General features: G+C 43.4%; 3 protein-coding genes across 3 annotated transcripts in view; 1 reads left to right on the top strand and 2 right to left on the bottom strand.

The window, feature by feature from the left end:
• Window positions 1–1,925: 1,925 nt before the first annotated feature.
• Window positions 1,926–8,209, bottom strand: LOC139383415 (F-box only protein 30-like). Its single transcript, XM_071127955.1, has 2 exons — window positions 6,004–8,209; window positions 1,926–5,628 (listed from the first exon to the last, which is right to left on the bottom strand). Exons 1-2 carry the CDS (start codon window positions 8,146–8,148, stop codon window positions 5,425–5,427), a joined length of 2,349 nt encoding a protein of 782 aa, XP_070984056.1. The 5' UTR covers window positions 8,149–8,209; the 3' UTR covers window positions 1,926–5,424.
• Window positions 8,210–11,064: 2,855 nt separating this feature from the next.
• On the bottom strand, window positions 11,065–31,597 carry LOC139384009 (pancreatic secretory granule membrane major glycoprotein GP2-like). Its single transcript, XM_071128636.1, has 9 exons — window positions 31,358–31,597; window positions 30,550–30,692; window positions 30,217–30,321; window positions 21,107–21,267; window positions 20,635–20,770; window positions 14,572–14,666; window positions 13,126–13,291; window positions 12,729–12,843; window positions 11,065–11,426 (listed from the first exon to the last, which is right to left on the bottom strand). The coding sequence occupies exons 1-9, from the start codon at window positions 31,443–31,445 to the stop codon at window positions 11,251–11,253; spliced, it is 1,185 nt and encodes a 394-aa protein (XP_070984737.1). The 5' UTR covers window positions 31,446–31,597; the 3' UTR covers window positions 11,065–11,250.
• A 21,106-nt stretch (window positions 31,598–52,703) lies between these two features.
• LOC139383340 (metabotropic glutamate receptor 1-like) overlaps window positions 52,704–60,948 on the top strand; it is a 34,342-nt gene continuing 26,097 nt past the window's right edge. Inside the window, exons 1-2 of the mRNA XM_071127844.1 lie at window positions 52,704–52,737; window positions 53,584–54,431. Coding sequence (XP_070983945.1) covers window positions 53,702–54,431 — 730 coding nt within the window. The 5' untranslated portion in view covers window positions 52,704–52,737; window positions 53,584–53,701. The remainder of the gene's footprint in view (window positions 52,738–53,583; window positions 54,432–60,948) is intronic.

Genomic DNA, 60,948 nt, shown 5'->3' with positions numbered 1-60,948 from the left:
TCATAATTCACTTTATTTTTTTGCATTTGTTACTCATAGAGTCTTCAGGACATCCTGTCATGTCCAAGGTGGTTTCCAAAGTTTCCTCTGCTGCTAAGGTAAAGCTAATGGAACCAGAGTTGTCTTCTCAGTTCTCTGTAGAGAGATAGTAACAACCTCCCAGTCTTATACATACAGATGGATATGGGGGAGGTCTGTGAGCAAAACATAGTTGGCCACGGTTTGAATGCCAGTCAGTGATTGTCATATTGTCTGTTTATATTGTCTTTTTTTGGTCATTTTTATTTTATTTTGTTCTATTCCATTATTGTTGGACCTTTTTATAGCTCAGTTCCGGTTTCTAAAGATGTTCCTACTTCCGCAGGAAAGGAGACTCTGCTACCAGACCTCACCGATGGAGACCCTGCTACCAGACCTCACCGATGGAGACCCTGCTACCAGACCTCACCGATGAAGACCCTGCTACCAGACCTCACCGATGGAGACCCTGCTACCAGACCTCACCGATGGAGACCCTGCTACCAGACCTCACCGATGGAGACCCTGCTACCAGACCTCACAGATAGAGGCCCAACCTCCTCCAGTCTCCCGCACACCTTTAGCACCTGAGACTCAACCATCAGTCAACATGATGCTGTTCTCGTAGAAGATATTTAAACCATGTTGTAGCAAGTAAAGAACAACTTTTATTTGTGATGAAAATGCTGTTGATGATACACAGTAATGTGAAGTAGCTTTTTACACCAGGGCCGCTAAAACAAACTGAACAAAACATGTAAAACAGTAAGACACCGCGGGAAAACGTTTTCGTATAGCAAAAGAAACGCGTTAAAGCTAGAATCCTTAGATGCTACATCAATTTTTAATGATATCCATTGATTCTTGAATAATACAATTTATAAATGCCTCATGAACATAGTTCAGCTGTCATTCCCCATTAAAACCCCAAATATAAGCATGTTTTACTCAAGTGTTTGTAAACAATATAAATGTAAACAAACACTTTATAGCCTCAAAACATGGTTAAAACTATCATTTTGATACCATGGATGGGCAGTCCTTGCATCCATAGATAGCTCTGGTTACATTTCTCCCCTCAACTTTTGACCCTTTGTTATTGTTTCAAGTAAGGATTCTAGCGTTAAGTGCAAAGTGTACCATAAACTTCATTGTAATCTGGCAATATGATTTCCTCTCAAACCTTTTTTCAACAATGTGTTATTTAACTAGAGTTTAGTAAACTGGGCAATACATAAATAATCACCTCTTTATAACATAAATTGTTGAAGAAAAGTTTCAAACTAAATTACACTGCCAGATTACAATGCGGTTTATTGTAAAATGTTCATTTAACACTACAGAAATGTAGCCTCTTGTTTAAAGCTGTCATTTCATTGTTGCAAATACTACCATCAAATGTAGTCAAATACAGATAATCAATCCCATTGTATAGAGGCACACACACAACCGTTAGGAAGGTTATTGTAGTGTGAAAAATAACCTTGCATTTTATGGATAAATCGTGTTTTTAAGAATGACGGTTAATCTCTTCACTCACATGCAGAAAGAAAGGGGAAATAAATCTGACTGAGCAGAAACATGTCTAGCCTGGTCCCAGATCTGTTTGTGCTGTTTTGCCAACTCCTAGTCATTGGTCATCAACGACCATCGGACTTGTCTAAGCATCAAACAGATCTGGGCCCAAGATATAATGTGGGGATGATCAATAGGTTACAATCAGACCTGAGAACAACCAGACATAGACCAATACTAGAACAGACCTGATTGGACCCAAGTGATCAGCCAAGTTGCACTTCTGGTTAACGAATAGGTCTTTATACTGTATGTTGTCTAGGCCTTCTATAAATCAATAAATTCACCGTATTAGCATAAAATAAATATGTTTTAGAATATGTTTTTAAGAATTTTTTTTTCTTTCTATGCAGAGCCGTGGTTGTGTCCATTCGGATCTATCAGCTGTAGTTAAATTGACCCGAGACCCAATGACAATCGAACAGGACCCGACCCAGACCCCAAGGAAAAGTTTGAATTTTTAGACCAGTTCAGGTCCCGGGTATTCGGGTGGACCCACAAAGACCTTTACCTTTGAGTGGTCTATGTAATATTGGTGGCATGTTAATAACATCCTGAACTACACCAAATAATAGTAAAAAACTCCATTAAAAAGTGTTGAATGGAAGAATAGTAAACACGTACAAAATGTGTATCAAACCAAACAAGCGTGGATTATTTCACCATATCAAAATGTTTCAAACTATTCATCCGGGGTGTTTCATCCTAATGCAATGTTTGCACTGGTCTTTCCCCCCAAAATGTAATAAAACACTCAGGGACGAACAAACAGTACAGGCATTCAGAGAAGAATTTGAAGTAAAATAAATATGTACTTCCTTTTAAAAAGAAGAGACGCAAACTGTGCCCTTAAAATCCAAAGCCGTTACAACCCAATCTTAAACCCATGAACTAAGGCGGGATTCAATTCGATTGTGCTTCGCCGACAAAGAGTCATTTAAACGTCATTTCCAATTAACCAAATTATACAGCGTTTACTGTGAATGCGATCTCCGTAAACACTGGAAGATTGTCTTTTAAAGCCACATTTTCTTCAAGCTGTGATCGGATTGAATCCAGGCCTTCATTTCATTAACACCATCTTTAAGACTGATTAATTAAATATTGCACTCCACTTCCAAACCCAAACAGAATTTCAACTAATATTCAAACCGGAGAAAATCATGTCAAATGATGGATAGGTTATCGATCTTTTGAGGACATGGAATTGAATGTGTCAGTACCAACACTGTAATAAAACACATCAGTAATACTGAACGGTGTATCAGTCCTAGAACTAACCACACTCTATAACCATGACAACAAAGTGACTGTTCCACGTGAAGACTGGTAGATAGATTAGTGCATCTTTTACACATAAACCAGATTCACACTACAGAGTCCGGTTTGGCTCGGCCCTATAGTGTAAATCAGGCAATACAATACAAGTAATGGCCAGCACTATTGATGCAGTTTCATGGCAACTACCCAAATGGCACCCTAATCTCTATACAGTGCACTACTGTTGACCCCGGAGCGTCAAAATTAGAACACTATATAGTTCATAGGGTGCCATACAAACCCCGAGACACAGCAGGCAACTTCTGAACACAGTGACTACGTAGAGCCAAGAGGAAAATACAAAGATAAAAACACTAATATGATAACTTACAGACATGCCCATGATTGAATGATGATCAGTTTCCATACTGATCAACTCTAAATGAACAGAACGTTATGCCAACGTTCCCGGACCTGCAGGAGTCACTGATCTATAACAAGTATTCACACAAATGGTTTTCACAGAAGTAACATTGTTCTCAAATGAGGAACAGGAGATTGGATACAGAAAGACAACCAATCACCCTTAACTCAAACAGTCAACATTGCCTGATACTGATGGAGGTTCAGTTAGGCCGGGATTCATTCTGACCTATATTTAAAAGGTCATTTTAAATAATTGAGCTGACATCTGCAAAGTTTACCTTTAAAATCTGCGTTGTCTACAAGCGTGATCGGATTGAATCCCGGCATTAAATAGCTACACTGACAATATCTTAACATGATCCGCTGACTCAAAATTAAATGGCATGATCCCCTGACTCAAATGTAAATGGCATGATCCCCTGACTCAAAAGTAAAGGGCATGATCCCCTGACTCAAAAGTAAAGGGCATGATCCCCTGACTCAAAAGTAAAGGGCATGATCCCCTGACTCAAAATTAAATGGCATGATCCCCTGACTCAAAAGTAAATGGCATGATCCGCTGACTCAAAAGTAAATGGCATGATCCCCTGACTCAAAAGTAAAGGGCATGATCCCCTGACTCAAAAGTAAAGGGCATGATCCCCTGACTCAAAAGTAAATGGCATGATCCGCTGACTCAAAAGTAAAGGGCATGATCCCCTGACTCAAAAGTAAATGGCATGATCCCCTGACTCAAAATTAAATGGCATGATCCCCTGACTCAAAAGTAAATGGCATGATCCCCTGACTCAAAAGTAAAGGGCATGATCCCCTGACTCAAAAGTAAAGGGCATGATCCCCTGACTCAAAATTAAATGGCATGATCCCCTGACTCAAAAGTAAATGGCATGATCCCCTGACTCAAAAGTAAATGGCATGATCCCCTGACTCAAAAGTAAAGGGCATGATCCCCTGACTCAAAAGTAAAGGGCATGATCCCCTGACTCAAAAGTAAATGGCATGATCCCCTGACTCAAAAGTAAAGGGCATGATCGCTGACTCAAACTCAACAAAAATCATGATCACCCTAAGTATATAAAACCGTGCAAGACGTTGTAAATCGCTCTAGCCGGGGGACAATGAGAAATCTACTCATTAAAAGATCCCCATCAGATCCCTCCCATGACCAGAAATCAAGTCTTTATCATAAGTTAAGGCTCCATTTTCTTTTGTTGTTAATGCGGCACAGTACGAACTTTGTTATCTTATAAAAATAGAAAATGTAATGTAAAAAATATGTTTTATTTACACATTGACAGAGTATGTAAAAGTTAAATAATCTATTCAGTACATTGGTAACAAGAATATATACAGTGCACAAAACATTAAGAACACCTTCATAATATTGAGTTGCGTTGCGCCGCCCCCAAGAACAGTCAATTCATCGGGACATGGACTCTACAACGTGTCAAAAGTTTTCCACAGGGATGCTGTCCAATGTTGACTCCAATGCTCCCCACAGTTGTGTCAAGTCGGCTGGATGTCCTTTGGGTAGAGGACCATTATTGATACACACAGGAAACTGTTGAGTGTGAAAAACCCAGCAGCGCTGCAGTTCTTGACACAATCATACCGGTGCGTCTGGCACCTACTACCATACCCACGTTCAAAGGCACTTAAATATTTTGTCTTGCCCCTTTCACCCTCTGAATGACACACACACACAATCCATGTCTCAAGGCTTAAAAATCCTTCTTTCACCTGTCTCCTCCCCTTCATCTACACTGATTGAAGTGGATTTAACAAGTGACATCAATAAGGGATCATAACTTTTACCTGGATTCACCTGGTCAGTCTATGTCATGGAAAGAGCAGGTTTTGTCCACTCCGTGTGTATGCATATCAAATAGGTTGAAAACAATTCAGTTTTTTTCCTGTCAAGACCGGAAGAGAACGATAGCAGCATTTTGTACTTGCTTATCATAGAGCAGGGTTGGAAGTGCATTTCAATTCAGTGAATTCTGGGAGTACTTCTGTAAGAACTTACTGAATTGATTGAAATGAGCTACGTCCATAATAGTACCCTAACGCTTACATAGTGCACTACTTTTAATAGGGTACCATTTTAGACATAACCCATGGACTCTAACCCTTTTATAGAGTTACTCATAATACTGGCTTGAGGACTGAGCGCAGTGAGCGTCCCTCTTTGGTGAGCTCTCTGGATAAGCACATGCAGGGCAGAGGGATGGCCTCGTCCCGACAGGTGATGGTGTTAAACTTGCACTTCTTCAGATGGTCAGCCATACTGGTGATGTTGGCAAACTTCCACTCCTTCACTGTACCGAAGGCTGTGCTAAATCGCCACACCTGGTTCACAAACAGAATATTATAAACAAATGAGTGCTCATCCAATAACGATAAAGCCGTTGATATTACTATATGTCATACTGTATTCCTGCCAAGCCTTTAATCTAATTGACAATTTTGTTGAGACAGGACAACCTGCATTCAATGGTCAGCAAATAGGTGTGAATTCCAACTTGAGATCCCCACACATCTCAGACCATCGTACTATTCCATGGATCATAGATTTATGGGAAAATTACACTAGATAAAATTCAATTGAGCATTTATTTAACTAGGCCTACACCTGATGACGCTGGCCTAATTGTGTTGCTAGCTGTTTGTGATACAGCCTGGATACAGATGTTAATGCACATGCATACACAGTAAGTGACTAACCTTGTTTTGGATCTGCCATGAGGATAACCCATCAGGCCTTCGTGTGTTCTCCCAGAGCAGCACCACCATGCCTCTGGACTGCAGTAAACTGCCACACACATCCCTCATTGTCCGAGAGACCCTGGAAAACTGGCACAGGCTGAAGCCATCCAGGAAACTGGCCACATACTGTTGCAGCTCGAAGGGCAAGGAGCTCAGGTGGTCGCAGGTGGACCCGAACCGACAGGCATTCCTGGGGAGGGTTTTATCGCCGTACTGGGGAGGCATGTCGGGCCGCACCCCAAACGAGCCCAGGTGTCTGTCATGGATGATCCTGGAGCCCTGAACAGAGGGACAGAAGCGTCTCTGGGAATAGGTGCAGCCGTAGTAGGCCAGGGGACAGCGGTGCTCCAGCCAGCCGTTCAGGCCGGCGTGGATGTCCCCGTGAACGTTTTTGAAATGCGAAGAGAACTCGTCCCTGCGGAACAGCTGTCCACACACGAAAGTGAACATGGTGCGCTGCTTGGTCTGGTAACGGGCCACGCACTCCAGAACCAGGTCCAGCCGGAGAGAGTGGAAGGGGCTGGGGTTGGAAAGCTGAGGGCTGGCGTGATCACAGGCCGACGCTGAGGCGATATCCCCCACCATGGTGTTAGTGGCCAGTATAGCCGAGGGGAAGGAGAAGGTCTGGGTACCAAAGTCGACGTGGTAGCCGTCTACAAACCTGCTGTCTGAGATGCTGCGGCCCCCAGGGGAGTCCCCCAGACAGAAGAGCAGTGCTGCCGTGATCAGGTCGATTCCATGGAGCCCCAATGGATCGTCAGTTACCTCCAGGTCTGAGGTGTCCACTGACTTGTCCTCCATTTTGGCTCTGAACAGATAGGGGTCAGACATCAGAGCCCTGCGCCCGTTAAATGTAAACACACTCATCCCTCTGAGCACCTGGAGGTTCTGAAGTTTCCTCTCCAGCCACCTGTCTTCTATCTCCAAGGGCAGATGCTGGAGTATGTTGTAGGGCTCCAGATTAGGGAGAGGCATGGGAAGAGGCAGGTGGATGGGTAGTGGTGGATGGTGGGGCCCAGAGGTCTCCAGGGGTGCTACTATATTAGGCATGGAGAGATAAGGCATCACCAGCCTGAAGTCTGAAAACCTGTTGACTTCAGAGCGTCTGGGTGGAGATCTGCTCAGATCCATCCACTCACGCTGTCTCAAGTGATTTTGGTTGTCTCCTGCAAGGTTGAAACCATTACTGAGAGGAGGACAACCCACCTCAGCAAGACCCATCACATGGTCCTTCTCCACTTCCTCTGAAGACTCTTTCCAATAGCTCTCGTCTCCCTGCCCGTCTGTTCCAAATCCACAGTCCACTCCGACTCCGCCCACTGCTCCGAGCTCACAGCCCGACTCTGTGTCACTTGCCTTCATCTCTACATTCTTCAAATCATTATGATTATCACTGTCCTCTCCCCTATGGAGAACCCCTTCTCTCTCACCGTTTTCAACATTTACACTGATCAAGTCTATGTCCTTGGCAGTTCTGAGGACGGCCAAGGTAGCTGCTAACTTTATTTTGTGTACCTCACTATAAGACTCATCATCATCTTCCATTTCAACCACTCCATTAGTCAAAGCAGCAGCCTCATCCATTTCAACCGTTCCATTACTAATGTCAGTCTCTGGTACACTTGACATTACATCAGCGATCTTGTAACACGTTTCCTCAGCCGATTTACTAGATCTGTTCTTTGACGTGTTGGTGGTGACTCTAAGAGACTCCAGTAGCATCCTCTGATCTTGCAGAGCCAGGGCCATGTCTAGCTGCTCCACCACTTCAACATTGCTCAAATGCTCATAGGACTTCCTGTCTGAATAGCTCACAGGCCAACGGTTCCACTCCATGGTGCAACACACCACACTGGCCGGGCACGTCTCAAGGTGTTTAGCCATCTTAATCCGGGGGATAGTGAAAGGGCACCCAAATCCAGTGTTGAGGCAAGGCACTCTTTCAAACGGGCATAGTAAATGATGCTCCTCCTCTTTACAGGAGTGGAAGACTGCCCCACAGACAAGAGGACAGCCAATGAGATCACAGGACATACCAGTCTCTGTGCGAATCATACACCTCCGGTTCACACAGTTCAGGCAGTGGGTATGGAGCTCCTCCATCTTTGTTGTGTTGATATTCTGGATTTAAAAGGGTGTGGGGGGTTAGGGGTGATGTGGCCTGCAATAATGAGGGGCGAAAAAAAAACATTATTAAAATTTTGTATTAAATTGGACAATTTAGGTCTAATTAAAATAGACAAAATCAAGTTCAAACACAGTCAGTTTATGAATAGAAAAACCAACCAGGCCATGTCCCAGTTGCTAGAAACATCCTGTCCTGTTACATTATCCCACTGACCGGCTCTCTAGCCACGGAACATGTGGCAATGGAGTCTCGTGCCTTTAAAAGGCTTGCATAGCGCCTGCTCCCTGCTGCCGTCTCAGACGGTTTCTGTTTACTAAATCTCTTCCGCTGCTGCATGACATTTCACGACACCCATCTTGGGTTGCAGTACACGGTCACACCAGTTCTAGAATATAACCTAAAGTACCACGGGGTTTATGACCTTTGACCCCAAGGTGAGGCTGTACGAAGCAGAGGCCAGTTCAGTGGTCTCACCAGAGACAGAAGAGGAAGCGAGACATCTCACTTGCTCTCTTTTCTGGTTCATATACAGTCAATGAACTAAGCAGATCAGAACCAGCTGTTATTGCATTGGTGCATATGGGAGAGCCACTTAAGCAGACAGGAACTGCAACATTTTCTTTCCAACTGTAAAAGATTTAGAGTGGGACATCTTAATTTATTCACCATCTTTGGCCTCACTAGCCTGCTCATAGCTTGATAATGACAACGTTTGAAGATTATTATAAGCAACTGTCGGGCCAACCATGATAGTCTAAGGAGAAACGTTGCACTGCTGGGCTTGGATGGCTTGACAGGCCTTGAATGACTATAAATACAACAGCAGGATAGGATTCCCTTTTGGAATATCTGGTCATCCATGAAAGTGGCGTGTAATGAAAAGATAAAATACTAGAGATGTGTTTGCAATTATTATTGGACATATACAGGTAACTGCCAAAATAAAAGAAACCAGCATAGTGTCTTAATAGGGTGTTGCCCGCAGAACAGCTTCAATGCACCTTGGCATTGATTCTACAAGTGTCCAGAACTTTGTTTGAGTGATGAGACACTGCTTCAGAATCTCCCATAAATGTTCAATTGGGTTGACTACTTTTCTCCTTCCCCCCTTTCTGACACCCAGGTGCAACACACATCTTCTGCATGCCTGGTATATATCTCAACCTGGATGTCAGCACACCACCTCAAGCTCAACAAGACAGAGCTGCTCTTCCTCCCAGGGAACACCTGCCCGCTCAAAGACCTATCCATCACAGTTGACAACTCCACAGTGTTGCCCTCCCAGAGTGCAAAGAACCTTGGCGTGACCTTGGACAACACCCTGTCGTTCTCTGCCAGCATCAAAGCAGTGACTCCCTCCTGCAGGTTCATGCTCTACAACATCTGTAGAGTACGACCCTACCTCACACAAGAAGTGGCACAGGTCTTAATCCAGGCACTTGTCCTCTCCCGTCTGGACTATTGCATCGTACCCTAGAGGGGGTTTTAAGTCGTTTTTGGGGGCTACTGTACTATTTATATTTAAAAAATAATGGTGCTGTCTGGTTTACTTACCAAAAGGAATGTTTAAGGATGTTTACTTTTGATACTTAAGTATATTTAAAACCAAATACTTTTAACTCAAGTAGTCCTTTACTGGAGTTTAAAGAGTCCCGACGCTCAATCTGAACATTAACGCACGTCGCTTGCGCTACGGTTTTGGAAGCATTTAAAGGACCTTATCTTTCATATCAGCGAGAAATCATTAAAAAAAAGAAAGACGTTTAATTGATACACACCTTGATAGGGGTTAGAGTTCCCACAAGGCCATATATCCACGTTACAGACCTTATATACAGAAAACAGACAGAAGACATCTGGTGACCACCACCTGTGCTAATTAGCCTACTCTGAACACCTGTGTGTAAATGTAACTCAGGAAGTCCACCTTACAGCTGTATGGATCTGTGCACAACTGCTGTTTTATTTGAAGGATATTTTATCGGTGATGAAAGCCATGACTATTGACGTTTCTAAACGTTAAAACACAGCATCGAGACTGTACTTCACATTATTAGCCATTCGTGGGCGAAGCTAATCGCTGAGAACTGTAGGAGAACGCAGAATGCTGCCTAGAGTTTGAGAGCTACTGTGGTTCTATTGCTAACAAATATGTAATTAAACATGGTAGCAAGCTAATTGGCTAGATGATCACAATGATGCATTTAAAATGATAGCCAGCCAAGCATGCCACGGCATGGCAAGTGATATGTCTGGCTTAGCGGCTTCAAATAGAAAATAACGATGTCTAGACCAACACCCGCCAGCTCCCATCTGTAAGTCTACTTTAGCCGTAAATTAGCATTGCTAGCTAGCGGCTAACAAACACCCATGTGATTTAATTAAAGGTAATAAGGAGTTTGAAAATTAACTAACGTTAACTAGCTAAACGAGTACTATAGCTAGATCGCTAAATTAGCTGGTTACTGTTACTTGGCAAAGTTTGCTTACCCGTAAGAAAATAAAAAACGACACGGCAAATGAGTCTTGTCTTTATATTCGGCAACAATACCAGCCACACACAATTAACTAGTTCGGCAATGTTGTAGCTGTTAGACAGTTACAAATAATCACGTCGTGTCTTTCGACTCCAGTCGCTGTGTTGTAAAAAGCAAACTAGCTCATCTTTGGATAGCTGCTACAAGTGGCGCTAGTTGATTACGTCATCATGTAGAGAAGTTTGGCTGGAGACGTGCGCCTGAAATAGATGGGGAATAACCTCACGGTATTACATCTCACTAAAAATATGTTGTCTTGAAAAGGTCCGAAATATTACAATTAAACGCCATAAACAGCTCTTTGAAATACCTTTATTTTTCTCTACAAAACAACACAGAACACTCCTTGCAGAGACATGTTCTCATTTACATCTTCAAAATCCCTCTAATTTCTACAGTGAGATTTTATTTACACCCCAACCTACAGTCAATTCATACTTTCCTCTTTCCTTATGCAGAAATGTAACGTGTGTTCATGTGTGCATGTGTCTGCGTGCACCGGTTCATATCAGTTCTCATTGCTTGAACTGCTGGGTTAGATCAGCGGGCCACCTCTGAGTTGTGGTGTATGTTGGACAAGGTGAGCTGAGCCTCCTGTGTTGGGTAGGAGCGCCTGGTTCGCAGCCACAGCCTCCCAAACACTCCAGTGAACAGCAGCAGGAACACAAGTAGGCCTCCCAGGACAAAGGTCTCCACCGAGGGCACACCTCCAGAGTCTGCAGGGCAAGAGATCAGTCAGGCACATGCAGGGACGTATTCAGTAGGGCACCGCTTAGCAAAACATTTTAAAACGGAAAACATAAATGAGCTGGGGTGTGTTGAGCAGGACACAACATTTTGGAACGTTCAGATAGAAATATGTTATGAAGGACAAACAAGCCTCTCTGGCGTGTAGAATAAGAAATCACGTTGACTCTATCATGGCATTTCTATCTGCAACATACACTACCGTTCAAAAGTTTGGGGTCACTTAGAAATGTCCTTGTTTTTGAAAGAAAAGCAAAACATTTTTGTCCATTAAAATAACATAAAATTGATCAGAAATACAGTGTAGACATTGTTAATGTTGCAAATGATTATTGTAGCTGTAAACAGCAGATTTTTTTATGGAAAATCTACATAGAAAATCTACAGAGGCCCGTTATCAGAAACCATCACTCCTGTTTTCCAATGGCACGCTGTGTTAGCTAATCCATGTTTATCATTTGAAAAGGCTAATTGATCATTAGAAAACCATTTTTGCAATTATGTTTGCACAGCTGAAAAATGTCCTGATTTTAAAGAACCAGATAAAACTGGCCTTCTTTAGACTAGTTGGGTTCGATTACAGGCTCAAAATGGCCAGAAACAAAGACCTTTCTTCTGAAACTCGTCAGTCTATTCTTGTTCTGACAAATTAATGCTATTCCATGTGAGAAATTGCCAAGAAACTGAACATCCCGTACAATGCTTTGTATGACTCCCTTCACAGAATAGCACAAACTGTCTCTAACCAGAATAGAAAGAGGAGTGGGAGGTCCCGGTGCACAACTGAGCAAGGGGACAAGTACATTCGTGTCTAGTTTGAGAAACAGACGCCTCACAAGTCCTCAACTGGCAGTTTCATTAAATAGTACCCACAAAACACCAGTCTCAACGTCAACAGTGAAGAGGCGACTCCGGGATGCTGGACTTCTAGGCAGAGTTCCTCTGTGTTCTTTTGCCCATCTTAATCTTTTATTTGTATTGGCCAGTCTGAGATATGGCTTTTTCTTTGCAACTCTGCCTAGAAGGCAGCATACCCGAGTCGCCTCTTCACTGTTGATGTTGAGACGGGTGTTTTGCGGGTACCCTTTAATGACACAGCCAGTTGAGACCCTGTGAGGCGTCTGCTTCTCAAACTAGACACTCTAATGTACTTGTCCTTCTAAACTTTTGAACGGTAGTGTACCTCACTGTTTCACTCTAACACAACATTTTTATCTCGACTGTACAGTACGTTGTTTATGGAAAATAAGAGCCTTTATTGGGAGACTTACTCAGGCTGGGTTGGTCACTCTCAGGCAGACGTCGCCTGATTGGTCCATAAGATACTGTATGGGCCGTAGTGACATCTCTTCTCATCCGCCCATTGTTATCCTCACCAGAACAGTTCTGTTAAATGAAGGGTAGTAATCAACGACAGTAATTAGGGAGACATATTAAGGTACAGCAAGCAAATATATATAGTTTAATTATAATATTATTACCCAGTCTAATTACCATATTTACTTTTTGTTTTAAATTTTCCAAAATGAAAGTTCATTGCAATAATAGACATAAAATAAGTGTGTTTTGTTGTCTATTTTATGACAGCAGTAGGCCCTTGCTATAAACTAGGGTTTAAACGAGCCAGTGAGCATCATCTTTATGAAGAAAGGGGGAGGGATCACTCACAGGCTGACAGACCCCAAGTGTGTTGTGACAGATCTGAACATTGCAGTGGAGAAACACATCCTTGTAAGAGCTGCCCACGAACTTGAACATTTGTATCCTGAACATAGCCTCTGGCCCCTGTCCATTCTTCAGCACTGTCAACGGTTCGTTTGACAAAACTGGGCAGCTGAGACAGACCGAGAGAGAGCCAGAGAAAGAGAGAGAGCCAGAGAGAGGGAGTCAGAGAGAGAGGGTCAGAGAGAGGGAGCCAGAAAAAGAGAGAGAGCCAGAAAAAGAGAGAGAGCCAGAGAGAGAGCCAGAGAAAGACAGGGAGTCAGAGAGAGAGGGAGTCAGAGAGAGAGGGAGTCAGAGAGAGGCCAGAAAAAGAGAGAGAGCCAGAGAAAGAGAGAGCCAGAGAAAGAGAGAGAGCCAGAGAAAGAAAGCCAGAGAAAGAGAGAGAGAGACAGAGAAAGAGAGAGAGAGACAGAGAAAGCGAGAGAGACAGAGAGAGAGCAGGCAGACAAAGCAGGCAATGGATCGTATCAGTATCAGAGGCAGCATGTGCAACCGTTGAATAAGATATCATACATTTTAGAATGTGTTGGTTAATAAAACTCAGGATTTTAATGGATTTCCCTATAATTCCTAGTATACTATTCCAACATCTGGTACAAAAAAACTGGTGTATAATCTACAGTCGCTTGTTTTGATTGAACACATACCAATGTAAGAGTAGAGCACTTTGCTATTGTGACATATCCGTCTTTCATAATGGGAATGCAAACACATTAACACTAGTATTCTTGGAATGACAAGACAGATCCTCCAAAGTGTTTTCTCCTCAGAAGTGGTGAACAAAAGTCCTTGTGCAAGTCATTGCCTTGCTGTTGCTAACAGTACAACATACCTCCTGGTTGTCAACGACATGCACAGTTGCTGAGCTGAAATGCATATGGCTGATGCAGTGTTCACGTCATGTCAAAAACTCGGGACCTCAGATTTAAAATGAACGTAAGTTATTTGCATAGAACTTCCTATTGGTTGAGTCTGATACTTCCCAAGTGGGAAACTCTGATATCATCTTTCTACCAAGCAAGTCGGAAATGTTGGGGTTTCCGACATGACATGAACGCGGCATCAGACAGGGCCTGGTCCACGTGACAGGGGTCTGAAATCTATATGGCCTCAGACAGGGTCATGTGACGGGGGTCTGACGTTGTCATCCCCAGGTCTCTTGTCTAAGCAATTCAGCAGCTCTTATTTCATATTTCAACAACACCATTCCCAGAGGACTGTGTGCTGGTGTCAAGTGTGGTTGAAAATGTGACACTACAAAAATATACATTTAGATAGGCCTCCATAACATATTTATAAATTCTATCAAACAGAATGAAATGTAAAGCGAGATGTGGTGAGAGGGGCTTATAATACAAAGTGATATAATGTTTAACTTCCCTTTGAACAGACCTGTCCTTGATGAAGGTGTACTGGATGTTGCTGTACGGGTCGTTGGTTGGGGTAGCCCAGCATCTCTCCACACGCAGCAAAAGATGAGCCGGTATCTAAGTGAGAGCGAGACAAACCAGGACTACAGTCAGTGACACACACACACACAAAGAGGTGACTCAGTCATTCAATATTTTGACCAGGACAACAGATAGAGAGTAAAACACCACAAATGCATGCAGAGCAGAATTAGGACAAAACCCGCTAATTATCAAAATCCAGAAAATAGCCGTTAAATTCTACAACCACCTAAAAATAAGTATTCCCAAACCTTCCATAACAAAGCCATCACCTACAGAGAGATGCACCTGGAGAAGATTCCCATCAGCAAGCTGGTCCTAGGGCTCTGTTTACAAACACAAACAGACCCCACGGAGCCCTAGAACAGCAACACAATTAGACTCAACCAAATCATGAGAAAACTTAAAGATAATTACTTGACACATTGGAAAGGACTAACCAAAAAACAAAGCAAACTGGAATGCTATTTGTCCCTAAACAGAGAATACACAGTGGAAAAATACCTGACTACCGTGACTGACCCAAAATTAAGGAAAGATTTGACTATGTACAGACTCAGTGAGCCTTATTGAGAGAGGCCGACATAGGCTATGTGTCCACTCCTAGCCAAATGTATGACCATATTAGAGAGACATATTTCCCTCAGATTACACAGGCCCACAAACAATTTGAAAAATAAAATGTACAGTCGTGGCCAAAAGTATTGAGAATGACAGAAATATTAATTTCCACAAAGTTAGCTGCTTCAGTGTCTTTAGATATTTTAGTCAGATGTTACTATGGAATAGTGAAGTATAATTACAAGTATTTTATAAGTGTCAAAGGCTTTTATTGACAATTACATGAAGTTGATGCAAAGAGTCAATATTTGCAGTGTTGACCCTTCTTTTTCAAGGCCTCTGCAATCTGCCCTGGCATGCTGTCAATTAACTTCTGGGTCACTGATGGCAGCCCATTCTTGCATAATCAATGCTTGGAGTTTGTCAGAATTTGTGGGTTTTTGTTTGTCCACCCGCCTCTTGAGGCTTGACCACAAGTTCTCAATGGGATTAAGGTCTGGGGAGTTTCCTGACCATGGACCCGACATATCAATGTTTGTTCCCCGAGCCACTAAGTTATCACTTTTGCCTTATGGCAAGGTGCTCCATCATGCTGGAAAAGGCATTGTTCATCACCAAACTGTTCCTGGATGGTTGGGAGATGTTGCTAACATTCTTTATTCATGGCTGTGTTCTTAGGCAAAATTGTGAGTGAGCCCACTCCCTTGGCTGAGAAGCAACCCCACACATGAATGGTCTCAGGATGCTTTACTGTTAGCATGACACAGGACTGATGGTAGCGCTCACCTTGTCTTCTCTAAACAAGCTTTTCTATGGATGCCCCAAACAATCGGAAAGGGGATTCATCAGAGAAAATGACTTTACCCCAGTCCTCAGCAGTCCAATCCCTGTACCTTTTCAGAATATCAGTCTGTCCCTGATGTTTTTCCTGGAGAGAAGTGGCTTCTTTGCTGCCCTTTTTGACACCAGGCCATCCTCCAAAAGTCTTCGCCTCACTGTGCGTGCAGATGCACTCAGACCTGCCTGCTGCCATTCCTAAGCAAGCTCTGTACTGGTGGTGCCCCGATCCCGCAGTTGAATCAACTTTAGGAGACGGTCCTGGCGCTTGCTGGACTTTCTTGGGTGCCCTGAAGCTTTCTTCACAACAATTGAACAGCTCTCCTTGAAGTTCTTGATGATCCGATAAATGGTTAATTTAGGTGCAATCTTACTGGCAGCAATGACCTTGCCTGTGAAGCCCTTTTTGTGCAAAGTAATGATGATGGCACGTGTTTCCTTGCAGGTAACCATGGTTGACAGAGGAAGAACAATGATTCCAAGCACCACCCTCCTTTTGAAGCTTCCAGTCTGTTATTCGAACTCAGTCAGCATGACAGAGTGATCTCCAGCCTTGTCCTCGTCAACACTCACACCTATGTTAACGAGAGAATCACTGACATAATGTCAGCTGCTCCTTTTGTGGCAGGGTTGAAATGCAGTGGAAATGTTTTTTTGGGGATTCAGTTCATTTGCATGGCAAAGAGGGACTTTGCAATTAATTGCGATTCATCTGATCACTCTTCATAACATTCTGGAGTATATGCAAATTGCCATCATACAATCTGAGGCAGCAGACTTTGTGAAAATTTATATTTGTGTAATTCTCAACTTTTGGTCACGACTGTATATTAGGTGAAATACCATAGGATGCCATCACAGTAGCAAGATGTGTGAGCTGTTGCTGCATGAAAAGGGCAACCAGTGAAGAACAAACACCATTGTAAATACAACCAGTGAAGAACAAACACCATTGTAAATACAACCAGTGAAGAACAAACACCATTGTAAATACAACCAGTGAAGAACAAACACCATTGTAAATACAACCAGTGAAGAACAAACACCATTGTAAATACAACCAGTGAAGAACAAACACCATTGTAAATACAACCAGTGAAGAACAAACACCATTGTAAATACAACCAGTGAAGAACAAACACCATTGTAAATACAACCAGTGAAGAACAAACACCATTGTAAATACAACCAGTGAAGAACAAACACCATTGTAAATACAACCAGTGAAGAACAAACACCAATGTAAATACAACCAGTGAAGAACAAACACCATTGTAAATACAACCAGTGAAGAACAAACACCATTGTAAATACAACCAGTGAAGAACAAACACCATTGTAAATACAACCAGTGAAGAACAAACACCATTGTAAATACAACCAGTGAAGAACAAACACCATTGTAAATACAACCAGTGAAGTACAAACACCATTGTAAATACAAACTACACTTAGTATTCAAAAGGATCCAACCTTTTTTTTTCAATTTTTACCTAAAATGACATACTCAAATCTCACTGCCTGTAGCTCAGGACCTGAGGCAAGGATATGCACATTCTTGATACCATTTGAAATTAAACACTTTGAAGTTTGTGGCAATGTGAAATGAATGTAGGAGAATATAACACATTAGATCTGGTAAAAGATTATACAAATAAAAAAACATCCATATTTTTTTGTACCATCATCTTTGAAATGCAAGAGAAAGGCCCCATTGTATTATTCCAGCCCAGGCACTAGATGGCAGCAGTGTATGTGCAAAGTTTTAGACTGATCCAATGAACCATTGCATATCTGTTCAAAATGTTGTGTCAAGACTGCCCAAATGTGCCCACTAGAGTAATTGGTTTATTAAGAACACCTACTCTTTCCATGACATAGACTGACCAGGCGAATCCAGGTGAAGGCTATGATCCCTCATTGATGTCACTTGTTAAATCCAGTGTAAATGTCATCTACGTAATCCCCAAAAGTAATTCTTCATCATGAGAGGGCCATAAACAATAACTAGTAATGCGGCATACTCAAAGAAAGGTTCAAATCTTTCTGGTAAAAAATAGTTATACATTGCTGAGGTGTTGTCACTTTTAAGGACACAAGCTCAAGTACACAGTACAAATATGCTACAAATATGAAAACATTATGGATTTCTTATTCAACAAAACTGTATGAATAAGTTGGATGACTGATATGCTTTCTAAATACAGCACAATCAAATTATAAAATAACAAAGTGTAAGATTTCACCTTCCTTATAAGTGTAAAATACATATTTGTATGCTTAGTGTTAGAGAAAATTTACATATTTTCTTAAGGTCTCTCTTGATCAAAACGTCTGTCCCCTTTTATACTTCAACTATTTGCACACTGTTAAAACACTGTACATGGCCATAGCATTTGAAATGTCTCTATTATTTTGAACATTTTGTGAGTGTAAGGTTTACTGTTCATTTCTGATAATTTCATCAGTTTATTATCTATTTCACTTCCTTTGGCAATATAAACATGTTTCCCATGCCAATAAAGCCCTTTGCATTGAATTGAATTGAGTGAGGATAGAGATACTGTGGGGAGAAATAGAGAGCGAGAGAACTAGAGTCCAAGTTGTAGTTAGTATGCAGAGCAGTGATAGAGGCAGGGGGTCAGAGAAGTGATAGCAGACTGTGATAACAACAGAGAGGCAGGGGTCAGAGAAGTGATAGAGGCAGGGGGTCAGAACAGTGATAGAGGCAGGGGGTCAGAGCAGTGATAGAGGCAGGGGGTCAGAGAAGTGATAGCAGACTGTGATAACAGCAGAGAGGCAGGTGGTCAGAACAGTGATAGAGACAGTGGGTCAGAGCAGTGATAGAGACAGGGGGTCAGAGAAGTGATAGCAGACTGTGATAACAGCAGAGAGGCAGGTGGTCAGAACAGTGATAGAGACAGTGGGTCAGAGCAGTGATAACAGCCTGTAATAACAACAGAGAGGCAGGGGGTCAGAGCTGTGATAGAGACAGGGGGTCAGAGCAGTGATAACATCCTGTAATAATAACAGAGAGGCAGGGGTCAGAACAGTCATAACAACAGAGAGGCAGGTGGTCGGAGCAGTGATAGAGGCAGGGGGTCAGAGCAGTGATAACAGCCTGTAATAACAACAGAGAGGCAGGGGTCAGAACAGTGATAACAACAGAGAGGCAGGGGGTCAGAGCAGTGATAACAGCCTGTAATAACAACAGAGAGGCAGGGGGTCAGAGCAGTGATAGAGGCAAGGGGTCAGAGCAGTGATAGAGGCAGGGGGTCAGAGCAGTGATAGAGGCAGGGGGTCAGAGCAGTGATAGAGGCAGGGGGTCAGAACAGTGATAACAGCCTGTAATAACAACAGAGAGGCAGAGGGTCAGAGCAGTGATAGAGGCAGGAGGTCAGAGCAGCGATAGAGGCAAGGGGTCAGAGCAGTGATAGAGGCAGGGGGTCAGAGCAGTGATAGAGGCAGGGGGTCAGAACAGTGATAACAGCCTGTAATAACAACAGAGAGGCAGAGGGTCAGAGCAGTGATAGAGGCAGGAGGTCAGAGCAGCGATAGAGGCAAGGGGTCAGAGCAGTGATAGAGGCAGGGGTCAGAGCAGCGATAGAGGCAAGGGGTCAGAGCAGTGATAGAGGCAGGGGGTCAGAGAAGTGATAGAGGCAGGGGGTCAGAACAGTGATAACAGCCTGTAATAACAACAGAGAGGCAGGGGGTCAGAGCAGTGATAACAACAGAGAGGCAGGGGGTCAGAGCAGTGATAACAGCCTGTGATAACAACAGAGAGGCAGGGGGTCAGAACAGTGATAACAACAGAGAGTAGAGAGGATCAAGAGGAGCAGCACTCACATTACTGTTTAGTCTGTCACAGACTGAGTAGTTGATTAGCTGCCCACAAGGTCTAGTGTCAATATAATCTTCATTTTACATTTGAGTAATTATGAGACGCTCTTATCCAGAGTGACTTACAGGAGCAATTAGGGTTAAGTTCCTTGCTCAAAGGCACAACAACAAATGTTCACCTAGGCTGCTCGGGGATTCGAACCAGCGACCATTCGGTTACTAGCCCAAAGTCTCGTAACCACTAAGCTACCTGCCGGCGACGCCCTACGTGACAAGTACTGCATATGTATGGTCAGGGCCAAAGACTGGGGTTATATCCCAAACGGTACCCTATTCCCTATGTAGTAGCCGATGTGCCCTGGTCAAAAGTCATGCACTATATAGGGAATAGGATGCCATTTGGAACGCATGCTCTGTCTATGGTCAGGGCCAAAGACTGGTCATTCAGCTCAACATTCACTAAAGGTGCTTATCATTATCCAGCAAGAAGCACAAACGGCTCAGACACAGTAAGCTTCTACAGATTATAGGGTCTGTTATGAATCATTCAAATTCGGTACCATATTTGTTGGTACTTCGAGTAACCAGCAGATATTTAGTTAGGCTAGTTATCTTTACAAGATCAGCTCTGATTTCATATTTCAACAACACCATGCCTAAGAAGACCGTGTGACGGTGCAGAGTGTGGTTGCAACATACAACAGATGACAGATACAGTACATGACACTGAATCAAACAGAAAGATAATGACATGGGTGATCTTTACCATTGACACTTTAACGTAGATGTTGTCGTCCAGGGTCAGGGAGGGAACAGTGGTCCACTTGTCCTCAAAGTCTTCGTCTTTATAAAGCAGCATGGACACAGAGAAGTTCCCATCTTCTGTGTTCAGAGTGATGGTCCTGGAGAGAATAGTATAGATGTATAGTTGCAGTGCTCGAGTTACAGTTAGAGGGAGAATCCTAATTCCCACTAAAGTCACATTTTTGACACGAATGACTAAAGTGAAAAATTCGACTTAAGTGGATGTTAGAATCGTCCAACAGAGATCTTAAAGGTGGTTGGAGCACCATATATATATGGAGCACCATATAGAACATAAACGTCCTCTTTTAGATAAGATGCTTTGGTCAATTGAGACTGTGTGAACAATCGTAAATTATGTGTTAGTGAACTCGTAATGTAAATCTATTACCAAATGTGATTTTTTTTCCCTCAACCTTAGCTAGATATCTTACTTGACATCCACTCTGATCACGTTTTCCCCATTGGGCTGCTGGACCATGTAGTTTATCGGGTAACGGCAGACGAACGTGATGTTGATGTAGTTCCTTGTGACGACATCCAAATCGTTGTTGCGTATGGTGTTTATGAACATAATGTGTGTATCATCTGATGCCTAGAAGGACGTCAGAAAAACAACAGCGTCAAGGAAACATGAAGATTATGAGGGCAGACCTATAAGTCTATCAGTCAGACAAACGTGATGTACTGGCTGGCTTGGTACATTATTCCACAGCTAAATGAGTCACTTAGGAAGTGACTGGAGATTGATGACCATGACGCACACAACACAAATAAAATACAATTTGAATACAACCTTACCATCAATGCTTGCTTACAAGACCTTCCCAAAGACGCACAGTTTAACTTTTTACAGCAGTGGGCTAAATCAGGGTCACACAGAGTGTTTCTTGGTAGTTTTTAACAAATCTACTTTGAAACAAGAGTATACACCTCACACACATGGTTATGGGCTTTAAAAAAAGAAGGCAGCTGTACCATGTCAGATATAGAGTTGAAATATATTCATTTTTTAGTTTGCATCCCAATATTACACTTTATATACATCACACAAGACTGAAATATAGCAAAACGGCTTGACATAGAAACACCAGATTTTCTGAGGTTTTTCTTCAAATAATGTTTACTATTTATGAAATTATGAAAAATATACATTCCACCCATGAGTCCACGAGGTCATTTGACTACAGGAAAGGGCTGCAAATAGTAATAAAATACAACACACAAGAATGGAGCTATATACAGGAAGTACCAGGTCAATGTGGAGTTATATACAGGGAGTACCAGGTCAATGTGGAGCTATATACAGGAAGTACCAGGTCAATGTGGAGTTATATACAGGGAGTACCAGTACCAGATCAATGTGGAGCTATATACAGAGAGTACCAGTACCACATAAATGTGGAGTTATATACAGGGAGTACCAGGTCAATGTGGAGCTATATACAGGAAGTACCAGGTCAATGTGGAGTTATATACAGGGAGTACCAGGTCAATGTGGAGTTATATACAGGAAGTACCAGTACCAGATCAATGTGGAGTTATATACAGGGAGTACCAGGTCAATGTGGAGTTATATACAGGGAGTACCAGTACCAGGTCAATGTGGAGTTATATACAGGAAGTACCAGTACCAGGTCAATGTGGAGTTATATACAGGGAGTACCAGTACCAGGTCAATGTGGAGTTATATACAGGAAGTACCAGGTCAATGTGGAGTTATATACAGGAAGTACCAGTACCAGATCAACGTGGAGCTATATACAGAGAGTACCTGTACCAGATCAATGTGGAGTTATATACAGGAAGTACCAGTACCAGATCAATGTGGAGCTATATACAGGGAGTACCAGTACCACATCAATGTGGAGTTATATACAGGGAGTACCAGTACCAGATCAATGTGGAGCTATATACAGAGAGTACCAGTACCAGATCAATGTGGAGCTATATACAGGGAGTACCAGTACCAGATCAATGTGGAGCTATATACAGAGAGTACCACATCAATGTGGAGCTATATACAGAGAGTACCAGATCAATGTGGAGCTATATACAGGGAGTACCAGTACCAGATCAATGTGGAGCTATATACAGGGAGTACCAGTACCAGATCAATGTGGAGCTATATACAGAGAGTACCAGTACCAGATCAATGTGGAGCTATATACAGGGAGTACCAGATCAATGTGGAGCTATATACAGGGAGTACCAGTACCAGATCAATGTGGAGCTATATACAGGGAGTACCAGTACCAGATCAATGTGGAGCTATATACAGGGCGTACCAGTACCAGGTCAATGTGGAGTTATATACAGGGAGTACCAGTACCAGATCAATGTGGAGCTATATACAGGGAGTACCAGTACCAGATCAATGTGGAGCTATATACAGAGAGTACCAGTACCAGATCAATGTGCAGCTATATACAGGGAGTACCAGTACCAGATCAATGTGGAGCTATATACAGAGATTATCAGTACCACATCAACGTGGAGCTATATACAGGCAGTACCAGTACCAGATCAATGTGGAGCTATATACAGGGAGTACCAGGTCAATGTGTGGGAGGAGTGCAACTCTTCAGTAAGAAAGTGTTCCTAATGCTTGGCACACTCAGTGTATAGTCTAGTGAGTGTGCGTACGGTCAGTGCAAGATAGAGTCAGTGAAGATTGTTTGGGTACCATTAATTGACTATCTAACAGTCTGGTTATTTAGCAGTCTTATGGCTTGGGGGTAGAAGCTGTCATGGAGCCTGTTGATCCAAGAGCCGATGCTCCGGTACCATTTTCCAGACGGTAGCAGAGTTTTTAGGGCCTTCCTCTGACACCGCCTGATATAGAGGTCCTGGATGGCAGGAAGCTCGGCCCATGTGATGTACTGGGCTGTCCGCACCATCCTCTGTAGTGCTTTGCAGTCAAGTGCGGTGCATTTGCCATACCAAGCTGTGATGCAGCCAGTCAAGATGTTTTGAGGATATGAGGCCCATGCCCATTCTTTTCTGCCTCCTGAGGGGGAAGTGGTGCTGCCGTGCCCTCTTCACGACTGTGTGGGTGTGTGTGGACCATGTTAAGTTCTTAGTGATGTTGACGCCAAGGAACTTGAAGCTCTCAACCCGCTCCACTACAACCCCGTCGATGTGGATGAGGGCGTGCTCTCCCCTCTTTCACCTGTAGTCCATGATCAACTCCTTGGTCTTACTGACATTGAGGGAGAGGTTGTTGTCCTAGAAATACACGATGTCTCTGACCTCCCTGTAGGCCTTCTTATTGCCGTCAGTGATCAGGCCTACCAACATCGTGTCATTAGTGTTGGAGTCGTGCGCGGTTACTCAGTTGTTGGTGAACAGGGAGTACAGTTGGGGACTAAGCACGCACCCCTGAGGGTCAGCGTGGCGGAGGTGTTGTTGCCTACCCTCACCACCTGGGGTCTGTCCGTCAGGAAGTTCAGGATCCAGTTGCAGAAGGAGGGTGTTAGTCCCAGGGTCCCAAGCAGGGTGATGAGCTTGGAGGGGACTATGGTGTTGAACACTGAGCTGTAGTCAATGAACATCATTCTCATCACAAACCCTGCTACATTCACTAAATGCCTGTATGCACGTATGCTGTAAGTCACTTAGGATAAAAGCATCTGCTAAATGGTATATATTATTACATTATTAAAAGCCATTCTTCTTTAGCAAACTCTTTCCTTCGTCTTGTGTGACAAGACTGTTAACATAAATGTCAAATTGATTTTTGGTTTGGTTCTGGGTTCCAAGATGACACTTTCCCCAAACAGAGATTTGGTTCTGGGTTCCAAGATGACACTTTCCCCAAACAGAGATTTGGTTCTGGATTCCAAGATGACACTTTCCCCAAACAGAGTCTCTAACTATGTCCAGTAGGCAGCAACCCTGTGGTTTTCTGTGACTGAAGAATGTGTGATTATTACAGTGGAAATGTTTAGTAGCCGGCTACTGAAACTATAAAGAGGGGTTGGATGATAAGGTGTGACAGGGTTGTGTTCAGATCCGTGTTGAAGGTTGTGCTCAGATCCGTGTTGTGGGCAAAAGGAGTACTGGTCCCACGGCCATTGAGAAGGATGAATTGACCCTTGGCCTTACTGTCCAGACTTAACAACACCAGGGTATTAATATAGCCCCCACTGTACCTCTCCCCTCCTGTCTGTACCTCTTCCCTCCTGTCTGTACCTCTCCCCTCCTGTCTGTACCTCTCCCCTCCTGTCTGTACCTCTCTGGTCCTGTCTGTACCTCTCCCCTCCTGTCTGTACCTCTCCCCTCCTGTCTGTACCTCTCTCCTCCTGTCTGTACCTCTCTGGTCCTGTCTGTACCTCTCTGGTCCTGTCTGTACCTCTTCCCTCCTGTCTGTACCTCTCCCCTCATGTCTGTACCTCTCCCCTCCTGTCTGTACCTCTCTGGTCCTGTCTGTACCTCTCCCATCCTGTCTGTACCTCTCCCCTCCTGTCTGTACCTTTCCCCTCCTGTCTGTACCTCTCCCCTCCTGTCTGTACCTCTCCCCTCCTGTCTGTACCACTCCCATCCTGTCTGTACCTCTCCCCTCCTGTCTGTACCACTCCCCTCCTGTCTGTACCTCTCCGGTCCTGTCTGTACCTCTCCCCTCCTGTCTGTACCTCTCCCCTCCTGTCTGTACCTCTCCGGTCCTGTCTGTACCTCTCTGGTCCTGTCTGTACCTCTCCCCTCCTGTCTGTACCTCTCCGGTCCTGTCTGTACCTCTCCCCTCCTGTCTGTACCTCTCCCCTCCTGTCTGTACCTCTCCGGTCCTGTCTGTACCTCTCCCCTCCTGTCTGTACCTCTCTGGTCCTGTCTGTACCTCTCCCCTCCTGTCTGTACCTCTCCCCTCCTGTCTGTACCTCTCTCCTCCTGTCTGTACCTCTCTGGTCCTGTCTGTACCTCTCTGGTCCTGTCTGTACCTCTCCCGTCCTGTCTGTATCTCTTCCGTCCTGTCTGTACCTCTCTGGTCCTGTCTGTACCTCTCCAGTCCTGTCTGTACCTCTCCCATCCTGTCTGTACCTCTCTGGTCCTGTCTGTACCTCTCCCCTCCTGTCTGTACCTCTCCCCTCCTGTCTGTACCTCTTCCCTCCTGTCTGTACCTCTCCCCTCATGTCTGTACCTCTCCCCTCCTGTCTGTACCTCTCTGGTCCTGTCTGTACCTCTCCCCTCCTGTCTGTACCTCTCCCCTCCTGTCTGTACCTCTCTGGTCCTGTCTGTACCTCTCCCCTCCTGTCTGTACCTCTCCCCTCCTGTCTGTACCACTCCCATCCTGTCTGTACCTCTCCCCTCCTGTCTGTACCACTCCCCTCCTGTCTGTACCTCTCCGGTCCTGTCTGTACCTCTCCCCTCCTGTCTGTACCTCTCCCCTCCTGTCTGTACCTCTCCGGTCCTGTCTGTACCTCTCTGGTCCTGTCTGTACCTCTCCCCTCCTGTCTGTACCTCTCCGGTCCTGTCTGTACCTCTCCCCTCCTGTCTGTACCTCTCCCCTCCTGTCTGTACCTCTCCGGTCCTGTCTGTACCTCTCCCCTCCTGTCTGTACCTCTCTGGTCCTGTCTGTACCTCTCCCCTCCTGTCTGTACCTCTCCCCTCCTGTCTGTACCTCTCTCCTCCTGTCTGTACCTCTCTGGTCCTGTCTGTACCTCTCTGGTCCTGTCTGTACCTCTCCCGTCCTGTCTGTATCTCTTCCGTCCTGTCTGTACCTCTCTGGTCCTGTCTGTACCTCTCCAGTCCTGTCTGTACCTCTCCCATCCTGTCTGTACCTCTCTGGTCCTGTCTGTACCTCTCCCCTCCTGTCTGTACCTCTCCCCTCCTGTCTGTACCTCTTCCCTCCTGTCTGTACCTCTCCCCTCATGTCTGTACCTCTCCCCTCCTGTCTGTACCTCTCTGGTCCTGTCTGTACCTCTCCCCTCATGTCTGTACCTCTCCCCTCCTGTCTGTACCTCTCTGGTCCTGTCTGTACCTCTCCCATCCTGTCTGTACCTCTCCCCTCCTGTCTGTACCTCTCCCCTCCTGTCTGTACCTCTCCCCTCCTGTCTGTACCTCTCCCCTCCTGTCTGTACCTCTCCCCTCCTGTCTGTACCACTCCCATCCTGTCTGTACCTCTCCCCTCCTGTCTGTACCACTCCCCTCCTGTCTGTACCTCTCCGGTCCTGTCTGTACCTCTCCCCTCCTGTCTGTACCTCTCCCCTCCTGTCTGTACCTCTCCGGTCCTGTCTGTACCTCTCTGGTCCTGTCTGTACCTCTCCCCTCCTGTCTGTACCTCTCAGGTCCTGTCTGTACCTCTCCCCTCCTGTCTGTACCTCTCCCCTCCTGTCTGTACCTCTCCGGTCCTGTCTGTACCTCTCCCCTCCTGTCTGTACCTCTCCCCTCCTGTCTGTACCTCTCTGGTCCTGTCTGTACCTCTCCCCTCCTGTCTGTACCTCTCCCCTCCTGTCTGTACCTCTCTCCTCCTGTCTGTACCTCTCTGGTCCTGTCTGTATCTCTTCCGTCCTTTCTGTACCTATCTGGTCCTGTCTGTACCTCTCCAGTCCTGTCTGTACCTCTCCCATCCTGTCTGTACCTCAGAGAGGTACAGACAGAGGTATTCCCTTCGTTTCCCAAACATCTTCTAATCCCAAATGCAAAGCAGGCTTACTACTTTCACTAGGGCTGGAGCCTTGTAAAACAACTGCGAGGGTAGAGAGAGAGGGAGAGTCCCCCCCCCCCTACAAAACTGTGTTGACATTCCGTTCGCTTTACAAGAAATGCCTCTGTGCATTCTAAGCAAGCATCACATTGACACTCATGGTCTTAAGTACAAATTTAAAGCACACCAAAGTTAAAAGAGCTGTGGTACTGCTGCCACTGTATGAGACCGGGCTGGGAGGGATTATAAGTGGCGGGAATATAAAGTGGGCCAATGGAAAAGGAAATCTCGGAGGGGGATTTTAACCTTGGAATTGTATACAGTACTTGCGACATATTGTTAAATGCACAAAAGAGGAACAATGGGCAGTCTGCATATTGAAGATGCTCATTTTCATCCCCATAATCTTTTAATGTGTCTATTTTGAAAGGATGGAGCTAATAACATAGTTAAGAATTCAATGGATTCTACAAGAACCAATATCACTCCCTAAAAACACACCCCTATGGAAAAATCCTTGGATAGCTTTTCAGAATTCACCAATAAATTGGCCCACATGGAAAACTAAAGGTATAGAAACCATAAATTACTTATTGGGTGATATAAAATTATTTAAATTAAAAAGCAATTTGGAGTGACCAATGTAGACATTTTCAAATGTAATGATCAGATGTAAATGTAATGATCAGATGTAAATGGAATGATCAGAAGTAAATGGAATGATCAGATGTAAATGGAATGATCAGATGTAAATGGAATGATCAGATGTAAATGGAATGATCAGATCCTCCATCGTTAAGACATTGGATGAATCAAATGCAGTATTATTGAAAAAAAATGCGGGCTACAGAAATAAACTAAATAGAACAATTTGAAGAGGTGTGCCATGCAATTAAAGCACTAGAAATAACCAACGGGTGAAAAGTGAAAACAGTGTGTTATTATGAGAACAAACAACATAGCTGTCGACACTGTGGGAACAGGTCTGAGCAAAGATGATGTCATTAATGTTTGTTGAAATTTATTTGTCTTTTTTTCTTCCTGTTGAAGGTTGAAGGCGTTAAATCCCAGCCAACGTCATGTCTAGTTTAGTGGATCCGTGTCTGTGAATTGTTAAATTGTCTATTGTCCTTGTCTATTGTCTAAAAACCTAAATAAAATCTTACACAAAAAAAAAAAGATTTATTGTCTGGCTATTCAGCAGGTCTGAAAACACACTCCTCATTTCTGTGTCAACCCTGATAATTTAGAGCTTTAAGCTCCCACCCCTCCTTGCTGCTTTGAATAAAGTCTAGAAGCTCTTGGGAGGAACAACACTCCCTATTTTTATATAGGCTACTTATCTCTCTCTTTCCTTTCTCTGTCTCACTCTCTTACTCTCTCTCTCTCTCTCTCTCTCTCTGTGTCTCTCCCTCTCTCGTTCTACAGATTACAAGATTATTACAGTGCAGGAAGCTGAGGTCTACACTCACCGGCCTGTTTATTAGGTACACCAGCCCATTTACAAAAATGGTCTGCTCTTACAGACAGTGAGTCAGGCGACTTGTTATATAAAGCAGCCAGAAAGGCATCGAGTCATTAAGCTATTGTTCAACTGAACATTAGAGAGGGCAAAACGAGTGACCTAAACGACTTTGAGCGTGATATGATTGTTGGTGACAGGCGTGCAGGATCCAGTATCTCAGAAGGCCGGCCTTCTGGGCTTTTCACGCACGACAGTGTCTATGGTTTACAGAAAATGGTGAGACAAACACAAAACATCCAGTCAGCAGCAACTCGTTGACGAGAGGTCGAAGGAAAATGGCAAGAGTTATGCAAGCTAACAGGCTGGCCACAAACAGACAAATAATGGTGTAGTACAACAGTGGTGTGCAGAACGGCATCTTGGAACGCACAACTCGTCTGTCCTTATAAAGGAAGGGCTATTGTAGCAGACGGCCAGTCCGGGTTTCCCTCAAACAGCTGAAACAGGAAGACGCCGCTCCAGTGGGCAAGCAATCTCCAACACTGGATCCCAGTTCCTGTTGCGTCATGCTGATGGCAGAGTCAGGATTTGGCATAAGCAGCATGAGACCATGGACTCATCCTGCCTGGTGACAACAGAAGAGGCTGGTGGCAGTGGTGTACCGGTGTGGGGAATGTTTCCTGGAACACGTTAGGTCCCTTGATACCAATTGAGCAACGATTGAACACCACAGCATATCTGAACATTGTTGCTATCTGAACATTGTTGCTAACCGAACCCAATAGAGCACCTTCGGGATGAGATGGAACGGGCTGTTTGCAGCATGAATGTACCTCAGTCCAATCTGCAGCAACTGCATGATGCCATCACGTCAGCATGGACCATCATCCCTGTGTAATATTTCCGAAACCTTGTAGAATCCATGCCTTGAAAAATTCAGTCTGTTCTGGAGACAAAGGGGGATCTGATCTGGTACTAGATGGCTGTACCTAATGAACTGGCCAGTGAGTGTAAATGTAACTTATAAAGGAAAACAAGAGGTGTTATTAATGCTAGTCATTTTGAGCATTGCGTCTATCCAAACTCCTATTTAGCTCACACGAACTAGTGCTGGGAGGATCTACAAAACTACACCAGACAGGAGGCCAGAGCTCAGTAAAACAGAAGTGCATCGTAAAATTAGGTAATTTACTGTGATGGGGATTTTATGTGATTGGTGAAAGGAATCCCAACTGTAGTTTATCTCTATGTTCCTGGCACTAATGTCTTTCTACTTTATCTGGGTAGCTCTGAATGACAAAGGTTACTACTTTGTTTACTTTACGGATTTAAATCCTTCATAGTTGGCGTGCACAAGTAAATCTTCCAAAGCAATCGTTACAGAATTGCAATGCCCCTGGAATGAAAGGGCATGTCCAAAGGGAAAAACACAGTCTCACCATGATCGTCCCACAGTCAGAGAGATTAGTCTTGATGCTGAAGACATAGTCATCTCCAACCTCAACACCACGGCATTCCGGGTCATTTAGGTGCAAATCCCAGACCTAAGAGAGGGGATTACTAGAGAGTTGCAGTAGACCCACGTGACAGCCTAATATTAAAAAGGTGATTTGGTTTTGGGTGCTGAGATTACTAGAGCAAGATGTTGCACAATATGACACAGCACATCACAGCACACAGGCAGTAATCTATAATACCACATTTAACAGTAGATTAATGGTAAGTAAATGGTATTATAAAGAAATATTAATTCTAGGTGAAACAGAACTTACATAAACAGGTGGCTCTTTGTTGAGGAAGAAGGCACTGGGAATGACCACCTTCATCAGGTCATTGGTGCAGAGGACAGTTTCATTCAGCGAGAGGCGAGAGGAAGGAGTCAGAGGTACTACAAATACATCCTGTCCCCCTGACCCTGACATGAAAATCAGATAACAAATCACAGAACAAGAAATTAGATCAAATTAAATCACATCACATGAAATCACAGAACATGAAATCACATGTGAAATATCATAACTTAAAATGAGATGGCATTAAATCTGGTAAATGGAGTTTTAAAGGTATTACATTGTACATCAGTATGTGCACCTATACCATTATTATAAGAATGTTCTATGCTACACAGTATGTGACAATATCAGTATTGTTACAGCAAGGTTAAATCTATAGATTCCATTCTCCTACATGTTCCATCACAAACTCCAAACAGTTTCCCCTGTGACAACATGCTGCTTCTGGTATACTTCTGTAATACATGTGATCTCTAGATTTTAACAGGTTCTTATTGTTGAAAAAGACCCATCAAACATTTAGCCCACATCAACAAACAGTTACAAAAACAGATGTTCAACTTGACATTTGTTCACGAATAGGGTTGCAAAATTCCTGAAAACTTCCCCAAAATTAATTTGTTTATCAAAAAGCTTGGTTGAAGAGAATTCCAGCTTGGAGGATTCTCTCGGCGTATTCCCTGCTTATTCCAGAAATCCTGCAACTGGATTTTCTGGGGGAAAGAACGGGATTATAGCAACCCTGAAGTAGTTGGATCCCAGTGGTGTTGAAGTGAACTGAACTCACCCTCTTCCTCAGGGTCCAGATACACAGCAGAGTTGACTGTCCTCACAGCGAGCAGGAACCAGCCTAACACCAAACTGGCAGGTGTCATCTTCAAAGTTTCTCTCTCTCTCGCTCTTTGGCTTATCTACTGTCAGACACTCGCAACCTTAGACTCCTGTCTTCTTGGCACTTTCTCCCAGATTTTTGAATCTTTTGAGCTATTCACCACAGTGTAGCTGTCAGGTTCAGATGTAAGTCCGCCCTCTCAGTGCAGCCCTCCAAACATAGCTCTAATGAACAAGGACTGGGACCCAGCCTCCCTCCTTTCTTCCCTCTCTTCAGACCTTAAAGGCCTAGTGCAGTCAAAAACAAGATTTCCCTGTATTTTATATGTATTTCCACACTTTGCGATTGGAATAACGCTGTGACATTTTGAAAATGATGATAATGCACATTTAGTGTAAGAGCTGTTTGAAAAGGCTGCCTGAAATTTCAGCCACTTTTGGTGGGAGGGAGTTTTGGCCTTCCACAGTGACATCACCACGTGGTAATATTTAATAGACCAATAAGAAAGAGTTCTAATCCTCTCTGCCAATAACAGATCATTTTTGTTTATTTTTGACAATTTGAATTGAAAAACAATCAGAGTAGGACACTTAATTGTCTGATATTGAGATTAAAAACAGCTGCAATGGATCTTTTTAAAAACCCAGCCTGAACGATGTCCCCACCAACAACGAGGTTACACATATACATAGGGGGAAACCGAGGCTGTAGGTAGTAGTCCGAGGTAACACACATAAGTCTGCATCGCAAATGGCACCCTCATCCCAATATAGTGCACTACTATTTGTCAAAAGTAGCACACTACTACGTAGGAAAAATTGTGCCACTTGGGCTGCACCCATACAACTAGGCCATTGCCGGAGATGCACTCTTAGTAAACATCTTACAACTACGTAACTACGTCGTCTTACTACACACATCAACAAGCAGACTCATTAACATGTGAACAGGGGCAATAGTGCATGGGTGGTACTGCTCTTTTGTCTGCCGTCTTTTCTACATACACTTTTAAAGGCCATTGTGAAATCTTTACTGGTGCGGGAACCCCAGTCAATGGCTACGTCCCAAAGGGCACCCTATTCCCTATATAGTGCACTACTATCGACCAGGGCACACATAGGGCTCCAGTAATACGTAATCCACTATATAGGGAATAAGGTGCCATTTGGGATACACGAGGTGAGATGAAAAGAAGGCCTGCCAACGAGTCAAGGGCAGTTCACTGACACTGCCAATGCTCTAACTGTGTGTGTGTGTGTGTGTGTGTGTGTGTGTGCGTGCGTGTGTGCGTGTGTGTGCTGGCTGTAACAGACAAGGAGCACTGGAAAGCAAGCTAGAACATGAGGAACATTTTAAGACAATTGTACCATTTTTTTTCGTTGGGAATTTAACTTTTTACGAGTTGATTTTTCAACCTACATTTTACGGACATAAAAAACATGTTCGGGTTTTTTTTGCAAATAAGACTAGCTGAACAGTTTGACTGTGATTGTCTGTCATTATACCACCAGACAACCAGCTTCAATGGATCCTCTCAACGGATGAGATTCCCCCAAAACTCACAAAATCCACTTACTGTGTGATGTAAAGGACAACAGCTTCCTTCCTGCAAACTTTTACAACGCCCTCAACGAGGCCATTAACAACTGAGTTTGACGTGAATGTCATGTAATAATACAAAAGTAGCAGGTTCAAAACAGATTAACAAACAACTCTCCTATGACAGCCTTTTATTCTTGAAAAAGGGATGGAATACCTCAACCAATCAACACAGTGATTACATCCTCTGGAATGTTTCCCTCATCAGAATATCAACATTTGATGAAGGATGTCATGATGTCATGTTATCTTATATCTGGATAGGTCATGATGTCATGTTATCCCATATCTGGATAGGTCATGATGTCATGTTATCTTATATCTGGATAGGTCATGATGTCATGTTATCTCATATCTGGATAGGTCATGATGTCATGTTATCTCATATCTGGATAGGTCATGATGTCATGTTATCTCATATCTGGATAGGTCATGATGTCATGTTATCTCATATCTGGATAGGTCATGATGTCATGTTATCTCATATCTGGATAGGTCATGATGTCATGTTATCTCATATCTGGATAGGTCATGATGTCATGTTATCTCATATCTGGATAGGTCATGATGTCATGTTATCTTATATCTGGATAGGTCATGATGTCATGTTATCTCATATCTGGATAGGTCATGATGTCATGTTATCTCATATCTGGATAGGTCATGATGTCATGTTATCTCATATCTGGATAGGTCATGATGTCATGTTATCTCATATCTGGATAGGTCATGATGTCATGTTATCTCATATCTGGATAGGTCATGATGTCATGTTATCTCATATCTGGATAGGTCATGATGTCATGTTATCTCATATCTGGATAGGTCATGATGTCATGTTATCTCATATCTGGATAGGTCATGATGTCATGTTATCTCATATCTGGATAGGTCATGATGTCATGTTATCTCATATCTGGATAGGTCATGATGTCATGTTATCTCATATCTGGATAGGTCATGATGTCATGTTATCTCATATCTGGATAGGTCATGATGTCATGTTATCTCATATCTGGATAGGTCATGATGTCATGTTATCTCATATCTGGATAGGCCATGATGTCATGTTATCTCATATCTGGATAGGTCATGATGTCATGTTATCTCATATCTGGATAGGTCATGATGTCATGTTATCTCATATCTGGATAGGTCATGATGTCATGTTATCTCATATCTGGATAGGTCATGATGTCATGTTATCTCATATCTGGATAGGTCATGAGCAGTCTTTTTTTCTGGTTTATGTTTTTTTCTTCGGTTGGAGTTGATTCAGATCCATGATGCTGATAATGATGCTTGTTCTGTAGGCATTTTCTGAAATCAAATTGATAATACATGATCTACTGTAAGGTGTATTTTGAGCAGTGGGGAATACAGAGAGGTAAAACATCACAATATTTCAATGCAATTTATTAAATGGAATCATACAAGCAGTTCCTCACCGGAATGAGATGGAAGCTGAGTGTCGAAGGAAGAGCAACACACAGCATATAAACCCATTTAAAAACCTCCCCTATTCTGTACCAGACAGACCGATCTAACGGGACCGAATACAATTTTGCTTCAAGTAGTTTAAAAGACACAAAGTGATACTTTACTTACAAAGTGATACTTTGCTTACAAAGTGATACTTTGCTTACAAAGTGCTACTTTGCTTGCTATTTCAATTTTTGTTATTTTTAATTGGAATAGCTACGTAAAAAGGGGAGAGTTTACTATCAATGAAAGACTTGGTCTACGAGCTGGATGCACTGTGAACTGAGCTTTGAGCATGCTTATCGGCACAACAGCCTCGTCTGTGGTGGTGTCCATCCACTGTGGTGGTAGCCCCTACTGGGGAAGCATGGTGGACATCTGTAGCCCCTACTGGGGAAGCATGGTGGACATCTGTAGCCCCTACTGGGGAAGCATGGTGGACATCTGTAGCCCCTACTGGGGAAGCATGGTGGACATCTGTAGCCGCTACTGGGGAAGCATGGTGGACATCTGTAGCCCCTCATGGTGGACATCTGTAGCCCCTGATGGGGAAGCACGGTGGACATCTGTAGCCCCTACTGGGGAAGCACGGTGGACATCTGTAGCCCCTCATGGTGGACATCTGTAGACCCTACTGGGGAAGCATGGTGGACATCTGTATCCCCTACTGTGGAAGCATGGTGGACATCTGTAGCCCCTACTGGGGAAGCATGGTGGACATCTGTAGCCCCTACTGGGGAAGCATGGTGGACATCTGTAGCCCCTCATGGTGGACATCTGTAGCCCCTACTGGGGAAGCATGGTGGACATCTGTAGCCCCTACTGGGGAAGCATGGTGGACATCTGTAGCCCCTACTGGGGAAGCATGGTGGACATCTGTAGCCCCTACTGGGAAAGCATGGTGGACATCTGTAGCTCCTACTGGGGAAGCATGGTGGACATCTGTAGCCCCTACTGGGGAAGCATGGTGGACATCTGTAGCTCCTACTGGGGCAGCATGGTGGACATCTGTAGCCCCTACTGGGGAAGCATGGTGGACATCTGTAGCCCCTACTGGGGCAGCATGGTGGACATCTGTAGCCCCTACTGGGGAAGCATGGTGGACATCTGTAGCCCCTCATGGTGGACATCTGTAGCCCCTACTGGGGAAGCATGTTGGACATCTGTAGCCCCTACTGGGGAAGCATGGTGGAAATCTGTAGCACCTACTGGGGAAGCATGGTGGACATCTGTAGCACCTGATGGGGCAGCATGGTGGACATCTGTAGCCCCTGATGGTGGACATCTGTAGCCCCTGATGGGGAAGCATGGTGGACATCTGTAGCCCTGATGGGGCAGCATGGTGGACATCTGTAGCCCTGATGGGGAAGCATGGACGACATCTGCAGCCCTGATGGGGAAGCATGGTGGACATCTGTAGCCCCTGATGGGGCAGCATGGTGAACATCTGTAGCCCCTGATGGGACAGCATGGTGGACATCTGTAGCCCCTAATGGGGCAGCATGGTGGACATCTGTAGCCCCTCATGGTGGACATCTGTAGCCCCTGATGGGGAAGCATGGTGGACATCTGTAGCCCCTGATGGGGAAGCATGGTGGACATCTGTAGCCCCTCATGGTGGACATCTGTAGCCCCTGATGGGGAAGCATGGTGGACATCTGTAGCCCCTCATGGTGGACATCTGTAGCCCCTGATGGGGAAGCATGGTGGACAACTGTAGCCTCTCATGGTGGACATCTGTAGCCCCTGCTGGGGAAGCATGGTGGACATCTGTAGCCCCTGATGGGGAAGCATGGTGGACATCTGTAGCCCCTGCTGGGGAAGCATGGTGGACATCTGTAGCCCCTGCTGGGGAAGCATGGTGGACATCTGTAGCCCCTACTGGGGAAGCATGGTGGACATCTGTAGCCCCTGATGGTGGAGCCTTTTCCCACAGTTGTTTTGTGGGATCTTATCTATGTACAGTTGCCTGCGAGTGCTACATTGGCTTCACGGTTTATTTTTCTGCCTTATTGTTTTCTGTGAGTTTCATCTAATGAACATGTGGAACTCTATGCACGATGCGCCTTGGTCCGACCATCCTTCAAACAACAATCGTGACATTGGGCAGTGAAACGAGGCTACTCAGGTGAGGAAAAAAAAACTCACCCAAATTAATAGCCCCGTTGGAAAATATAAATGGACTGTTTGGAAAAAAAGGAAACTAAATATATACAGTGCCTTGCGAAAGTATTCGGCCCCCTTGAACTTTGCGACCTTTTGCCACATTTCAGGCTTCAAACATAAAGATATAAAACTGTATTTTTTTGTGAAGAATCAACAACAAGTGGGACACAATCATGAAGTGGAACGACATTTATTGGATATTTCAAACTTTTTTAACAAATCAAAAACTGAAAAATTAGGCGTGCAAAATTATTCAGCCCCTTTACTTTCAGTGCAGCAAACTCTCTCCAGAAGTTCAGTGAGGATCTCTGAATGATCCAATGTTGACCTAAATGACTAATGATGATAAATACAATCCACCTGTGTGTAATCAAGTCTCCGTATAAATGCACCTGCACTGTGATAGTCTCAGAGGTCCGTTAAAAGCGCAGAGAGCATCATGAAGAACAAGGAACACACCAGGCAGGTCCAAGACACTGTTGTGAAGAAGTTTAAAGCCGGATTTGGATACAAAAAGATTTCCCAAGCTTTAAACATCCCAAGGAGCACTGTGCAAGCGATAATATTGAAATGGAAGGAGTATCAGACCACTGCAAATCTACCAAGACCTGGCCGTCCCTCTAAACTTTCAGCTCATACAAGGAGAAGACTGATCAGAGATGCAGCCAAGAGGCCCATGATCACTCTGGATGAACTGCAGAGATCTACAGCTGAGGTGGGAGACTCTGTCCATAGGACAACAATCAGTCGTAGACCATTCTGGATGAAAACCTTGATGGAATCTGCATAAGACCTGAGCCTGGGACGGAGATTTGTCTTCCAACAAGACAATGATCCAAAACATAAAGCAAAATCTACAATGGAATGGTTAAAAAATAAACATATCCAGGTGTTAGAATGGCCAAGTCAAAGTCCAGACCTGAATCCAATCGAGAATCTGTGGAAAGAACTGAAAACTGCTGTTCACAAATGCTCTCCATCCAACCTCAATGAGCTCGAGCTGTTTTGCAAGGAGGAATGGGAAAAAATGTCAGTCTCTCGATGTGCAAAACTGATAGAGACATACCCCAAGCGACTTACAGCTGTAATCGCAGCAAAAGGTGGCGCTACAAAGTATTCACTTAAGGGGGCTGAATAATTTTGCACGCCCAATTTTTCAGTTTTTGATTTGTTAAAAAAGTTTGAAATATCCAATAAATGTCGTTCCACTTTATGATTGTGTCCCACTTGTTGTTGATTCTTCACAAAAAAATACAGTTTTATATCTTTATGTTTGAAGCCTGAAATGTGGCAAAGGTCGCAAAGTTCAAGGGGGCCGAATACTTTCGCAAGGCACTGTATATATATATATATATATTTTTTTTAACGTGAATCACCTTTTTCTTTGGCGCACACCCAAAGGCGTTTTGCGTACCCCTGGGGCTACGTGTACCCCTGGGGCTACGTGTACCCCAGTTTGGGAACACCTGCTCTAAATAGCAAGTGGTTCCGTTTTTCATTCCAATACATGAAATCAAAATTGCACTACTGGGTGAATTAATTAAAATATCAAGTAGGCTACAGCTATTACAACATGGACTGTATTTTAATAGCAATACAATAGTTTTGGTGTTGAATGTTCACCAAAAAAGGAGGGCTCCCCCACCTCCCAGTTCCCAATTAAATTAACCCCTGCCTATCAGATTACAACAAGGTTTACAAGGCCGGGTTCAAATGCCGATATCAAATTCAAAGCAATCGGCAGAGCAAACTGGCACTGTCTGCTTTCTGAAAGGGAAAGTAAAGGGTTGCAGGCTGGCAGCTGCTGCTCCTAAAGCCAGACAGCATTACCCTAAACAGCCGTTGCATTTTATTCAGGATTGGAAAGATTTTAGCCTACTTAAAATTGTTCGTCGTTAGCTAGGTATGGTATGGCAACTTCCATACCCAACTGATGGTCCTGGCATGAGGTCTTTGTTCAAATAGACAGAAAGATTCAATAGAAAGAGAGAGTTAATCAAAATGGAAAAGTTGCACATCTGATGTTGAATAGGTTTTGATAGTCTAACAAGGGCCTTAAAGAGATTGAACAGGATCTTAAGCACTTACAAATTCGTAACATATCATACTAATTGCAGGCTTTTTTCTATTTTTTTCAATTTTTTTGCAGGACGTAACATATCATACGAAATGGATGACACAGTACACAATTGTGCACAATTTTCCGGGACTCATGACCACTACTTTCAAAACTACTGGATGAAATTATACAAAACCTTTATAACGCATCTTTAAGATGATGGCTGCGGATTGTAGCATATACCTGCAGTGAATCGATCTTCAGTCGTCCTTTGTGTTCCTCGGAAGAAGTCAGGGTTTCTTTGCACACCTCCACTGCCTCCACAAACTCATCTACAGGTGGCCATGACAACAAAAACACTCCTCATTAAAGCCACACTACTCAATTAGTTTTTTAGCAGTTTCAATCGTCATGCCAGGGGCAGATTGGGACCAGAATTTGGCCATGGCATTTCTAACACACAGGCCCATTTTCTTTGAGGCCCCCACATTGGCCCTTTTTTTCCTCGAGGCCCCCTCACCAGACCATTTTTTCCCATGAGGCTCCAATTATTAGCCTGATCATTATCAACTTGCACAAAAAAAAGGAAGTTAGACAGGCCCATTAAGCTAAAAATGGACCAGCCCATCTGGCATTGCCCGAAATTACAGATGGCCAGTCTGCCCCTGCACACAGCACAAGGATTAAGGATCCTCATTATAGGGACAATCGCAGATCAATGATGTCACAGTCTGTCAGGTCGGTTTCCCATGGGAAAGACAGAACAACTGGAGAGGTGAGGAGAGAAGGCGAGGTGGTGTTTCATTGTCTACCTCTGATGATGTGGATGCCTGCCAGACCGTTGAGGGCGTACACCAATTTGTCTGTGAGCCTCTTTACATTCCACTCAACATTTCTTCTGCAGGGACTTGAGCAGCTCCTCTATCGTCATGGTGCTGTGTGATGGCATTACTGTAAGTCATAGGATCTATAAGTGTGTATAAGACATCATTGCAAACAACTAGCCAACTAAACTAAATAGACCAACTGGAAGACTAAACCAAAGAAACCAACTGGAAAACAAAACAAACAGCAGCACCAGAAACTGAAACCCACTTTAGGCTTCCTTTATCAACCAACAAATTAAAACTGCACCACTGAAACATATTGTAGGTAAGACCTCATTAACTGTCAAACAGAACTGAACTATACAATAGCACACCACAGACCTGAACACACTGGCTTTATCAATTAACCAACAAACAAATGTGAGGCCATAGAAACCATTTATCTCCATGTGAGGCCATCCAATTACCAGCTAGTAATTTGGGCTCCGTGCCTACCAACTAATATAAGAAAGAGCAATTAAATCGTCAAAGACAGCATGATGAGACAAGAGCCCTTGTATTGGCCACCCACCCCCGCTTGCTTCACACAGTGAATGGGTCCTTGTAACACAGTAAAGTAAGGTGAAAAAAAACTGTGCTATTAAGATGCTTATGAATCACAGAGGCCAAACCTTGTATACTTCAATTTATTTTTCATTAAAAAAAAATATTTTATATGGAGAAAAATGTTAACTACAAAATGTAATGCTTTTATTTACAACTTTGGAAGGATACTGAAAAGATATTTGTCAATGCTTCTGTTTTTATTCACACTATATGATTTATACTTAATGATTTCTACATGTCAGGGCATTATTTCACAAATCTTTATTCATGTTTACAAAAATGTTTACATTTATTAAAATTATGGTTTACGAATACAAAGCGATATGTTTTTGTGTGTGGATTATATTTGTGCTTACTTTTTTTGTTTACAGATCATAGTTATATATATATATTTTATATATATATATATTTTTATTGTACTCTCCTATTTCCAACAATGTTGCCATTAATCCACATAGCAGGAGCAATGACAACATTCCTACTATGTACTGGGTGGGAGTGTCTTTGGCTGTTCATAGGATAAATAAACCCTTTGTTTACTTCCAAAAGGCAGGCTACTTCCAACATAACCACTGCTGAAAAGTATGTGAAATTCTCTACAAGACCCCTGAAATTACAAAAGTTTTTATTACATTTTTTATGTTCTTAGTGGCAACCCGTCATTCAGGGCTCAACGATTGTTATATTTGTTTTTACATAGTTATTTTATACATTGTTTGCAAAATAATGTTTTTTTATTTTTAGTTAAGTAGCTCGATTTTGCATGTTATTTTGGCATTCATTTCGTGTTACATATCAGTTTGCAAACAATGTAAAAAATAAAATTAAAAAAATGATCCTTGAGTTAATAAAGCATGGTCTCTTGAGTAACATGCTGACTTCACAGGGTGTGCGCGTGCGTCCATCCGCGAGTGCCGTCGCGCGCATGTTGATTTTGTTCACCCACACCAGACTCGATCAGGACACGCAGGTTGAAATATCAAAACAAACTCTGAACCAACTATATTAATTTGGGGACAGGTCGAAAAGCATTAAATATTGATGGAAATTTAGCTAGTTAGCTTGCTGTTGCTAGCTAATTTGTCCTGGGATATAAACATTGGGTTGTTATTTTACCTGAAATGCATAAGGTCGTCTACTCTGACAATTAATCCACCTTAGCTGTGTGATAACAGCTTCTCCATGCTCTGCCTCTACAAGTCAGCGTCACACTTATTCTCCTCCGTCTCCACCACTTCTAACATGGGAACAGAGAAATTGTACACAGACAGGGTCATGGATCAGTGGAGGAAGAGGAGTAGGACGTGAAAGAAGAAGAAGAAAAGTGACTAACCAGGAATGATGAAGTCATAGCAAAACTCCATTCAATTCCGGATCAGTTGATTTGCTTTTCTAATGCGTCCGTTTCCCTCGCTGAGGCTGAGGCTTTTCCAATCCCGATTACAGTACATCCCCACCTGCTGCAGGAAAGCCAACAAACACAGGAGAAAAACATCACTTTAGACTGAAACAACAAAATAAAAGGCAATATAATAATTTACTCCATATTCATGACCAAAATGGATGGACACAATTGATGGGTGACTATGTCAGACAACCACCATGCTGATCAAACTACACATTTCATTGAAGCACTTGAAACTGAAGAACAAAAACATGCCTGAATATTGACACTACTCTCCCAATGATCACATACAGAGTATATAAAGTCAGAGTAGAGTATATAAAGTCAAAGTAGAGTATATACAGTGTAGATTATATATAATCAAAGTAGAGTATATAAAGTTAGTGTAGAGTATATAAAGTCGGCATAGAGTATATAAAGTGTAGAGTATTTAAAGAGTGTATATTAAGTCAGAATAGAGTATATGAAGTGTAGTATGTAAAGTTTGAGTGGAGTATATGAAGTCAGTGTAGAGTATATATATTCAAACTGCGCACCTTAATTGCCTCCACTCCTGGCTGATGACACAGCTGCACAACTTTTTTCTTCTCTAGTCAGTCCAGTCACTCCACTGGGCAGGTCCTATCCAGATGCCTGTTCTTCACTGGACCAGTCCGGTCCAGAGGCATCTACTCCACTGGGCAGGTCCTATCCAGATGCCTGTTATCCACTGCGCTGGTCCTATCCAGATGCCTGTTATCCACTGGGCTGGTCCTATCCAGAGGCCTCCACTCCATTAGGCCAGTGATACCCAGATGCCTGTCTCCACTAGGCCAGTCCTATCCAGAGAAATGTTATCCACTAGGCCAGTCCTATCCAGAGAAATGTTCTCCACTAGGCCAGTCCTATCCAGAGGCATCCACTCCAGTTCTCCTTTACTACTACTACTACTACTCTCGTCACTGCTCATCGCTGCTGGTGATCAAACTGAGGGTGAAGGCCCTCTGGTCAAAGCATGGGGGATTAACCCACACACGGGGAGGCCCGAGGCTAAACTCCCCAATCAGAGACTTCCAGACATGAGCCAAGTCAGAGAGGGGCAGCACAGTGAGGGAGAGGGAGGTGGAGGAGGAGGTGTTTGTCGAGGAGGAACCAGGGAGCTGGGACTTCTCTCCTAGTCCTAAATCTGAGCTGAGCTGGATCAGCTTGTTTCACAGTCCCCTGGACGGTCAAGAGAAGAGAACCTGTTGGGAATTGGTGGCCGGTTGCAAGGAGGAAGCTGGTTGAAATTTGTTCGCTGGTGAAGAGAAGAGAGCTTGTTGGTATCTGGTCGTCCTCTTCTTGGAGTAGAGACTCGTTCCTGCGGTCCTTGTGCATGTTTCAGTTCAGCTTATTTTTGGCCTCCTCATCCACCCTCAGCAATGGGGTACGCTTCCTTCTGTTGCTCATTATGACAGCCATAGGAGATGGTAAAAGGATGTCAGGATAGTCACACATAGGTGCTCAAGTATATTCATGACGTCATGAAGGTGATTGAAGGAGTGAGTCCGTGTGCACCCGTCAATTAACAGCTCCAGTGAAGACCATTGAGCTATAATAAGAACAGTGAAGACCATTGAGCTATAATAAGAACAGTGAAGACAGTCTCCGGTGTTGCTTTGCTAGCTACCTAGCTATGTTTATTGTTTTATTAAAGCCAGCTAAGCTTAACAAATAGGATGGCGAGGTACAGATTTGGACACTGCTCAATTTGCTGGGGAAGGAAGCTGATCAAGTTTTTCAAGACATTGCCATTTTCCGTGGAGGAGCGATTATGAGACTGTTAATGGGGATAAACTGGACAATCATTTTGTACCCCAAGTGAACACTATTCATGAAAGAGCCCGCTTTCTTTCATCAGCGTGCCCAAAATCCCAGCTAGCTGATACTGTACATGTGCTCTCGACACTGCCAAGACCGAAAATATCCGGGACATGTTGGCCAAGTTAGATATTAGATAAAGAGTTGTTGGGGAAGCTTCAGCTAACACCTGACTTGACCCTCGACAAAGCGGTAGAGCTGGTGAGGCAGTCAGAGAAAGGGGTATATTAGCGAATAAGGGGCTAATGCCTAACAGTGCACAGCTCGGTGAAGTAGCATACAAACGCTCGTCTCACAATGAGAAACAGAGACACAGAAACGGGCATTTGGACAAAGCAAAGGGCCCGCTCTGTGGTCAAGGGGGGGGGGGGGGGGGGGGCTGAACTGTTTGGGTCACTTTACAACTAGTGCTATTTGGAAAGAAAAGCGGTTGTCAAGGTTGTGCGCTACTGGTACGAAGTCAGGTGCAGGAGAGCAGTGAGTTGTGATCAGGCACACTTTTATTTGGCAAAAGCACAAAAGACAGACGCAACTGCGTCAAAAACCCTCCAGCCACAGGTAAAAGTCAATAAGCGCGAAAACTCTCACAAATATACAAATGTATGACAAATGCATACAATGGGTCAAAATACGATACCCGGGGGAAAAACCAGTCTGGCGCATCACACTAAACACGTAACAAAACAATTTCACACAAAGACATAGGGGGGGGGAACAGAGGAATAAATACATGCAGTGTGATTAGGGAATGTAAACCAGGTGTGCAGGGAACAAGACAAAACAAATGGAACAACGAGAAAATGGAGCGGCGATGGCTAGAAAGCCAGTGACGTCGACCGCCGAACGAACAAGGAGAGGAGCCGACTTCGGCGGAAGTCGTGACAGCAGTTTAGCTTCAAAGTGTATGTGATAAAGGGGCCATCTGCTGGGCTGTAATGTAGCTGCTGTTGCAGTGGTCTTTGTGAAGAGAATAGAAGAGATTCAAAGCACTGAGCAGGTTGAAGATATGACCAATCAAAATAAGCCTGAAAGATGATATCAGTGCCCTACAGTGTAAACACAGCCCTACGTGTGCCAATGCCCATGCTCCCCAAAGCAAAAAAGGAGCTTGACTGCATGGTGGCGAGGGGTGTGATCAGGGAGTCTGCACAGTGGTGTGGTCCTATGGTTCTGGTACACAAGAGAAACAAAGAAACAAAATACCCCTGATGGTATGTGCTGATTTGAGAATATTCAACAAATCAGTGAAAAGGGAGAAATATATTCTACCCATCATTCTACCCACTGTTCCCCAGGCGCCGAAGACGTGGATGTTGATTAAGGCAGCCCCCCCGCACCTCTCTGATTCAGAGAGGTTAAATGCGGAAGACACATTTCAGTTGAATGCATTCGGTTGTACAACTGACTAGGTATCCCCCTTTCCCTTACCCTTTCTACTCACCATTCTACCCACCCTAGACGATATGCTGCCAAAGTTGGATGGTGCCAAGGTGTTTTCTCTTTAAGATGCCGTAAGTGGCTTCTGGCAGATTCGACTAGTACCAAGCTTACCACGTTCATAACGCCTTTTGGAAGGTACTATTTCATTTGGAATCAGTAGTGCCCCAGAAATCCTCCAGCACGAGATGACAGAGCTCCTGAGGACCAAGAAGGCATGGCCATTTACATGGATGATATCGTTATTTACTCAGAGGATCATCAGGGGGAGACTCCTGTGCACATTGGAGAAAGCAGGTTTGAAGCTCAACCCAGACAAAATGTATACTGCGTCAAAAACGGCTCAACTACTTAGGACACTGCATCGACGAGAATGGCATTTGTCCAGATGAGGCCCAAGATCCAGGCCGTCACACAGCTGGAGCCACCAAGTAATGTGACTGATCTGAGGAGGATCCTGGGTATGGTACACTGCCTAGGCATGTACCTAGCAGGTCTAGCTGATACCACCAAACCACACAACAATCTGCTCAAGAGTGATGCTACATGGACATGGAGTGCAGTGCTGTGCAGGAGGAGGCCTTTAGGAAGGTAAAGCAACTCGTCACAGAGTCCCCTGTAGTGGCATTCTATGATACGAAAAAAACCTACCATAGTCTGTACAGACGGCAGTAGTTATGGGTAAGGTCGGGTCCTACTACAGAAACACGATGGACAGTTAAAGCCAGTAGCTTATTGCTCCGGGACTCTCACAGATGCAGAGACGTGCTATGCTCAGATATAAAAGGATTGTCTCGCAGCAGTCTGGGCATGTGAGAAGTTTACCAGATATCAGTATGGCCAAGATGCAGTCACATTGCAGAGTGATCACAAACCCCGCATTCCACTGATTAACTACAACACTTTGACTTAGTTCCTTTGAGGTGCAAGAGACTGTTAATGTGCATGATGCCTTATAACGCTACACCCGAGTATGTTCTGAGGAAACCTCTTGTTATAGCAGACACCCTTTCCAGACATCCCCAGGCAGCTGTTACATGAGAGATCGCAGAGCTGACCAGTGAAACCGAGGCCTATGAGGATGCAGTTTGTACAGCAAGGCCTATCTCACCCACCAAGCTTGACGTGGTCAAGAAGCAGACACAACAGGATGCAGAGCTGCAGATGGTGAAACACTATGTGACAGTACGCAACAAAAGTGTCAGACAAGGTAAAAGCCTACTACACCTCCCAACAGCACCTCACAGGGACTAGTGTTGTATGGAAATAGAAGTAGTGTCACAAAACATGAGAACTAAGATGGTAAAGACACGACGGCCATCAGGGCATTGTGAAGTGCTGGGAGTGAGCTAGAGGTAGTATGTGCTGGCATGGAGTAAGTCAAAATATCCAGGAAATAGTCAGTACATGCAAAGGCTGTCAGGAGTCTAAACCAACTTGTCGGTGGGAACCTCTGATCACCACTCCGCAGCCCAGTCACCCATGGGAAAGTGTAGCAGCTGATATGTGTGAACTCAACAAGCTAAACTACTTGGTAGTTGTGGAGTATTTTTATAGATACAGTGCATTTGGAAATTATTCAGACGCCTTGACTTTTTACACATTTTGTTATGTTAAGCCTTGTTCTAAAATGGATAAAATAAACAATTTTCCACATCAATCTACAAACAATACCCCATAATGACAAAGCGTAAAAAAGGTTAGCACATTTTTTGTGCACATTTATTACAAATAAAAAACGGAAAAACATTATTCACGTAAGTATTAAGACCCTTTGCTATGAGACTCAAAATTGAGCTCAGGTGCATTCTGTTTCCATTGACCATCCTTGAGATGTTTCTACAACTTGATTGGAGTCCCCCTGTGGTAAATTAAATTGATTGGACATGATTTGGAAAGGCACACACCTCTCTATATAAGGTCCTACAGTTGACAGTGCATGTCAAAGCAAAAACCAAGCCATGAGGTCGAAGGAATTATCCATAGAGCTCCGAGACAGGATTGTGTCGAAGCACAGATCTTGGAAAGGGTACCAAAAATGTTCTGCAGCATTGAAGGTCCCCAAGAACACAGTGGCCTCCGTAATTCTTAAATGGAAGACGTTTGGAACCACCAAGACTCTTCCTAGAGCTGGCCACCTGACCAAACTGAGCAATCGGGGGAGAAGGGCCTTGGACAGGGAGGTGACTAAGAACCCGATTGTTGCACTGACAGAGCTCCAGAGTTCCTCTGTGGAGATGGGATAACATTACAGAAGGATAACCATCTCTGCAGCACTCCACCAATCAGGCCTTTATGGTAGAGTGGCCAGACAGAAGCCACTCCTCACTAAAAGGCAAATGACAGCCCGCTTGGAGTTTTCCAAAAGGCACCTAAAGGACTTTTAGACCACGAAAAACAAAATTCTCCTGTCTGATGAAACCAAGATCGAACTCTTTAGCCTGAATGTCAAGCATCACATCAGGAGAAACCCTGGCACCATCCCTATGGTGAAGCATGGTGGTGGCAACATAATGCTGTGGGGATGCTTTTCAGTGGCAGGGACTGGGAGACTAGTCACTATCGAGGTTCAAATGAACAGAGCAAATACAGAGAGATCCTTGATGAATTTTGGCTCAGGACCTCAGACTGGGATGGAGGTTCAACTTCCAACAGGACAACGACCCTAAGCACACAGCCAAGACAACTCAGAAGTGGCTTCGGGTCTGAATGACAAAGGGTCTGAATACGTTTTTTTTCTATAAACCTGTTCACTTTGTCATCATGGTATATGTGCATATTGATGAGGGAAAAAAACAAGTTCATCCATTTTAGAATAAGACTGTAACATAACAAAATGTGAAAAAAGTCAAGGGGTCTGAATACTTTCCAAATGCACTGTATATATAAATAGCTTACCACAAACACATGTCAGGATAAACTACTAGAGCTAAACTGAAGAACATTACAGACAATGCTCCCCAGTTGTCAGGTAGATCTTTCAAGCAATTCTCGAAGGACTATGATTTCAGACACATTACCACCAGCCCTCACTATGCCCAAGCAAATGGTGAGGCAGAGTGAGCCGTGCAGACAGCCAAAATGATCTTGAAGCAGGCTGACCCATTCTTAGCTCTCATGGCCTACAGAGCAACGTCACTGCACAGCACAGGTGTGAGCCCAGCACAGCTCATGCTTGGCAGACAGCTCCACACCACAGTCCCCAGCCTGGAGGTTAACCTACAACCGGCATGACCAGACCTCCAGCAGATGAGACATGCCGAGCAAAGCCAAGGTACAGTCATGTCTACAAGACCAGGTACAATGACAGAGCCCTTCCAGAACTCCGGCCCGGAGTAAACGTCGCCGTGAAGCTGGATGACGAACGATGCTGGACAAAGGTGGCTTCAGTGCTTCAACAGTGTGACACACCCAGGTCATACTGGGTCCAGACAGACAAGGAAGTGCTGCGCAGGAATCCACACCACCTAAAACCCCTCCACAGTGCTTCAGAGACTTCTCCAAAGGGTAGAGAAGAACACACAGAGTGTGACACAGAGTTGCACTTACCTGTTCCAGATGCCGGCCCACTTCCTGTCTGCACCACCAGACTCCAGTGCACATGACTTCTAGTGGCAGAGTTTTCAAACCACCAGACAGATACAGAGACTATGTGCAGTAGTTAACGCATCGTCTGCATTATGTGGCAGAATAACCCCACTGCAGCTATGAAGGTGACTGGCAGTTTACCCAGCTCACCTTAGGATAGAATATAGTTAATGTTGAAGAAACAAGTGTTTTAGGATATGTTCTGTCAACAAAAAGGAGTTGATGTTTCATGAGTTGATTCACTTTAAAGACAGAAAAGTTTGTTTATGAATTCATATGTTAGGAGACAAAAGTTTATTACAGAGGGATGGACTATAAACATTAATTCATGTAATGTGATGTTTTTAAACATTTTAGAAATACATGTCTTAAAAAACTAAAAGAAATGGTGATGTGGTGGATTGTAACTATTTAATTATAGTGCAGGGAGCAAGTATATTCATGACCTCATAAAATAGGATTGGGCAAGTGAGTCTGCATGCACCCATTGAAGGCAGTGAAGGCAGTGAAGGCAGTGAAGGCAGTGAAGGCAGTCTCCGGGGGTTATGTTGCTAGCTATATTTTTGTTTCATTAAAATGATCTTCGCCTCCGAATTCTTCATTTAAAGCATAACACTAGAATGATGAGGAAAGAATTGCCCACATTAAAGTTTGCACCATTTCTTTTTTTAGAGGGAACTGACTTGTTAACAACGCAATGACACTTACGAGAGGGAAGGTAATCATGACGTGCAGGGATTCTTTTTGTAACCATTGAAAGTCTATGCCAGATGATCATAAAACCTTGTGGTTTGGCCACTTCATTATACTGTCGCTCTTGATCCTTCTTATGTGATGGAATAAGTACCCAATTGCCATACTTAAAATAAGCCTTAATTAATAGAGTAAAAGTAAAGATATCTTAATAGAAAATGATTCAAGTTAACGTGAAAGTCACCCATTAAAATCCTACTTGAGTAAAAGTCTAAAGTATTTGGGTTTTAAATGTACACTTCAGTATCAAAGGTAAATGTAATTGGTAAAATATACTTAAGTATCAAAAGTATGAATAATTTCAAATTCCTTATATTAAGCCAACCAGACAGCACCATTTTCTTGTTTGTTTTTTATGTATGCATATAGCCAGGGGCACATTCCAACCCTCAGACATCATTAACAAACTAAGCATGTGTTTAGTGAGTCCGCCAGATCAGAGGCAGTAGAGATGACCAGGGATGTTCTCTTGATAAGTGTGTGAATTAGACCATTTTCCTGTCCTGCTAATGATTCAAAAAGTAACAAGTACTCTTGGGTGTGAGGGAAAATGTATGGAGTAGAATGTACATAATTTTATTTTGGAATGTAGTGATGTAAAAATAAAAGTTGTTAAAAATCTAAATAGTAAAGTACCGTACAGATACCCAAAAAACCTACTTAAGTAGTACTTTCAAGTATTTTTACTTACAGTGCATTGCGAAAGTATTCGGCCCCCTTGAACTTTGCGACCTTTTGCCACATTTCAGGCTTCAAACATAAAGATATAAAACTGTATTTTTTTTGTGAAGAATCAACAACAAGTGGGACACAATCATGAAGTGGAACGACATTTATTGGATATTTCAAACTTTTTTAACAAATCAAAAACGGAAAAATTGGGCGTGCAAAATTATTCAGCCCCTTTACTTTCAGTGCAGCAAACTCTCTCCAGAAGTTCAGTGAGGATCTCTGAATGATCCAATGTTGACCTAAATGACTAATGATGATAAATACAATCCACCTGTGTGTAATCAAGTCTCCGTATAAATGCACCTGCACTGTGATAGTCTCAGAGGTCCGTTAAAAGCGCAGAGAGCATCATGAAGAACAAGGAACACACCAGGCAGGTCCGAGATACTGTTGTGAAGAAGTTTAAAGCCGGATTTGGATACAAAAAGATTTCCCAAGCTTTAAACATCCCAAGGAGCACTGTGCAAGCGATAATATTGAAATGGAAGGAGTATCGGACCACTGCAAATCTACCAAGACCTGGCCGTCCCTCTAAACTTTCATACAAGGAGAAGACTGATCAGAGATGCAGCCAAGAGGCCCATGATCACTCTGGATGAACTGCAGAGATCTACAGCTGAGGTGGGAGACTCTGTCCATAGGACAACAATCAGTCGTATATTGCACAAATCTGGCCTTTATGGAAGAGTGGCAAGAAGAAAGCCATTTCTTAAAGATATCCATAAAAAGTGTCGTTTAAAGTTTGCCACAAGCCACCTGGGAGACACACCAAACATGTGGAAGAAGGTGCTCTGGTCAGATGAAACCAAAATTGAACTTTTTGGCAACAATGCAAGACGTTATGTTTGGCGTAAAAGCAACACAGCTCATCACCCTGAACACACCATCCCCACTGTCAAACATGGTGGTGGCAGCATCATGGTTTGGGCCTGCTTTTCTTCAGCAGGGACAGGGAAGATGGTTCAAATTGATGGGAAGATGGATGGAGCCAAATACAGGACCATTCTGGAAGAAAACCTGATGGAGTCTGCAAAAGACCTGAGACTGGGACGGAGATTTGTCTTCCAACAAGACAATGATCCAAAACATAAAGCAAAATCTACAATGGAATGGTTCAAAAATAAACATATCCAGGTGTTAGAATGGCCAAGTCAAAGTCCAGACCTGAATTCAATCGAGAATCTGTGGAAAGACCTGAAAACTGCTGTTCACAAATGCTCGCCATCCAACCTCACTGAGCTCGAGCTGTTTTGCAAGGAGGAATGGGCAAAAATGTCAGTCTCTCGATGTGCAAAACTGATAGAGACATACCCCAAGCGACTTACAGCTGTAATCGCAGCAAAAGGTGGCGCTACAAAGTATTAACTTAAGGGGGCTGAATAATTTTGCACGCCCAATTTTTCAGTTTTTGATTTGTTAAAAAAGGTTGAAATATCCAATAAATGTCGTTCCACTTCATGATTGTGTCCCACTTGTTGTTGATTCTTCACAAAAAAATACAGTTTTATATCTTTATGTTTGAAGCCTGAAATGTGGCAAAAGGTCGCAAAGTTCAAGGGGGCTGAATACTTTCGCAATGCACTGTAAGTACTCCACCACTGGTTGTGAGTAGCTAATTGTCTTCACCTATTGACAACTGGTTACTGATTGATTATCGAGCTACTTACTACATGTCAACAATGGTTCTGTAATGTAGAAATCCCATACTGCAACATTTTTTTTACATGATGAGCTTGCAATAATGTAAGAGAAAGCTACACCAGTATCTGTGGTTGTCAGTGTTACAGTTGCCTTCTTCAATATACATTATGATTGTTGTCTGGCTAGGATGGCACAGACATCTTGCTAACACACTTTGAACGTTTACTTTTTTATTTCTCACCAAGCGTTGGCTCTGTTCCTGCAGACAAAATAATAGACTAGTCCGGTTGTTCAAAACCAGTCAAGAATGGACCTTACAGTCTTCTTGTACAGTCTGCTCCTTTGCCGCTGCTGTGCAGCATGTTTTCATGCAGGCCAGAAATGAGGTGGCGTCATAACCATAGAATTAGGAATTAGAATACTATTTAATTTATTAAGTAACTTAATAGGATCTCTATGGTCACACCAACATTAAACCGGAACCGTCAGGCCACGGCCACTAGGTCGCATCATTGCTCTCTATTTCTCTATAGAGTAAAAAAAGGTGGCTCTTGCTCGCTTGCTTGTCCCTTTCGACTTGTTGCAGTCACATTGCACAAAAAAATGCATTAAGATAATTCAGTCAAATGCAACAAATATGTAGGCTAGTGTCGATATGTTACATATCTGCTAGTATCACTGGTTTAGCCTACTTGGTTACAAGGCTATAGACTAATTTCATACTTACAATACTTATCTTCTTATTGTAGGCCTGATTCTTCTTATTGTAGGTATGTGTATACCTTTTATTCTGAAAAATAAATAAAGCGAACTTGTACATGCAATAAACTATTTTATTGAGCCTACATTACACCCATGCATATACTTTTTAAATGATAGGCGTGTCATTGCAATGTACTGGGCGATATTCCGGATAGAGACAATTAACTCCACTCCATACGTTTCTATCTCTCTCTTCGTACTGTCTTTTATCCAGGCCATACAATGCATTCCATGTGACCCGGTTTTAAAGATGCATGCAGTGATCAAGAGGAATCGAGGGGGGCACCCATGCTCCCTTTCAGAAAGATAGAGAGCTAGAGGTTGGGGGAAAAAAGAGAAATACTGTATTTGCGCTGCAGAGGCTTATTAAACTTGGGCTCCAAACTGAGAGGTTCAGGAGACAAGGAGATACGCAATGTTCCCGAGGCAGCGGGTGCAGGTATGTACACGCTCTAACGTTATGATATCTAAGGTATTTTAGGCTGTAGCGAATGCAAAAAGGTGCAATATAACATGAATGGAGGAGATGGCTCCTCATGTGAATAGCAATGATGGTAAGCATTGCTTTAGTTATTTGATTACTAGCCTACGGCATTTCATTTACAAATGTTCTGGAAAAAAAGTGAAACACTATTAAATACACTATTTTACCTAAACCGTTTGTAGGTGATTATCAATTGGAATGTTAATTAGATGTTGACAATGTCGATATATAAATAATATAATGGTAAATTATATGAGATCTGATTAATTGGTCATTTCAATGGAACATTTAAGCACAATTTAAAGCACCATTTTATGTACCTAAACACAATCTCATCGTGGGTGGGCAAATTATTGTGAGCCCAACGGTCAAGTCAGAATTTAGCGCTATCCAAGGGACTGAAACCAGCCGCGCAAACCAACCATTGCACAAATCAACTTTTAATCAGCCTCCTGTAGACGGTTTTTACTGTAGGCTATAGATTATGAAAGGCGTTCAACGTCGTTTCTGACTGTCCGCAGCTCTGGATAAGAGCGTCTGCTAAATGACAGTAATGTATCAAATGGTTTTACATTACTGTAGACTATTAGTACTTGAATTATTCAAGATTGAATGTCAGATTGGCTTCTTTCTGCCTGTAACTATATTTGCCTTTGCTTAATTGCGAAGTTGTGTAGCCTATTAAAAGAGTTGCCAAAGATAGATTGGCAACACAGCTGTTTATCATCACTTGTTGAAAAACTTGTTGCAAAACTTGTATCACTTGTATCAAACTTAAATTAACACGTCTCTCATCAGCAGGAAAGACATCAGTGAAAGAGGGATGGTAAGGAGATGATGGATCTTCAATTAAACTTGGATCCTCAGCTCTCCCCAATGGCCAAGCGGACATGATTATATCCCCAAGACTGTTGACACCATGTGGAATATGATTTACCTGAATGCTATTAGGTTTTTGTATTTCCTTATTCTAGTGTATGATGCGTTCGTCTCCCCCAGTAACATATTTGAGAGGTCGGTGGTTTCTAAAGCTGCTGGGTCCCGCTCGGTGGCCAGAATGGACGGGGACATTATAATCGGTGCACTGTTCTCGGTCCACCACCAACCATCAACAGAGCAGGTAGCGGAGAGGAAATGTGGGGAGGTTCGGGAACAGTACGGAATCCAACGAGTAGAAGCGATGTTCCACACCTTGGACAGAATCAACTCAGACCCAAACCTTCTACCCAACATCACTCTGGGGTGCGAGATCAGGGACTCCTGCTGGCACTCCTCGGTGGCTCTGGAGCAGAGTATTGAGTTCATTAGAGACTCTCTCATCTCGATCCGGGATGACGACAACAAAGATGGTACATCCAGACAGTGGTGCATTGATGGGACGCCTGCAAGCCAACCGCCCACTACCAAGAAACCCATAGCAGGTGTCATTGGACCTGGATCCAGCTCAGTGGCTATCCAGGTCCAAAACCTCCTGCAGCTGTTTAACATTCCTCAGATAGCGTATTCTGCGACCAGCATAGATCTGAGTGACAAAACGCTCTTCAAGTATTTCCTTAGGGTTGTGCCCTCTGACACTCTCCAAGCCAGAGCCATCTTGGACATTGTCAAACGCTATAACTGGACCTATGTGTCAGCAGTCCATACAGAGGGTAAGACACTTCACTTTCCATGTTAAGTTTCTAATCCAAGAAGTAATTGGCCTGCATGTTGCCTACTGGCCATCAATGCCTATTCAAACACAATTTTGATAAAGTTGTGTTGGGGATTGAACTGTGAATATTCACATTCTATCCAATTGATTATGATCAGTCATAACACAGGAAGATGCTTGAGGGGAAAACGGCTCATAACAATCGCGGAGCAAATGGAACGGCATCAAACACCTGGAAACCACATCTTTGATGTATTTGATACCATTCCACTGAATCCTCTCCAGTCATTACCACGAGCCTGTTCTCCCCAATTAAGGTGCCACCAACCTCCGGTTATTCATAATTCATAATCATAGGTCAAAAAAGGAGAGGGGTTCAACATAATCCACCAAAGTTAATAGCCTGTGCTTGTTCATTCAGGCCTTCCTCAGCCCTCTGGCCTACAATTCACAAGGAATCCTTGACAGGTACAAACCATTAAAGAGAAGCCACTTTCTCATGGTCAAATTCTGTGGTTGCTACAGATTTGAGTGGGCAACAATCCTAGCCCTTCAAGGTTCCTCAACCCTGGCCTAGCCAGCAGTGTTTGAGGGGCTTAATTGGGTGTGGAGAGAAGTCTCAGAGCAGTAAAGGTAGCAAAATGTTTGGATTCAACTGTAGGTTTAGTAGGAACGAATAGCCGGTGTGTAGTTTGAGTTTGGCACATGATTATGACAACCTCTATGAGGTTCTGTACTGTCAGTCAGTGTCAATGGTCAGTCATATCAGTCCATGTCCATGAACTCAACTATTAATTAGCATTTTTACACAAGCTATATCAAATATCAAAGCTATATCAACCCACTATCAGATGGGTATACATATGGACACATTGGTTTTCCTTATGTTCCATTTGAATGGATCCAGCAATGCTGAAAGCAACAGATTGTTATTATTTTCCGTACTTGAAGTAGTTCAAATAGCAATCATGACTACAAAAAAATTCAATAAACAATACTACCTTAGAAGCTTGAACATGACGGCATTCCATATAAATATTTGTGTTGATGTACATTCACAAAGATATCATCTTGTTTTGTTGGTTTAACAATTTCTGTTTAGAAATTCATGTGTGCTATTGACTACAGCAACCCACTGCTCACAATTCACTACCACAATCCACTACAAAAAATTCACTACCAGAACCCAATACTCAATATTCACTACCACAACCCACTACTCCCTATTCACTATTACAACCTATAACTCCCTATTCACCACTACAACCCACTACTTACTATTCACTACAACAACCCACTGCTCACTATACCCTGCCACAACCTACTACTCACTATTCACCACCACAACCCACTGCTCACTATTCACAACCCACTACTCACTATTCACTATTTGCTACCACAACCCACTACTCACTACTCACTGTTCGCTGCCACAACCCACTGCTCATTTTTCACTACCTCCACCCACTACGCACTATTCACAACCACAACCCACTACTCCCTATTCACTATTACAACCTATTACTCACTATTCACCACCACAACCTACTACTCACTATTCACCACCACAACCCACTACTCACTATTCATTACCACAACCCACTACTCACTATTCACCACCATAACCCACTACTCACTATTCACCGCCACAACCCACTACTCACTATTCACCACCATAACCCACTACTCACTATTCACCGCCACAACCCACTACTCACTATTCGATAACGCAACCAACTGTTCACTATTCACAACCACAACCCACTATTAATTATTCAAAACCACAACCCACTACTCACTACTTGCTACCACAACCAACTACTCACTATTCACTACCACAACCCACTGCTCACTATTCACTAACTCAACCCACTACTCACTATTCACTGCCACAACCCAATGCTCACTATTCACTGCCACAACCCACTACATACTATTCACTACAACAGCCCACTGCTCACTATTCACTACCACAACCCCCTACTCACTATTCACTACCCACTACTCACTATTAACTACCCACTACTCACTACCCACTACTCACTACTCATTACCACAACCCACTGCTCACTATTCACTACCACAGCCTACTAGTCAGTAATCACTACCACAACTCACTACTCACTATTTGCTACCACAACTCACTACTCACTATTCACTACCCGCTACTACATTTTCACTACCACAATCCGCTGCTCACTATTCACCACCACAACCCACTACTCACTATTCACTACCCACTATTCACTATTCACTACCCACTGCTCACTTTTTACTACCCACTACTCACTATTCATTACCACAACCCACTGCTCACTATTCACTAACACAACCTACTACTCACTATTCACTACCGCAACCCACTATTCACTATTCTCTATTTGCTACCACAACCCACTACTCACAATTCACTACCACAACCCACTACTCACTATTCACTACCAGCTATTCAAATCAAATCAAATGTATTTATATAGCCCTTCTTACATCAGCTGATATCTCAAAGTGCTGTACAGAAACCAAGCCTAAAACCCCAAACAGCAAGCAATGCAGGTGTAGAAGCACGGTGGTTAGGAAAAATTCCCTAGAAAGGCCAAAACCTAGGAAGAAACCTAGAGAAGAACCAGGCTATGCGGTGTGGCCAGTCCTCTTCTGGCTGTGCCGGGTGGAGATTATAACAGAACATGGCCAAGATGTTCAAATGTTCATAAATGACCAGCATGGTCAAATAATAATAATCAGAGTAGTTGTCGAGGGTGCAGCAAGTCAGCACCTCAGGAGTAAATGTCAGTTGGCTTTCCATTGCCGATCATTAAGAGTATCTCTACCGCTCCTGCTGTCTCTAGAGAGTTGAAAACAGCAGGTCTGGGACAGGTAGCACGTCCGGTGAACAGGTCAGGGTTCTATAGCCACAGGCAGAACAGTTGAAACTGGAGCAGCAGCACGGCCAGGTGGACTGGGCACAGCAAGGAGTCATCATGCCAGGTAGTCCTGAGGCATGGTCCTAGGGCTCAGGTCCTCCAAGAGAGAGAAAAAAGAAAGAAAGAGAGAATTAGAGAGAGCATACTTAAATTCACACAGGACACCGGATAAGACAGGAGAAGTACTCCAGATATAACAAACTGACCCTAGCCCCCGACACATAAACTACTGCAGCATAAATACTGGAGGCTGAGACAGGAGGGGTCAGGAGACACTGGGGCCCCATCCGATGATATCCCCGGACAGGCCCAAACAGGAAGGATATAACCCCACCCACTTTGCCAAAGCACAGCCCCCACACCACTAGAGGGATATCTTCAACCACCAACTTACCATCCTGAGACAAGGCAGAGTATAGCCCACAAAGATCTCCGCCACGGCACAACCCAAGGGGGGGCGCCAACCCAGACAGTAAGATCACGTCAGTGACTCAACCCACTCAAGTTATGCACCCCTCCTAGGGACGGCATGGAAGAGCACCAGTAAGCCAGTGACTCAGCCCCTGTAATAGTGTTAGAGGCAGAGAATCCCAGTGGAGAGAGGGGAACCGGCCAGGCAAAGACAGCAAGGGCGGTTCGTTGCTCCAGAGCCTTTCCGTTCACCTTCACACTCCTGGGCCAGACTACACGCAATCATATGACCCACTGAAGAGATGAGTCTTCAGTAAAGACTTAAAGGTTGAGACCGAGTCAACGTCTCTCACATGGGTAGGCAGACCATTCCATAAAAATGGAGCTCTATATGAGAAAGCCCTGCCTCCAGCTGTTTGCTTAGAAATTCTAGGGACAATTAGGAGGCCTGCGTCTTGTGACCGTAGCGTACGTGTAGGTATGTACGGCAGGACCAAATCGGAAAGATAGGTAGGAGCAAGCCCATGTAATGCTTTGTAGGTTAGCAGTAAAACCTTGAAATCAGCCCTTGCCTTATCAGGAAGCCAGTGTAGGGAGGCTAGCACTGGAGTAATATGATCACATTTTTGGGTTCTAGTCAGGATTCTAACAGCTGTATTTAGCACTAACTGAAGTTTATTTAGTGCTTTATCCGGGTAGCCGGAAAGTAGAGCATTGCAGTAGTCTAACCTAAAAGTAACAAAAGCATGGATTAATTTTTCTGCATCATTTTTGGACTGAAAGTTTCTGATTTTTGCAATGTTACTTAGATGGAAAAAAGCTGTCCTTGAAACAGTCTTGTTATGTTCGTCAAAAGTGAGATCAGGGTCCAGAGTAATGCCGAGGTCCTTCACAGTTTTATTTGAGACGATTGTACTACCACCAAGATTAATTGTCAGATTCAACAGAAGATCTCTTTGTTTCTTGGGACCTAGAACAAGCATCTCTGGTTTGTCCGAGTTTAAAAGTAGAACGTTTGCAGCCATCCCCTTCCTTATGTCTGAAACACAGGCTTCTAGCAAGGGCAATTTTGGGGCTTCACCATGTTTCATTGAAATGTACAGCTGTGTGTCATCTTCATAGCAGTGAAAGTTAACATTATGTTTTCAAATGACATCCCCAAGAGGTAAAATATATAGTGAAAACAATAGTGGTCCTAAAACGGAACCTTGAGGAACACTGAAATGTACAGTTGATTTACAGTTGATACAGTTGATTTACAGTTGCTATTCACTATTCACTGACGCAACCCGCTACTCAATTTTCACGACCACAATCCACTACTCATTATTCACTACCCACTACTCACTATTCACAACCCACTACTAACTTTTCACCACCCACAACTCACTATTCATTACCACAACTCACTGCTCATAATTCACTACCACAACCGACTACTCACTATTCACAACGACAACCCACTATTCACTACCACAACCCACTGCTCACTGTTCACAACCACAACTCACTACTCACTATTCACCACCACAACCACCTATGCACTATTCACAACCACAACCCACTACTCCATATTCACTACCACAAACTACTACTCACTATTCACCACCACAAACCACTACGCGCTATTCACAACCACAACCCACTACTCCCTATTCACTACAACAACCAACTGGTCACTATTCACATTTTGCTACCACAACCCATTACTCACTACTCACTATTCACTACCACAACCCACTACGCACTATTCACAACCACAACCCACTACTCCCTCCCTATTCACTATCACAACCTACTAGTCACTATTCACTACAACAACAAACTGCTCACTATTCTCTACCACAACCTGCTTTTCATTATTCACTACCACAACACACTACTCACTAATCATAACCACAACCCACTACTCACTATTCACTATTCGCTAAAACAACCCACTACTCACTATTGACTATTCACTACCACAATCCACTGCTCACTATTCACTACAACAACCCACTATTCACTAGCCACTATTGACTACTCGCATGTCACTACCCAAAACTCACTTTTCACTACCACAACCCACTACTCACTTTTCACTACCACAACCCACTATTCATTATTCACTACCACAACCCACTACTCACATTCACTACTACATCCCACTACTCACTATTCACTACCACAACCCATTGCACATTATTCACTACCACAACCCACTACTCACTATTCACTACCTTAACCAAATACGCATTATTCACAACCATAACCCACAATTCACTATTCACTACCACAACCCACTACTCACTATTCAATACAACAACCCACTGCTCACTATTCACTAGCACAACCCAGTACTCACTATTTTACTACCACAACCTACTACTCAATATTCACTACTCACTATTCCCTATTCAATACCCACTACTTACTTTTCACTACCCACTACTCACTATTTACTATTCACAATCGCAACCCACTACTCACTATTCACTACCACAACCCACTACTCACTACCACAACCCACTACTCAATACTCACTACCCGCTATCCACTACCGCAACCCGCCTCTCACTCACTATTCACTACCACAATCCACTGCTCACTATTCACTACCACAACCCACTATTCACTACCCACTATTCACTACTCACGTTTCACTACCCAAAACTCACTTTTCACTACCACAACTCCCTGCTCACTATTCAATACCACATCCCACTGCTCACTATTCACTACCACAACCCACTGCACACTATTCACTACCACAACCCACAGGTCACTTTTCACTACCACATCCCACTATGCACTATTCACAACCACAACCCACAACTCCCTATTTACTATCACAACCTTATTTATTTATTTTTTATTTTACCTTTATTTAACCAGGTAAGGAAATGTTGAGAACAAGTTCTCATTTACAATTGCGACCTGGCCAAGATAAAGCAAAGCAGTTCGACAGATACAACGACACAGAGTTACAGATGGAGTAAAACAAACATACAGTCAATAATACAGTATAAACAAGTCTATATACAATGTGAGCAAATGAGGTGAGAAGGGAGGTAAAGGCAAAAAAGGCCATGGTGGCAAGGTAAATACAATATAGCAAGTAAAACACTGGAATGGTAGTTTTGCAATGGAAGAATGTGCAAAGTAGAAATAAAAATAATGGGGTGCAAAGGAGCAAAATAA

The sequence above is a fragment of the Oncorhynchus clarkii genome, chromosome 25, assembly GCF_045791955.1.
Source record: "Oncorhynchus clarkii lewisi isolate Uvic-CL-2024 chromosome 25, UVic_Ocla_1.0, whole genome shotgun sequence".
NCBI lineage: Eukaryota > Metazoa > Chordata > Actinopteri > Salmoniformes > Salmonidae > Oncorhynchus > Oncorhynchus clarkii.
Note: the sequence above shows the minus strand (reverse complement) of the source record. Positions and strands in the feature narration are given on the sequence as shown.

Coding starts and splice junctions, on each gene's coding strand:
- LOC139383415 (XM_071127955.1), bottom strand. CDS start 8,148: ATGGAGGAGCTCCATACCCACTGCCTGAACTGTGTGAACCGGAGGTGT. Junction 5,629..6,003: donor CATGGCAGATCCAAAACAAG/GTTAGTCACTTA, acceptor TTTGTGAACCAG/GTGTGGCGATTTAGCACAGC.
- LOC139384009 (XM_071128636.1), bottom strand. CDS start 31,445: ATGACACCTGCCAGTTTGGTGTTAGGCTGGTTCCTGCTCGCTGTGAGG. Junction 30,322..30,549: donor ACAAAGAGCCACCTGTTTAT/GTAAGTTCTGTT, acceptor CCCCTCTCTTAG/GTCTGGGATTTGCACCTAAA. Junction 12,844..13,125: donor CACTTGGGGTCTGTCAGCCT/GTGAGTGATCCC, acceptor TTCATTTAACAG/AACTGTTCTGGTGAGGATAA.